This window comes from Pinus tabuliformis, chromosome X, assembly GCF_031772625.1.
Source record: "Pinus tabuliformis cultivar Carrire ecotype Pingquan chromosome X, CPIR1, whole genome shotgun sequence".
NCBI classification, from domain to species: domain Eukaryota; kingdom Viridiplantae; phylum Streptophyta; class Pinopsida; order Pinales; family Pinaceae; genus Pinus; species Pinus tabuliformis.
Genome location: NC_142308.1, coordinates 1,542,751,704 through 1,542,823,792, shown reverse-complemented (window position 1 = coordinate 1,542,823,792; position 72,089 = coordinate 1,542,751,704). Strand labels below are relative to the sequence as shown.

The 72,089-nt window shown below is 40.4% G+C and overlaps 1 long non-coding RNA gene across 7 annotated transcripts; it reads left to right on the top strand.

Annotated features, from left to right (window-relative positions):
* Positions 1-14,152: 14,152 nt before the first annotated feature.
* Positions 14,153-64,521, top strand: LOC149145933 (uncharacterized). Of its 7 annotated transcripts, none has more exons than XR_016265277.1 (4): positions 14,153-14,376; positions 61,971-62,066; positions 63,343-63,498; positions 63,996-64,521. It is a non-coding gene; the product is annotated as an uncharacterized LOC149145933 (long non-coding RNA). The 7 variants fall into 7 exon arrangements; XR_016265280.1 differs by lacking the exon at positions 14,153-14,376 and adding an exon at positions 15,086-15,173; XR_016265281.1 differs by lacking the exon at positions 14,153-14,376 and adding an exon at positions 15,201-15,329.
* The last annotated feature ends 7,568 nt before the right edge of the window (positions 64,522-72,089 follow it).

Genomic DNA, 72,089 nt, shown 5'->3' with positions numbered 1-72,089 from the left:
ATTTCCATCAAGAGCCTGGTATGTGAAAGAAAGAGAGAGCACAACTGTGAATATATATCTATACATTGATACACGCAATAATAATGAAAATTTGGAGGTGATGGGAAAAGTCATAGATATGTGTTCGGTACCAAACACTGAAGTTGTTTACGTACTTACAAAAGCTGCCAAGTCACATGAAAGGATTAAATACCGACTATCATATTCATTATATGACAGGAGAGAGGTATCTACAAAGTTGTGTAAACAAATCGTAAATGATATGACACAAAACACGGTAAGTATTGTTATTTGTATTTTTATTTTGCGTTTTGAAAATGTCTCGCTATACTTTTTAACTTTGATTATATTAACATATGATATTTTGTTTGGCAGAATTTTGTTAAAAGTTGTTCAATTATGTTGGGAGGCATTCATTACATAGATCAGGATATCATGAAAGTTGTCAGCCATTTTTACTCAGTGTCAGAAGAAGATATGCAAAACATGGAAAATGTAGTAATTGATGATGCTACAAAACTACATCCAAAGAATCAGAAAAAAAGGCCTCTGGTGGATAAATCTAGCAAGGGTAAACAAGTTACTTTTGAGGACGATGAAGTTGAAATTGACAATGAAGCATATGTTGCCATTACTGAAGATGACATTGAAATTGTGGAAGGTCGTAAAAGACCAAAAGTAACAATGCCCAAGAATAGATCTCTTGAGAATGTTAAGACGAAAAAAAGTAGAGTTGAAGATCTTGAAGTAGTCATTACCAGCAGTCAAGAACCTAGTGAAACTTCAAAAGAAAGCAGAGAAATCATTACACCAGGAGCTGATTTAGGTGATGGCATTATCAAAACAAAACAAAATGCCATTTGACAGAATTTGACAAAGAGAAACTTAGTTGATGGTGGTCGTACATTTCAGTTAAATGTCACACAAACCTATAAGACAAGTGAAGGACAATGCCAATATCAAGTCAGAAAGCCACATCATCTGCATGTTCACAACTTGAAGACATTGATGAGGTACAATCCATATGCTCATGTGGTTAGTTATGTGCTTCTTGTTGATCCACTTCAAGTTCCCAACAAAGAAGCATTTGATAAGTCAAAATGTTTTGAATACAATTATTATGTGCTTGGGGAGAATCATTCTGTTGAAGCTCAAAGACAATTGATGGAGGAATATCCTAATAACCCACGTTTTGAAACAATGAAATGTATCATTTATGCTGGTTTAAATGAAACAGAAGCAAAGTTAGTGGCATGGGATCATAATTCAGATAATGAATATAGGATGTCTATGACTTTGATCCAAAAGGTTAGATTTATTCATAGTGAATTCCTAGAAAAATGTGGTGGGGATAAGATCAATATTACTGCAGATTTCCGAAAGGAATGTTGTATGGAAATAGGCTATCAAATTGAAGATAAAGGCAATTCAAAAAATGGAAAAGACAACAGATCTAGCGATTTATTCAGAGGTGTTGATAACATTTTCCAATTGGCATTTAGAACTGGAGATATTTGGAATTTGATTGATGACATTTTTAGCATGTGGGAAGACATTCGCATTAAAAACCAGAGGGTCAGAAAGTCTAAGCCATTGATATGTAGCAACAATAAATCAGCGCCTGAACTGAAGCAACTTCCAGACGATATGACCATCACGCCTTGGAGGGCGATGCAAGGAGTGAAAGATGAAAAAATTGTCAAAACAATATTATCTCGTGTGAAGTCGGGGGAATTATCATTGGAAGAAATGTCTGAAGAATTTCAAAAGTAAGTTTGCTGAATTATTTTTACTTATTTCCAGGATTATAGTTATCTTTTAAATAAAACATGTTGTTATTGGTAGTATTTGTTATACATATCAATATATTAACTTTTTCTTACTTTATCTATGCAGTCACAAAGTTTACATGAAAATTCAGGAACAAATGGTTAAATTGTTGAATGAAGATAGTTGGGATGATGTTGTATGCAACTATCCAGATTCAAGTTCTACATCAACATTGAAAGCTTTTTATCTTGCATTTAAAAAGGTAACTTGATTTATACATTCAGTTTTAATCATCTGTGTACTATTTTTAATTTAAAACTTACACATACATTTGTTTGTTTGGTAAAAGATGAAGAAAGAAGATAATGGAGCACCAGACAGTTTCAAGACTTTTATTGAAAAAATAAAGATTGAAAGACTGAGAAAGCAACGTATTAAGAATGTTGAACTTGATCCAACTCTTAATCATTTCATTTGGAATGGGCTAGACACTATTCAATATCAAGTAATACAAGGCGACTGTAAAGACATTGCGAAACTCGTACCAAAAAGGGATTATGCCCTGGTTATTGCAGATATTCCCCATGGTTTCAATATTCCAAACATTTGCTATGATATTGACCCTTATACTTATCAAGCTTTTAATAAAGTGGTGGCGGGATTTAAGGAAGTGACGTCATCACCATTATGGAGATTTGTGACATTTCATTCAGACACAGAATTGGCAATGTTATTGTCAAGCTTCAAGGGGAAAACAAATTCAAGGATGCAGCTTACATGGTAAGATGTTTAAAGGTATATTTGATTAATGTTGAAAAATTAATTTATGTACAAGTTAATTGAACTTTTACTATTTTATGTTACAGGCAAAAGTCAAATCTTCTTGACAATGAAGATCAACAATTTATAAATGATTGTGAGTTCATTCATATTGATAGTTGGGCAAAAGATGATAGCCATATGTCTATGATTTTTAATCGGGTGGACAAAAAGAGTCATAGCCAAATACTGACTTATGATGCTGTTGTGAGAAAACTAACATATGAAGACAAAGAAATGAAAGGAGAGATAGTTAACATTTATCAGAAACCACAATTATTGATTAACTATCTTATAGACATATGTTCAAATGAAGGAGATTGGGTTCTGGATTTATTTTCTGGCTCAGGTACGTTTTGCCACATGGAATTGAATTTCAATATGTTCTTTTTTTTAATTAATATGTCATTGTACTAATTTACTTCATTATTTTTTTGTGCTTGATAATTAGGTACAACACTAGCATGCTGCCTTCAAAAAGGAAGAAATTGCATTGCAATTGAGAAAGATCCATTACAATGCAATTTCATTCAGCAAAGAATTAATGCTCTTCAATTTCTTCCAGATGCAATGCAAGAAATTGGGTTGAAGAAAGGGGACTTTAGTGAATCACGTGTGGCAAAAAAGGCAAAGGAACCCCAACCACCATTACATGGAATGTATGGAAAGACACATATTGGGGGATTTGCAGACATGAAAGACCCATTAGAAGAGGAAAATGAGCAAAATGAGCAAAATGAAACAGAAAATATTGTGGAAGAGGACAATGATGAAACTCTAGAGGACGAAGAGTTTGGATTACGTGACATTCTTGATTAAATTTAAGTTATGCTTGTAACTCAAGCTTTGCAATGTTTTGACTTTGACATTTTATGAGAAGATTAAACACTCAATTAGGGTTGTTATACTTTCAATATTGGTAATATGTGATTTTTGCATTGATTTTTAAGTTAATCATTTTTTTTTGAAAAAAAAGTAGTTATTATTATCTTTTTGACATGAAATTCATAAAAAAAACTATTATTTGACCATTTTTAGTTAATATTTTTGTATAAAAATTGTGATTTTGACATGTTAATTCTAGCAAAAAATTATCAAAACGTTTAGTTTTTTTGTTATATTTATGTTAAAAATGGTTATTTTTTATGTCCATTGTTAAAAAATGTTGTTTTTTAGAAACAATTATTTCATGTGGATTGAAAAATTAATTAAGGATGTCTAAATATGTAGATTATCTAAAATTCAAACTATCGACTTTCTAATTTAAAAACGCAAAACAATAAAAACCCCACTAAAATAAAAATAAAAATTAAGATAGAGAACAAGAAAATATGAATACAATGACGACTTCAAAAACTATCAAATTTAGAAAATAATTTTTTACATTTCACACACTAGAAAATTTAAAGTCAAAAAATAGGTCTTTTAAAAAAAGGGTGTGATGCAGAATACTCACTTTTTAAAATCAGGATGAAAATCACTACCATTCACTACCATTCTAAAACTTAATGCACATGAAAAAAATTAAAGTTCCAAAAACCATGTTCTTAAAAAAACATGTGTATTCTGCATCAACACTTTTGAAAATCGGGTCATTTTTTTGCCACCTCTACAAAACGGGTAACAGTATCAGTTCCGTTTCAAAGTTTACATTGTTACTAGCAAGCATTTCACATGGTACGTCATTCGAATCCAGAAGAACACATGGAAGACAACACTTATCTATGAGAAATATGAGCTCTTCATGCACACAATAGAGATACAATGTTAGGTTAGATCCAGACGCATAAACCAATCCAGTCAAGTTGTTGAATGATGATCAACATATATGTATTATCTACAAGCAGACTTTGGTTGAGCATTAAAAACAGAGTCAACTCACAATTCATAACCTCATTTTCTTAATTCCAACAACTCTTTAGCAATACGAAGCAACATGTCAGCTAGCCTAGATAAGTAATGAAACTCAACCCAAACTTCAAACAAGAATAGAATCAACTCACATTAGAAATATAAACACTCATCAATTGTCGTTGAGAACATGAAACATGAAACATTTTTATTCACTCACACATCCTTACATGGATAATTACCAACCATTCAACATATAAACACAAGTAAACCAGACCTGTCATGCAAGCAATAGCACACCATTCCTTTACATTGCGACATTATATCTACACATGAGTATGTTCTAGGAAACTTATCTTAGATTACAATGAAGATATGAAACTGAGTTCGGGACTTCAAATCTCCACCCAACCATAAACAAGTTAGAGTCGGGCTACTTGAATTTGTCACCCTTGAGCCAGATTCCAAGGGTTTGAGGTAGTCTTGCTCAAGGGAATAAACACCAATCTACCAGCTAAAACAGGGACTCTAGAAGTACTTCTTCCTCCACCCACTAGTTGCTTAACTGTTCACTAATGCACTCGAAGTTATAGAGGCTAACTACCTCCACCCTCCAGTTATCCAATAATAGCCAAGTTATGCACAAGGATAACCAGAGGCTTGACGTTATGTGTATCAACCTTTGTGTTGTTACTCTCTTTTCCTTTATGTATATTAGTCTATTATCTACAAATCCGAGATTCTTTGCTCAATACACAAGTGGATTCATATCTTATTTGTAGAATTCGAGATCTCCCCCTTTTTTCTCTATGGTTTTCTCCTCTTGAAGTCGAGCCTCTCCTTCCCTAAAAATGCAAGTCTCCATTCTCCTTCTTCTCTAATCATTACGTGAATTCGGAAATGCATCTCTTTTCTCTCCTTGTTATCTCCTCTCCTAACTGAGTTCCCCTCTCCTGAAAACATGAGGCCTACTTAGGTCGACTCCTCCTAGATGATGACTCGACCTTTCCTCTCTTTTTCTTTTCCTATTGTGCAGTTCCTAATTTTTTTGTCCTTTGTTGTATGTGCAGTTCCCAAGCCAGCATGGGATTTTGTCCCTATTTTTGTAGTTCATAAATTCCCAACAACGGTCACCTTCAACACACCATTCAACTGAATTTAAATCTCAACAAGTAGCCTTCAATGATTTTCCATTCTATCCAGCTTCCTTCCTTCAACAAGTAATATTAATTTCCCCAGCAACTTGACTTGCCCAAACCTCTTGGAATTTGCATCCCTTACTCGGCCCATTTAATTTTTAAAATTTAATTACCTGATGAGATTACATGGCCAACTCAATCCATTCATGGGTTGGGCTATTACAAAACATCATTACAGTTTTGTTGGAACAACTCGTAGAAGAGTTTATATGCAAACTTAAAGATACCTTTAGAGTATACTTGAAGAAGCTTTAAAGAAGTCACTTTGAAGCAAATTTGTAGATACCTGTAAGTTTACTTGAAGATCCTTGGATCAGACCCTTTAGGGAAGAGTTGGAGAAAATCTTGAAGACCATTGTGTAGTAAACCCTGAACCAGTCTTAGAGGAAATCTAGAGGCAATCTTTTAAAGAATTGCTTGGAGCATCTTCCCTTAAAGAAGCATTGTTGAAGCTCTAATGGAGTAGTTATTTTGTAGAATATTGACGTGAGATGAAGAGTGTTGGAGACTCCTACTGAAGTTGTTGAATCTATCCTTTATCTTTGAAGCATTGTTTGAAGCATTGTTAAAGACCATTGAATACATCTTGCAGATATTTTGAAGTTGATATTGTAGACCACTTGAAGACATCTTTGGAGCCTTAGTAAAGAAGATCATTCAAGGCTTGTTGCATAAGATATTGGAAGCCTTGAAGAATTATTATATCCACTTTGAATAATAGAATCAGAGGGTTGGAGCCCTAGAGGATTGGAGTCCTCCCACATGGTTGGATCCTTGTGGAATACCAGGTTGGAGCCCGAATCATTGAGAGGATTAGAGTCCTCCAGAAGACCAAATTGGAGCTTGGCACTATACATGTTGGAGCATGGTTGATTTGAAGATTGGATTGTTTATCCAGGGTTGAAGTATTGAACTATAATTTTCCTTGATTCATTGAAAAGAGGATTGGAGTCCTTGTCATTATTGTTAAAAAATTATTCTTTTATTATTCAATTTGTGTTCTATTTTTAAGAGATCTTAATTGGTAAAATAAAAATTGTAAAAGGAAATATTGATTCACCCCCCTCTTAGTGTTTCCAACAAAATGTACAAAATATTTCCTTGGATTGACATATTAGTTTTTTTTGTTTGCTAAGATGTGTGAGTCCTGAGATGATTGCATACGTAACCTTTGGCTTTAGAAACTGCAACTCAGGGGCATTTACGCCATCAAAATCACCTGGGATCACACACGACCTAGGCCACACCAACTCTTAACATGGTTGGATTTTTTCCCACGGACATTTCAATCAATGACTTTCACATCACAGAGTGCCTTAACAGTACACCCCATTACCATCCAATCTATGTCATGTGGTATGATTTCCATATTCCTTTTACGAAGCCTCTTTGAGAGAATTTTTTTCTTTTGAATTCATGGATTTTTATTCTTCCTTCATGAATTTTATTTCTTCCTTATCTTCACCCATCTTATTTTCCCACTCATTCATCTTATTTTCCATTTTATTTTTAAGTACTTCATGATAAAAGGGTAAATCCACTTGTTTCAACATAATATAACCCATTTCATAAACTTGGTCTTTTAATTGTGAGAACCTATACTCTAAGTCTTCACTTTATTTGAATGTCAAGTTTTAATTTTTACAAGTATTATTTCTTGTAGAACATGTTGCCAAATGAAAAAATAATAATAATAGAAGTCCTCTTTATCACAATTTCCAGTGATCAAAAAATGGATACTCCAGCCAAAAATTATGTCAATTGTAAGTTATGTATCTTTATCACCTTGATTTGGAGACTCTCTAGATGGATAAACTTTGTCTTGACATATCCATGACATTGAGCCCTTATGAGTAAAAAAATTTCACCTAAAGCACCATGATATGATTTTTTGAGCTCCTAAAAATTTCACAATCTGAAACTTCATTGAATAAATGTTATAGCAAAAATTCCAAGAAGACTAGATTAAGACTAATTTGAGGTTTAGTCACAAAACCTAACCTCCAAGATATGTATCTCATAAAAATTTGAAAATAAAAAGATGACTTGTTTGAGGATCTAGAGTAAAAATATTTTTGTATGTAGCATAAAAAGATGAGTTGTTTGATAGACTAGAATAAAAATATTTTCTTGTGTAGCATAAAAAGATGAGTTGGAGACTTATTTTTATTTATATCCTAGGAGCCCCCTCTTATAGAAAGACATTTGCATTCTAACTTTCCATGTTTTTCCGTCTCATATCTTATGATAATAAGGATGAGAATATTTCAACAAACTTAAAGTCGTTTCATTCTTACCTATGGCAATAACCATACTATCCCATGAGTTTGTTAGAGAACATAGTAAATTGATACACTTATTTCTATTTGAAATCTTAATATTAATAGATAATAGTTGACTTACCACAAGTCGCATCAACATTTTTGATCATCTCAATTGTACCACATGTTACATCAATATTTTGGATAAGCTTCTTTGTATCACATATTGCATCAAATTTTTGGATGAGTTCATTCGTATCACAAGTTACATAGGTATTTTGCATTAAATCCTTTGTTAGGAATTGCATCACCCTTTTTTATGAGGTTATTTGCTACAAATATTGCATCAATCATGTCATCAATTTGATACTACCTTTCTCTAAAAAAATTATGAAGTGCATAAATTGATGGATCTTTCATATCTATTTCCCTTTGTGTTGAGAAATTCATCAAGGCAGCATTTATATTTGATTTCTTTGATTTGACATTTACTTGTGATATTGTATTTGTTTTATGTTGATTATATTAGTTTTCTTATCATCAAATAAATGCCAAAAACATAATGAACACCAAATGTAAGCACTGAGCCAGGGAAAAATCCCTAACGAGGCGAAAACCCAGTCAAACTCTTCCTTAGTAGTATAAATATCAAATTGGTACCATTCTAGACCCTTGACTTAAACCTCTATCCATCCATCAAGTCATCCTTTGAAGTATTCTTCTTCCAAAAATAGATCTTCAAGTTTTTTATCCTTCTTGGCATCTCATGTAATTCCAAAAACTTTGGCTTCCTGTAACCATAGAGACTTCGGATCCTGCAATTATACATAATTTTAACCTATGATATAGTTCAGCTCCTATACTCAATACTTCGGCCTTGTAATGATATCTCGGTCCTTTGGTTTTGTTATCCTTTTTCTACTTCGTTGTTCTGTAATATCTGATTTTTTCTACTTCAGGTTGGGTTGAGTTCACTAGGGTATATATAGTTGTTTATGCATGTAAATGAGTCGAAATGAATAATAGGAGACGCTAACTTGTAGAAGGTGAAGCTTGAGTCCAACATGATGGATCGAGGATCTGACACGACAAAAAAAAATATTTCTTTGACATCTTGAACCCAAGAAGGGTTTATTACATAATAAATTTGGCTTTGACTTCAACAAATATCCTAGAGAACTCAATGGGTGATTTGACCTATTAACCATTTACCCAAACATGAAACACATGCATTAATAAATCAATAAAAAATTCCTTTTACAAATAAATTTTCTTTCTTTTGATAAATACATGAACATCGACACTAGTTATATTCTTCAACACTCCCTCTTAACTAGGGAGGTATTCATAATTACATAAACATAAAGGTACATGGAAGATCTCAAAATGATATGAACTATGAAGAGTTCTAGCACACATAGTGCTACAGATTATATACTTGACCAGGGGACTCTAATCGGGTGGGACTAGGGTGGACTCAAGCTTTAGCCACTCTTGTTACCATCAATCTTTTAGGCTCTACCACCAACCCAAGGATCTAGGTGTGTATCCAAGGTCAGAGCTCCATGACCAATGCCACCCTCCCTACTTCAAGATCTAGAAATCAACACATACGCTGGCCAGATATCCTCCCAAGCATATTTCCATAAGATGCTCATTTCTCCTAATCAACTAAATCATATATATCTACTAATCTAAGCAGGCTTCAAATGTCCAATTCTTTTATGGATAGATCCTGCACAATCACAACCCCAATTAGTAATAAAACTTTAAATACATATTCAAGTAAACACAAATATTGGAGGTCCTCGATCATTTAGATGTTGCCAAATACCTCTTGTCAAAATATTTGTTCTTTCACTTCAACAACACCAAATACAGCCTCAGTGCTTCTCAAGTCTTTTGTTTGCAACTTCATGAATCACGAACATTCCTTTGTAGTATTTTCATTCATTTAATTTCATTCTTACTTCAAGGTATTCATTATAATATGCCTTCCCTGGGTGAAATCATGGAGTTGGGTTATACTTTTGGTGAGAGAGGGCACGTTTGGGTCTTTTGGTGAGAGAGGGCACGTTTGGGCGGAAAAACTAGCTTGATCGAGCATTAAAACTAACTCTCCATAGAGCTCGTGTGTAACCCCGGGTTATGAGCTTAATCGAGATTTAAAGCTCAATCATATGGGTCAATCGAGTCCTAAAGATCCATCGAGCCTTAAAGCTAGAAAATTTAAAATTTATGTAAATATCAATAATGATATGCAAACTTTAAAATTTTAAGTATTTGATAGTTAAAAAAAAAACAAATTTAATTACTAATTACATTTGAATAGGTAATTAACAATGGTGTGGATTAATTTCTCATTGCATTTCTAGTGTTTTGGTGTATAAATTTGAAAAATGATTCTATCCCACTTGCAATTGAAATTGTAATATTCTTATATTTATAATTTGGTAACAAAAAATTAGTTTTTAATATGATTTAAATTTTCAATGTTATAATTTAAATAATAAATTTATTATAAATATAATTTAAATAATAAATTGATAAAACATAAGAAAATTTATCAATTTGATTTAATAAATATTATAAAATTTTATATGAACAAATGTAGCTAAAAAATGTGAATTTGACGTTGTTGGAAATGTATATTTTATACAAAATCAGTGAAGAGTTAATAAACATGATTCTCTCAGTGGTAATCATATCTATTAAAATCACACACACACATATATGTAATGTAGTAATATCCACTTAATCAGGAAAAGAAATGAGTAGTTGTAATAGTTGTAAGTTATAATTAATATAGTTGTAATGGATGCAATGGTATTTGCGGTTATAAATATCTCTCAACCTGTAAAATGTGATTGCACTCAATTATGTCCTCAATCTGCACAAGTGCGAAGTATATATAGAAATTTTTACTCTTCACTTAGATTTGCAATATATATTTTTAAAATAATAAAAATATAAGGAAATCATAAATTTTAAAATATTATTTGATTAATCTAGATTTAAATGTGTATGAAATTATTTTTAAAATAATAATATTATAAATTTTAGTTTAGTTTAGTTTAGTTTGTTGTTTTATTTATTTATTTACCATAATTTGATTTATTTTTATTGTAAATTTATACATTAAAAAATTAGAAAATGATTCAGCATAAAATATGTTATATTTAAAATCAAAACAATAAACAAATTATTTTTTTAAGAATTTCAAAATTGAAAAGCAAAGCTAAAACCTTTTATAGAAAGTTAGCTATATATTATTATAGTTATGTACTTGGTAAAATAAAATAAAATTTGGAACTACAATTAAGGAAAATTAGAGTTTAGAATATATTTAAATATTTTAAAAAAATATTTTTGTGGAATAAATAAATTTTATAATTTGGTTATAGACAAGTATTGAGAGACTTCGTTTTTTTTTTTTTTTTTTAAGATAATTATGATAGCTCGATTGAGCCTCTATTTAACCACGTTAAGGGCTCAATTGAGGGTTTCTTAAATCCTCGATCAAGCCATTTGAAATTTGAATTTCAAACACTTGATTGAGCGTTTTAAGCGCTCGATCGAGCTGTTGAGGGCCTAAAAACAGAGTTTTGGCTCCTCTTCTATGGATTTCTCTGCAACACCATTTTGTACCCTAGCCGCAGAATTTGTCTTTAAGTGGCAGAGTTGATCATGTTGGATTTGGGAAGGAACCCTCTATAGAATGCCATATGAGTTTTGACATTTTGAAATTCATATGATATTTTTTATCTAATTTCTTTTAAACATAATGCTTGGAATTTTTTTGAACAATTTTAAAAAGGTTGAATAAAAAATCAATATCATAAAATATACACAACGAAAAAATTTCAAAAAATACCATTATCTTCGTTTATGAGTCCTCTTCCAAAGGGTACTTTTATGTTTTCAATTTATTTAAATAGTTGAAGAAAACCGTAAGTGAACCCATGTCTGCAAAATGCAATTGAAATATTACTTCACCAACTTAGAAAAATAATATAAAAATATAATTTTGTATAAAAAAATATTTTTTTAATATGAAAAACTTAGCTCTCTCTGTCTAGACTATGCTCATCTTTCTCTCTCTCTCTATATATATACACACACACATTCTAGACTAACTTATGCGATGTGTGAAATTTTGCAAGGACAAACATTTGGGATTATTTAATAAAAGGGGTTTTTAATGCGTAAGAATTTTGAAAAAGTGCCTAGTTGATTGAAGCCCCAAGTTATTCGCAAGGAGGGTTCAATTCTTCTTGGTGCATCAGAGTAAAGTTATTCGCCAGCGAGGGTTTTATTTTTATTTTAAATATGAAAATTTGTTTTCAAACAATTTTTTTTGTTTAAAAGAAATGAAAATTAAATAATTCAATCAATTTTTTCATAAAAGTAATTTATAACAAAAAGAGGTTATTGGAGCTAGCATTTTGTGGAGGGCAAAGATTTTTATTGCTCAATTAAGAACTAAGTCGCATCAATTTTGGTGTGAAACAGTATGGAAAAGGCCTAAAGAAACTTGGGGAGAACAAGGTGTACATTCTTGCACATTTGAATCGGAAAAATATTTTATTTTAGAATGTGATGCAGTGAAAGACATCAGCAAAAATTATAGAAATATGTTAGCAAAACAACAACATCAATTTCAAAACAAACAAAAAAAATTGAAAAAACTAAAAACACCAACCAAAAGTTCCACTAAATATTTTTAATCTTATAAGCATTAAAATATCATATCATTTCATTTCACAACAAAAATTCAATTGACATGTTTTCACAGTTATATTTTATAAATATTTTCAACCAAACAAAAATTCAATTCACATATTTTTCCAGTTATATTTTATAAATATTTTCAACAAACATAAATAGCTAAGTAGCCACGTAGCAAAGCGATCAGGGTAAATAAACGTTAACAACCATGACTACAATTCCACACATGCGAGTAGATCATATTATCAAATTATTACAAAAGCTGATCATTACCGTGAAGTCTCTACATCATAATCCACCCAATTATCAGGTAAATTGTCATTTTTATCATAATGGCGCCCCAAATTGCCATTAAGTCGCTGAAGCGGCCTCCTCGTTTGCTTAGCAACACCAACAACAAACCCGCGCCACCACATGACAACGAGATGGACGTAACGCCGAGGGTCGACAATGTCTTGATTACCCTATTAACCAGGGTTTTGGTCGCCTGTTTAGTCAACTCATCCAGCGCTTGCTCGATCAGACTGAAACTTGCCCCCATCTTGTTACACCCTCTGCCTTTCCTGCTAATGGCAGCCTTTTTAAGTTTCTGACTCGCTTGCAATTAGCATTAATTTTGTTTTGGACTCGCTCGCTATGAGAATTTATAGAAAGTTATTACGGTGAATGGGGTAGATTAAATAAATTTGTGTAGATTAAATAATCTACAATGTTGATAATGATATATCCGGTAAGAACAACAAATGTTCAAATGTTGATAATGATATAACCGGTAATAACAACAAATTTGGGTAGATTAAATAATCCCAAATGTTGATAATGATATACGGGGATTATTTAATCTACACAAGTTTGTTGTTATTACCGGTTATATCATTATCAACATTTGAACATTTGTTGTTATTACCGGGTATATCATTATCAACATTTGTGTAGATTAAATAATCTACAATGTTGATAATGATATACCCGGTAATATAATCTACAATGTTGATAATGATATACCCGGTAATAATAATCTACACAAATGTTGATAATGATATACCCGGTAATAACAACAAATGTTCAAATGTTGATAATGATATAACCGGTAATAACAACAAACTTGTGTAGATTAAATAATCCCCGGTATATCATTATCAACATTTGGGATTATTTAATCTACCCAAATTTGTTGTTATTACCGGTTATATCATTATCAACATTTGAACATTTGTTGTTATTACCGGGTATATCATTATCAACATTGTAGATTATTTAATCTACACAAATGTTGATAATGATATACCCGGTAATAACAACAAAAACATTTGGGATTATTTAATCTACACAAATTTGTGTAGTTTCTACCCCATTCACCGTAATAACTTTCTATAAATTCTCATAGCGAGCGAGTCCAAAACTAAATTAATGCTCATTGCAAGCGAGTCAGAAACTTAAAAAGGCTGCCATTAGCAGGAAAGGCAGAGGGTGTAACAAGATGGGGGCAAGTTTCAGTGTGATCGAGCAAGCGCTGGATGAGTTGACTAAACAGGCGACCAAAACCCTGGTTAATAGGGTAATCAAGACATTGTCGACCCTCGTCGTTACGTCCATCTCGTTGTCATGTGGTGGCGCGGGTTTGTTGTTGGTGTTGCTAAGCAAACGAGGAGGCCGCTTCAGCGACTTAATGGCAATTTGGGGCGCCATTATGATAAAAATGACAATTTACCTGATAATTGGGTGGATTATGATGTAGAGACTTCACGGTAATGATCAGCTTTTGTAATAATTTGATAATATGATCTACTCGCATGTGTGGAATTGTAGTCATGGTTGTTAACGTTTATTTACCCTGATCGCTTTGCTACGTGGCTACGTAGCTATTTATGTTTGTTGAAAATATTTATAAAATATAACTGGAAAAATATGTGAATTGAATTTTTGTTTGGTTGAAAATATTTGTAACTGTGAAAATATGTGAATTGAATTTTTGTTGTGAAATGAAATGATATGATATTTTAATGTTTATAAGATTAAAAATATTTAGTGGAACTTTTGGGTGGTGTTTTTAGTTTTTTCAATTTTTTTTGTTTGTTTTGAAATTGATGTTGTTTTGATTTAATTTTCCAACCATCTTTTCGCTGAAAAGACATATTTCCATAATTTTTGCTGATGTCTTTCACTGCATCACATTTTAAAATAAAATATTTTTCCGATTCAAGTGTTCAAATGTGCAAAATGTACACCTTGTTCTTCCCAAATTTCTTTAAGCCTTTTCCATACTATTTCACACCAAAATTGATGCGACTTAATTCTTAATTGAGCAATCAAAATCTTTGCCCTCCACAAAATACTAGCTCCAATAACCTCTTTTTGTTATAAATTACTTTTATGAAAAAATTGATTAAATTATTTAATTTTCATTTCTTTAAAAAAAAGAATTGTTTGAAAACAAATTTTCATATTTAAAATAAAAATAAAACCCTCGCTGGCGAATAACTTTACTCTGATGCACCAAGAAGAATTGAACCCTCGCTTGCGAATAACTTGGGGCTTCAATCAAGTAAGCTCTTTTTCAAAATTCTGACGCATTAAAAACCCCTTTTATTAAATAATCGCAATGAAAAATAGAGAGCATAGATTTTTTTCGCGAGGGTTCTTCGAGGTGAATCGGCCCGACCTGCGTGACGAATTGAATGTTGCCCTTGCTCATGTATTTGTATGTTTTTTTCTTTTATTTTCTTTCGGAAATTTCCATTTCTCATTCATCGGCCCTCACTGATAACGAGAATAAAGCCCTCCTCACGCCATCCGAACAACAGCTCAATCGATCAGGTTGGTACGTGATTCGTGTTGTGCAAGTCTTCAAGTCGAAAGTATGTGAAATATACGTCCTTTTTCAGCTGGAATTACTCTATTCTGAGAATAAGAATTTCCAGAAAAGATGTTATTTTTGGTGGGCAGGGTTTTGTGTCGGAATACACGTACGAGTTTAGGTATTTCAAAGTAGACCCCAATTTTAGGTGCATTTTCTTAATTCTTGGATATTCGATGTTTGGAGAGGACCCGCCTTTTTGGTTCGTCTGACGGCCATAAGGCCATGGTCTCGTTTTATGTCCAGGCAAGGCCGTGGGTGTTGTTTCCGGTTTCAATGTTCGTGTTGATATTTGGAGGCCAACCTGATGGGTTGAAGGCTTCAGGGCAGCCGTGCAATCGCCATAATTTTGGTGAAAGGTGCTAAAATTGGGGTCCGACTTGCATATGATCAAAGGTGGTCTGTAGATTTGGACTTACAGCCAAGGTCTAAAAGAATTTTGCTTTTCCATAGCCTAAACTCTAACCCTAGTCCTAGTGGGTATTTTCGAGGTAATTTGCGATTGCTTTTAGCCTATTTTTCTATCCGTATTGCCCTTGTGACCCGTTGGTGAGGTCGGACAAGTAGTCCATGTGAATTAAGAGGACTCCCGAGTGACAAATAATCAAGTTATTTTAATCGTGCATCACCACTAAAGAGGGCAGAGATGCACACTGAAGCGGTCGCTGAAGGGTGGCTTCATTTGGCATCATTCGGCACTGGCAGGCCGGGTGATTGTTGTGGTGGAGGCTTGAAAGTATTGACGAGGTGATTGATCTGTTTTTTCTAGAAACCACAAAATGCTATCTATTAAAACAGAATTATGGTGGAGGCCTGAAAGTACTGTTGAGACTTGCTGGTAGCGGAGCAACACCAGAGATGAAAAATTATACTGTGAAAATCTTAAGCTCGACTCTTCTTAACTCGAAACATTGTGATTATGTTGAATCTTATGTTGTGTTCAATCGAGAAGGTATAGAGGAGACCGTGTCTGTTCGTGGGGTAAGTGGGAAGGCCAAAGTAATCTGCACAATGAATCAATACTCCTTGAAGAACCAAGGCCTTGCATAGAAGAAGTTAACCAACACAGAGAAGCTGGAGTTCAACCAGTGTGTCGCCAAGCGCTGTAGTTTCTGCAATACCCTCCAAAATTTTGGCTTACACTCAATTTCGGAGCCTTACTTGGTCTTTTACATTGTTGTTGCAACACTAGAGCTCATTCCATGAGTTTTTTTGCAGTTCTTTGGTCCGTTTCGCATGTTGGGTTAACTGTCATCTTTTGGCATGTTTGCAAGCCTATTTTGATGGTTTCGAAGGTCGGTCTTTGTGTATATGAGTTGTCTTAACCATGTAAACATTTGTCGCATCTATACATAAAGTCTTGAGCACTGTCGCACAAGTGTCGTCATGGTCGTCCTAAAGTCTATTTTAAGTGTAGCACTTGTCGTATCTTGTCGCAAGGCAGTCACACAGAGGGAAATTCTTTCTTCATGTGTTTAGATCAATGTTGCGAACATTGGCATTGGGATAAAATCGACAAGGGTCTGGAAAACTTAAAAATCGTAAAAATCGGCAAACATCGGCAAAATCAAGATACCATTAAAATATTGTTAAAAATCGGCAAACATCGGTTTGGCCAAAAAATCGTGATTTCGAGATAAAATCGGGATGTTATTGAGATGTTTGCAACATTGGTTTGGATGATCTATGTTGCCATGTTGCCAAAGTATGCTAAGTGTGTGATCACAGTCAAGGTTTATCACAGTTCATCACTTATCCCACACTTAGCCATTTTTGGAAAATCATTCCGACCGAGCAACTTAGCTTCTCCGGGCCTGATCCAGGTGGACATTGGTAGCCACCTGCCTGTTTCACTTGGACCCCCACCATTGTTACTTTCGGTTTTTCAGTTTCCTTATTTGTAGCACAATTTACTATTTTTGGCAGTTTTTTGGGTTCTAAACTTCTGGAGCTGTTTTGAGGCCTTAAACGACGTTTTTTGGGAAAACCGAGAGCAATATGGGTCATTGACCAATGTTTCTCACTCAAAAGTTGTAGTCCCCGAATAGATCTTTCTAACAAGCTATTGTGCGCATCAAACGGTGATCGTCTGCCAAAGTTACGACCTCGAGAAGTTGATGTACCAATTTACCCAAACAGGGCCCATAGTTTGGCGCTTCATCTCCCAGGGTTAGGTTTTTGGATGTTTAGGGTTTTCCATTGTTTCTCAATAATAAATAGGCCTTGGAGCCTCATTGTAACACAGTTCAGAGGCATGTAGCTGCCACATCTCTTCTCAGAGATAAGCTACCATTGCCCAAGCTAGTCTTATTTCCATTCTGTTTGTAAGCATATTTCAGTATTTGATATTAATGAAATGAAGTATTATTTCTACTGCATATTTGTATTTATAGTTATATTTGTAATTTGTTGCGTTCCTGTTCAAATCTGGGTCAGTGGTATCAGAGCGATCTGCTCTTTCTCTGTTTTTCTTTGCATGTCCCGAACGAGGTTGGGATATAAGGAGTTAGGGCTTGAACTGGTAAAACCTTTGCAAGACAAGCCTCACAAATCTCGACGGCCTCCCATGGCGGATGAAAAGAAAGACGAAGGGGCAGGAGATCCTATTAAAATCTTGCTTGAAGAAGCCCTTGAGCGACGAAGGAACGCGATGATGGACAACTTTGCCCAGATCTTTCAGCGGCTACCCAAGGGCGACACATCTACTTCTGGCAGCTACTTTGGAAGCGCCACACCCTTTAAGGTACAAGTTAACTTTGACATTCCCATATTTGAGGGTCAGATAGATGCAAACGTTGTAGATAAATGGTTAAATCTACTAGAAGGATTTTTTCCGTCCATGATTTTTTCAGCCGGGAAAAGATCACTTTTGCACTTCTCAAAGCAGTCCTCCACGTCAAAGACTGGTGGGAAACCTACTGTGATTAGAAGGATGAAAGTACGAACTCACTGTTTTCAGCCGCACCCACTTGGAACTCGTTCTGGGATGCCATCAAGGAGCAGTACTACCATGTCGGGAGCTATGAGGATAAATACATAAAGTGGACAACGCTGCAACAGGGAAGGGAACAAGATGTGCCAGAGTTTACAAATGTTTTTCATACCCTTCGCACAAAGTTGGGTATCAAGGATTTTGAGAAGCATTTGGTTCTCAAGTACCGCGGCTACCTACACAGGTGCATCCAAGATGAGATGGAGTCCTTGGACATCTCCTCGCTCGGCAAAGCATACCGATATGTCGCCAAAATGGAGCAAAAGTTTAAACAGAAGAAGCGAGACTTTGGATCTGCGAATCTGAAGTAAGGGAAAGGTGCCCCCAAATCGGAAAACAAAGGACAAAGCCAAGGCGGGGCGACCCAGTACAACTCACCAAAGCCACAAGCAAAGAACAACAACGCAAAGCCGAAGAAGGACGCGAGAAAGTGGTGTGAGTTCCATAAGAGCTCCACTGACAACACAAGTGAGTGTCGGGCCAAGCAGTCATGGGTGTTTTGGAGAATTTGGTATCTACGGATAAATACTAATTCCCTAGATAAGTCGCTGTATCTAAAACAACAGTTTAAAGTGTTTTAGACTTTTCCTATAAGCAACAGATAAGATGAGAAGATGGAAGACCTACTTGTTGTTTCGCTTTCCTTTCGTCTCCCTTGTATCAATCCTGTCACTCCTTCTCGTACTTAATCCGCTTGAAAAGTACCCTGTAAATACAACAGAAAACAAAGAACCGATCAAAGCATACGATCTATTGAATATAAGTGAAAGGAATCAGATACAGTTCACACATATAAGCATTATGAAACAATACAAACATACGGGAAAAAGGGTCAAAACACTTTATTAGATAGAAGAAAGAATTACAACCATTGGTGTCTGATTCAAAGCCATTCCTCCAGCTTGGATCCCATCCACATCACATCAAAAGCATGACAAACTTGTAGCATTACAATACTTGCTTCAAAGCCAAATCTCATAGCAGCATTATCTCCTTACAATTCAATATAATCCAGCCCCTGATCACTTAGATGAGTGGTCAATTTATAGGAAGATGAAGGAGGTTTTGTCATAAATGGTGGCATTGAATGGCCTTCCATACTTAGAATTAGTTCCATGGAGGAAGGGATGAGAGGATAGGATGCACCTTAACTCATTCTTCATCCATTTTCGAACTCATAGGAGTTGATAAGTGAGGGAACCTTCTAGATGACTCCAAAATATAAGAATATTCCCCAAATCCTATGTGAATTTCTCTCAATCTCGCCTAGTGTAGGTGAAAGGAAGCCTAAGTGCTCTGTAGCGCACCCTTACAAGGGCTTACCTGCGCTGGTCCCTCTGGAGTCTATTTCTTGATGTCTTCAAGTCATGAAACTGTCTGGGAAGGAGGCATTCAAAGAGGTGACTTGTTTAGGGCATATACCAACTGAAATTAGGGTTTGATCCCTAAAACACTGATCTGAATGATGGGATTGATGTTTCCAAATGTTTCTGTAACAACTGGTGGTCGAGCTAAAGGCTTTGGAATCAAATGCATGTTCCGACTCTGAGTCAGAACCCGACAAGGGGAATCACAAAGGGAAGCAGCTTATCGAGCGGAGCCCAACGCTATCGTTGCCACCACGAAGATCCAAAAAGAGGTACTCGAAGATCCAGAGGAGGAGGAGCGCTTCTTCCACTCCCAGATGTGGGTAAAAAGTTCCCCGCTACAGTTCATTATCGACAGCGGGAGCCAAAAGTTCCTCATTTCGGCAGAGGTCGTGAAGCGGCTAGGCTTACCGACCACAACACATCTACAACCGTACACCATCGGGTGGCTTTACCAAGAACAAGATTTTTGCATGAGCCAGCAATGCCACTTTCCATACAGCATCAAGCCCTTCACGGATGAGGTATTAAGTGACATTGCTCCCCTTGATGTTTGTGATGGATTATTAGGCCAACCATACTAATGGAAGCGACATGCTGTGTATGAGTCAAGGCCTCGTGCTATTATTGTTACTTTGGGAAATAAGTTGTACAAGATATCGGAGGTAGCATCGCCTATCGCCATCTCTTTGGTTACTGCAAAACAACGTAGTAAGCTCATTTCCAAAACCGGGAAATTTGTTTTCCTGATGATACGTCATCAGGGAAAGAAGAAGACGTTGGCCACGACCTCCAGACAGGGCCCCTCCGCACGACAATAACAGATGGACAAGGTCGTGGAGGAGTACGAGGACATCTTCACCTCCCCCGCAGGGGTGCCTCTGCATTGTCAGGTCAAGCACTCCATCGATTTGACCCCAGGTGCATCGCTGCCCAATGGACTAATCTATCGGCGCTCCGTTCTGGAGAATGACGAAATCAAGAGGTAGATTCAGGAGTTGCTGCAGAAAGGTCACATCTGACAGAGTTCATTGCCCTGTGGGAGCCCGATCGTGTTGGTACAAAAGAAGGATGGGACTTGGAGACTCTGTATTGACTATCGGGTGCTGAACAAGATCATTGTCCGGAATAGGTACCCGATCCCACGGATTGATGACCTTCTGGACCAATTGAAGGGGGCAAAATATTTCAGCAAGATCGACTTGAAATCTGGATATCACCAGGTACTAATCGAACCCTCCGATGTGTGGAAGACTACCTTTAAAACCAAGGAGGGCCTTTTCAAATGGTTGGTTATGCCTTTTGGGTTGACGAATGCTCCTGCAACCTTCATGAGGCTGATGGATGACATCTTGCGGCCATTCACCAACTCATTTGTAGTGGTATACTTGGATGACATCCTGATCTTCAGCTAGAGTTGGGAAGAGCACCTCCACCACATCCGATAGGTTCTCCAAACACTGCGGCAACACAAGCTATGTGCCAATTTGGAGAAATGCACTTTTGGCATGACCTAGGTTTAGTATCTAGGATACATTATTGATGAACGGTGGGTGCATGTGGATCCAACCAAGATCCAAGTCATTTGAGATTGGCCAGCTCCAACCACTCTGACAGAGCTCCGCAGCTTTCTGGGTCTTGCCAATTTTTACTGTAGGTTCATGTTGGGATTCTCTCATATCACTTGGCTCTTAGGTCAAGTCACTAAGGGAGGAGCAAAAGCAAAATTCTTTTGGTATGAATTTCAACAGAAGGCATTCACAAAGTTGAAACATCGCCTTTGCTCTGCATTAGTGCTCACATTACCAGACTTGCAACAGCCATTTGAGATCGAGATAGATGCCTCTGACTATGCTATTGGGGTAGTCCTTACTCAACAAGGGCATCCAGTGGCATATCACAGTGAGACACTTTCAGACACAGTCCGGAAGTATCCCACTTATGACAAAGAGATGTATTCCATTGTGCAAGCCTGCATACAATGGAAGCATTACATTTTGGGGAAGGAAACGGTCATCCACACAGACCACTGGCCCCTGTAGTTCATACAAATGCAAGGGAAGTTGCAGAATGATCGCTATCAGAAGTGGTCCACATACCTACAATAGTGCCATTTGAATATCAAGTATAAGAAGGGCAGCACCAATTGTTGAGCCTCAACTTTGCACTCACTTAGCTATCTTCCCAACAGCCTTTTCCCATTCACTTCTTCCTTTTTCCATCTTTTCCTCCATTAACTTGTTCAAATTATTGCATTACATGTCTTTTTATCATGGTTTGTTAACTATGCTAATGTTTGACTGTTTGATTAGAATTTTGGAACATATACAACAATTCCGCAGCTGTTCAGCAATTCCGCAGCTGTTCAGCGATTCCGCAACTATTCAGAGATTCCGCAGTCTTTTTGTTGTTTGATATACTCCACGTGTTTTCTCAAGGAACGGGCCACATGGGCATGTTGGGATGGATGCACACATGGATCGTATGCTATTGGTTGAGCCAAACCAGTCACGTATGCCCTTGGTCAACGCAGGTGTTCCCTCGGTCAAACGGTCAAGTTCTAAACGGTGGCACGGGAGCCGTGAGCAGCTGGGACACGGAACTATAGCTGGCACTTCCTCCACGCCACGAAGACAGCTAAAGACAGGATCCAAACATAGATTTACCTCCCATGATGACCGTTTCCTCCAAAAGTGCACGAAGCTGCCTGCATGTTGCTGCACAAGTTAATTAGTTAAGACTGCGTGTTGCTGCGTAGTTAATAAGTTAAGCTGTAGTTGCTTAGTTCACGCAGAGGGTAGTTTGCCTCTGTGCTTATAAATAAAGCGTGTGCCAACGCTTATAGATTAGCTTTTTGAATATTGTAATTGCTGCGCTGATTTTGTTATCAAAACTCTGTTTTAGAAGGCTGTTTCTACAGCACTTTGTCACTGTATTTTGACATGCTGGTTTTATAAAAGAAGACTGTTTCTGTTCACCTTTTCGTAGCTGATCTTTTAGCTAGTTGCGTGGATGGAGGGCCCCCATCTATGACAGCCCGTGTACATAGTGTTTGATTTCATTTTCCTGCCTTCAACAATTTTTATTTCTTTCATCATGTATAATAGTGTACCATTTGATTTCATGTCATTTCATTTCCAGCTTTTATTTTAAACTGATCAGTATTGTTTTCTGCAGGTTTTTAGCCCGGGATTGTGTGTTTTGTGTATTTGCTTTATATCTGATGGTATTTTCAGTTGTCATATTCATAAGTTGCTGCCTTTACTTTGTTTTACTAGCTTAACTTCTAGCTTAGTTCCTCAAGTTGTATGCTAACACATTGATGGTCTCCTTATCATAAGTTGTTCATCTTTAAGAGATCAGAATACTAATGAATTACAGCTTGCTTTGAGTAGCTTTTGGCTTATATCACTAACTCTTTCTTCACTTGTTACACATAACAATGTATGTTGGAAGCAGAATGTTGGAGAAAGGCACAGTGGTGTTATAATTTGTCATTTAGAGCTTTATCACTTTTTAGACTTATCTCTAACTACTTCCTAATCGTGTTTTACATAGTACTATATGTTGGAAGCAGAGTGTTAGGAAGAGACAAACATTATCATTGGTCTTTGAAGTGGTTTTTCTTATCTTTTTATTTGCAGCAGCATGAGTAGTGACTAGTGCCATTAGAAAGTGGTTCTTTGCTTTCAGTTCATTTCAAGTTATTTATTTCTTTCAATCTCTTTCTTTGCAAAGTTTAGAAGGTAGTTAGGAAACACCAGTTACACACACTCACTCATTTAGAAATCACCTTGCACACACCATCACTCATCTGTTTATAAAATCATCACTCCATCTTAGGAAGTTAAATTGACCACAAACAACACCCCCAAACGACAAAAAGATCTAAGAGGTTGCTTAAGTACATATAGTACACCTTCACTTCATCAGCTTACGAGCTCCTGGTTGACAATTTATGATAGCAATTTAGACAACACTAAATTGACTAAACACCAATAATGTTGTAGATTCCCTCAACCGACCACCGATCATGGCGTTAACCACCGTGCTCAACTCTTGTGGGCACGAGACTTCTAATTGGCCACTTCTCTACAAAAGCGACCTAGAATTCGGCCACACATACCAGACGCTCTTGGAGGGTCAGCAAGTTCCAGATTTTCACCTCCAGGATGCCCTATTATGCCACTTGGGACACCTTTGTGTTCCTTCAAGCGAGCGTGCCAAGATGATTTGGGAAGCACACTACAGTCGGGCCGCTGGGCATTTCAGGGTCGAGAAAACGATGGCAGTACTGCAGAAGTATTTTTATTGGCCGAATCTTCGACAAGATGTCAGGAAGTACATTAGATCCTGCACTGCCTGCGCCATTGCCAAATCGACCATCAAGAAGCAAAGCCTCTATACTCCGCTACCTACCCCTAGTTGGCCTTGGGAATCCATTTCCATGGATTACATGTCAGACCTTCCTTCTACTAAGCATGGCAACGACTGTGCTTTTGTGGTCGTCAACAGATTCTTGAAGATGGCCATTATGGCGGCCTGCAAGAAGAATATCACAGCAGAAGCCACTGCTAAACTCTTCTTTGAACGAGTGTGGGTACACTTTGGGATCCCACAGTCTATCATCTCAGATCGGGACAATAGGTTCCTTAGTACATTTTGGTCCAGTCTTTGGTTGATGCTGGACACCAAGCTCACTAAGTCCACAACTTTCCATCCCCAAACTGATGGCCAGACAGAGGTCGTCAACAGGATGATCGTACACATTCTGCGCATGTACAACTCAAAGCATCCACGCACATGGGATGAGAGCCTCCCCTATGTCCAACACAGCTATAACCAAGCTCTCCATAGCTCGACTGGCCACAATCCTTTTCAGGTGGGCTTGGGATTCCAACCACTATGTCCCATTGATGTGGCCATGCCATTTGCAGCTACTCCAACAGATGCGGCTCATGTCTAGTCCGAAACTGATAAGGAAAACAACTTCATTGAGCACATCCAACATATCTGCCAACAGGTCCATGACATTCTGGAGAAATCAAATGCCAAGTACAAGCAGTGACATGATCAACATCGGGTGCCACACAAGTTTCAGGTGGGCGACAAATTCTGGTTGCATTTGCAAAAGGAACGCCTTACTGGAGCTTATCAGAAACTCAAACCACTCCGATATGGTCCTTACACCATTACCAAGGTTGTGGGAGACAATGCATTTGAGCTCAGCATTCCCCCATTCCTTGGCCTGCACCCAGTGTTCAATGTGGACCGCCTTTGACCATACTTTCTACCATTGCTAGACACATCAGACATTGTAGAACAGCTCGCACCTACAGAGTTAAATCCAGATTGCATGGAACAAGCCACCACTGATCGGATCATGGACACACAGATCAAGAACACCTGACAACAAAGGATCAAACTATATCGAGTTATCAAAGCAGGTCAACTCCTTCACCAGGGCAAGTGGCTCACCAGGGACCAAGTTCAGCAGAAGTTTCCTCATCTCATGGAGGAACTCAACGCAATGGGGACCATTGCTTCCTAAGGCGGGAGGAATGATCCAGGTGGATATTGGTGGCCACTCGCCTATTCTACTTGGACCCCCACCATTGTTTCTTTCAGTTTTTCAGTTTCTTTATTTGTAGCACAATTTACTATTTTTGGCAGTTTTTCGGGTCCTAAACTTTCAGAGTTGTTTTGAGGACCTAAACGACATTTTTTGGGAAAACCAAGAGCAACATGGGTCATAGACCGATGTTTCTCACTCAAAAGTTGTAGCCCTCAGATAGATCTTTTTAACAAGGTATTGTGCACGTCAAACAAAGATCATATGCCAAAGTTACGACCCCTGGAAGTTGATGTACCAATTTACCCAAACGGGGCCGATAGTTTGGCGCTTCATCTCCTAGGGTTAGTTTTTGGATGTTTAGGGTTTTCCATTTTTTCTCAGTAATAAATAGGCCTGGAGCCTTATTGTAACACAGTTTAAAGGCATGTAGCCTCCACATCTTTTCTCAGAGATAAGCTACCATCGCCCGAGCTAGTCTGATTTCCATTCTGTTTGTAAGCATATTTCAGTATTTGATATTAATGAAATGAAATGTTATTTCCACTGCATATTTGTATTTATGGTTATATTTCTAATTTGTTGCGTTCCTGTTCAAATCTGGGTCAGTGGTATCAGAGCGATCTGCTCTTTCTCTGTTTTTTTGCATGTCCCCAACGAGGTCAGGATATAAGGAGTTAGGGCTTGAACTGGTAAAACCTTTGCAAGACCAGCGTCACAAATCCCGACGGCCTCCCATGGTAGATGAAAAGAAAGATGAGGGGACAGGAGATTCTATCAAAATCTTGCTTGAAGAAGCCCTCGAGCGACGAAGGAACGCGATGATGGACAACTTTGCCCAGATCTTTTAGCGGCTACCCAAGGGCGACGCATCTACTTCTGGCAGCTACTCTGGAAGCGCGACACCCTTTAAGGTACAAGTTAACTTTGACATTCCCATATTTGAGGGTCAAATAGATGCAGATGCTGTAGATAAATGGTTAAATCTGCTAGAAGGATATTTTTCCGTTCATGATTTTTCCAGCCGGGAAAAGATCACTTTTGCACTTCTCAAAGTAGCGCCCCACGTCAAGGACTGGTGGGAAACCTACTGTGAGCAAAAGGATGAAAGTACGAACTCACTGTTTTCAGCCACACCCACTTGGAACTCGTTCCGGGATGCCATCAAGGAGCAGTACTACCTTGTCAGGAGCTATGAGGATAAATACATAAAGTGGACAACGCTGCGACAGGGAAGGGACCAAGATGTGCCGGAGTTTACCAATGTTTTTCATACCCTTCGCACGAAGTTGGGTATCAAGGATTCTGAGAAGCATTTGGTTCTCAAGTACCGCGGCTGCCTGCACAGGTACATCCAGGACGAGATGGAATTCCTGGACATCTCCTCGCTCAGCATGACATACTGATATGCCGTCAAGATCGAGCAAAAGTTTAAACAAAAGAAGCGAGACTTTGGATCTGCGAATCCGAAGCAAGGGAAAGGTGCCCCCAAACCGCAGAACAAAGGACAAAGCCAAGACGAGGCGGCCCAGGACAACCCGCTAAAGCCGCAAGCAAAGAACAACACTGCGAAGCCGAAGAAGGACACGGGAAAGTGGTGAGTTCCATAAGAGCTCAACGCACAACAAAAGTGAGTGTCGGGCCAAGCAGTCACTAGTGGCCGAGCTAAAGGCTTTGGAATCAGATGCATGTTCCAACTTTGGGTCAGAACCCGACAAGGGGAATGACAAAGGGAAGCAGATTATCGATGCGGAGCCCAGCGCCACCATTGCCACAACGAAGATCCGGAGGGAGGAACCCGAAGATCCAGAGGAGGAGGAGGCTCCTCTTCCACTCCCAGATGTGGGTAAAGGGTTCCCCGCTACAGTTCATTGTCGACAGTGGGAGCCAAAAGAACCTCATCTCGGCAGAGGTCGTGAAGCGGCTAGGCTTACCGATCATAGCACATCCACAACCGTACACCATCGGGTGGCTTCACCAAGGACGGGATCTTCGCGTGAGCCAATAGTGCCACGTTCCATACAACATCAAGCCCTTCACGGATGAGGTATTATGTGATGTTGCTCCTCTTGATTTTTGTGATGTATTATTAGGCCAACCATACTTATGGAAGTGACATGTTGTGTATGAGTCAAGGCCTTGTGCTGTTATTGTTACTTTGGGAAATAAGTTGTACAGGATACCGGAGGTAGCACTGCCTACCGCCATCTCTTTGGTTATTGCAAAACAATGCAGTAAGCTCATTTCCAAAACCGGGAAATTTGTTTTCCTGATGATACACCCTCAGGGAAAGAAGAAGACGGTGGCCATGACCTCCAGACAGGGCCCCTCTGCACAACAACAACAGATGGACAAGGTCGTGGAGGAGTACGAGGACATCTTCACCTCCCTCGTAGGGGTGCCTCTGCACTGTCAGGTCAAGCACTCCATCGATCTGACCCCAGGTGCGCCACTGCCCAATGGACCAATCTATCGGCGCTCTGTTTTGGAGAACGACGAAATCAAGAGGCAGATTTAGGAGCTGCTGCAGAAAGGTCACATCCGTCCGAGTTCATCACCCTGTGGGAGCCCGATCGTGTTGGTACAGAAGAAGGATGGGACTTGGAGACTCTGTGACTATCAGGCGTTGAACAAGATCACTGTTTAGAATAGGTATCCGATCCCACAGATTGATGACCTTTGGACCAATTGAAGGGGGAAAAATATTTCAGCAAGATTGACTTGAAATCAGGATATCACCAGGTACCAATCGAACCCTCCGATGTGTGGAAGACTGCCTTCAAAGCCAAGGAGGGCCTTTTCGAATGGTTGGTTATGCCTTTTGGGTTGACGAATGCTCCTGCAACCTTCATGAGGTTGATGGATGACATCTTGTGGCCATTCACCAACTCATTTGTAGTGGTATACTTGGATGACATCCTGATCTTCAACCAGAGTTGGGAAGAGCACCTCCACCACATCCGATAGGTTCTCCAAACACTGCGGAAACACAAGCTATGTGCCAATTTAGAGAAATGTACTTTTGGCATGACCCAGGTTCAGTATCTAGGATACATTATTGATGAACGGGGGTGCATGTGGATCCAGCCAAGATCCAATTCATTCAGGATTGGCCAGCTCCAACCACTCTGACAGAGCTCTGCAGCTTTCTGGGTCTTGCCAATTTCTACCGCAAGTTCGTGTTGGGATTCTCTCATATCACTTAGCCCTTGAGTCAATTCACCAAGGGAGAAGCGAAAGAAAAATTCTTTTGGTCTGAATCTCAACAGAAGGCATTCACAGAGTTGAAACATCGCCTCTGCTCTGCACCAGTGCTCACATTACCAGACTTGCAACAACCATTTGATATCGAGACAGATGCCTCTGACTATGCTATTGGGGCAGTCCTTACTCAACAGGGTTATCCAATGGCATATCACAGTGAGACACTTTCAGACACAGTCCGAAAGTATCCTACTTATGACAAAGAGATGTATTCCATTGTGCAGGCCTGCCGGCAATGGAAGCATTACATTTTGGGGAAGGAAACGGTCATCCACAGACCATCGGCTCCTGCAGTTCATACAGATGCAAGGGAAGTTGCAGAATGATCGCCATCAGAAGTGGTCCACATACCTGCAACAGTTCCATTTGATTCTCAAGTATAAGAAGGGAAACACCAATAATGTTGCAGATTGCCTCAGTGGACCATTGATCATGGCGTTAACCACCGTGCTCAACTCTTGTGGGCACAAGACTTCTGATTGGCCACTTCTCTACAAAAGCGACCCAGAATTCGGCCAAACATACCAGACACTCTTGGAGGGTCAAAAAGTTCCAAATTTTCACCTCCAAGATGCCCTGTTATGCCACTTGGGACACCTTTGTGTTCCTTCAAGCAAGCATGCCAAGATGATTTGGGAAGCGCACTACAGTCGGGCCGTTGGGCATTTCGGGGTCGAGAAAACGGTGGCAGTACTGCAGAAATATTTCTATTGGCCGAATCTTCGACATGATGTTGGGAAGTACATCAGATCTTGCACTTCTTGTGCCATTGCCAAACCGACCATTAAGAAGCAATGCCTCTATACTCCACTGCCTACCCCTAGTTGACCTTGGGAATCCATCTCCATGGATTACATGTCGGGCCTTCCTTCTACTAAGCATGGAAACAACTGTGTTTTTGTGGTCGTCGACAAATTCTCGAAGATGGCCATTATGGCGGCCTGCAAGAAGAATATCACAGCAGAAGCCACTGCTAAACTCTTCTTTGAACGAGTGTGGGTACACTTTGGGATCCCACAGTATATCATCTCAGATCAGGACGTAGGTTCCTTAGTACATTTTGGTCAAGTCTCTGGTCGATCCTGGACACCAAGCTCACTAAGTGATCCGGATTTAAACAGGAACGCAATAGATTACAGAGATAACCATAAATACAGAGATACAATAACCATAAACACAGAGATGCAGCGAAAATAATGCTTCATTTCCTTCATGGAAAATACTGAAATATGCTTACAACCCGAAATGGAAATAAACCAGCTAGGGCGATGGTAGCTTATCTCTGAGAAGAGATGTGCGGCTACATGCCTCTGAACTGTTCCGAACTCTATTACAATGAGGCTCGAAGGCCTATTTATTGTTGAGAAACAATGGAAAACCCTTCACATACCGAAACCTAACCCTAGAAGATGAAAAGCCAAATTGTGGGCCCCGTTTGGGTAAATTGGTACATCAATTTCCCGGGGTCGTAACTTTGGCATACGATCTCCGTTTGACGCGTACGATAGCTCGTTAGAAAGATCTATCCGAGTACTACCACTTTGGGAGGAGGCAACAAGAGGGCTCGGTCGCCCCAGAATTCCAAAAAAACGTCGTTTAGGGCCTCAAAACGGCTCCGGAAGTTCAGGACCCGAAAAACTGCTAAAAATAGTAACTGTGCTACAATTAAGGAAACTGAAAATGCTGAGAAAGACAATGGTGGGGGTCCAGGTGGACTTGGCAGGTGGCCACCAATATCCACCTGGATCATTCCTCCCCCCTTAGGAAGCAATGGTCCCCATTGCGTTGAGTTCCTCCATCTGCTGAACTTGTCCTGCAATCTCTGATGTGTCCAGTGATGGTGGGAAGCATGGCTGACGATGGTCCACATTGAACATTTGGTGCCAGTGAAGGAATGGAGGAATGATGTGCTCCAAAGCATTGTTCCCCATAGCCTTGGTACTGTTGTAAAGACCATGTCCGAGTGATCTGAGCTTCTGATGGGTTCTGGTAAGACGTTCTTTCTGTCGATGCAACCAGACTTTGTTGCCCACCTGAAACTTGTGTGGTACCCATGTGGGTGAGGAGAAGTTGTTCCTGTGTTTTGTCATGACCGTATCCTTTTGCTGCTGCTGTTGCGTGGAGGAACCCTTTGTAGGGGTCATGGATGTATCAACGATCTTCCCCTTACTTTGGGAGTGAACCAGACAGATGAATTTCCTGGTCTGTGATATGAGCTTGCTGCCTTTCTTGGTAGTAATCAAAGATGTGGCGGTAGGTGGGGCTACCTCCGGTATCCTGTATAATGAATTATTCAAAGAAATAATGACAGCACGAGGCCTGGACTCATACACAGCATGTCGCCTCCACAAGTATGGTTGGCCTAATAATACATCACAAACATCCAGAGGTGTAACATCACATAATACCTCGTCGGTGAAGGGCTTGATGCTGTAGGGAAGGCGGCACTGCTGGCGAACTTTCAGATCTCGTCCTTCGTGAAGCCACCCGATACTGTACGGCTGCGGGTGCGGTGTAGTCGGTAGGCCCAACCGCTTCACAACCTCTGCTGAAACCAGGTTCTTTTGGCTACCACTGTCGACAATGAATCGCAGCGGTGAACCCTTCACCCACATCTGTGAGTGGAAAAGACGCTCCCCTTCCTCTGGATTTTCGGGCTCATCTTTCTGGATCTTGGCAGTGGCAACAATGGCGCTGGGATCTGCATCAATGATCTGCTTCCCTTTGCCATTCCCCTTGTCGAGTTCTGGCTCAGGGTCGGAACATGCATCTGATTCGGAAGCCTTCAACTCCGCCACGAGCGACTGCTTGGTCCGACACTCACTTGTGTTATGAGTGGGACTCTTGTGGAACTCACACCACTTTCCTGTGTCCTTCTTCGGCTTCGTGGTGTTGTTCTTTTCTTGCGACTTCGGCGGGTTGTCTTGGGCTGCCCCGCCTTGGCTTTGTCCTTTGGGCTTCGGATTTGCAGATCCAAAGTTTCGCTTCTTCTGTTTGAACTTTTGCTCGATTTTGACAGCGTATCGGTATGCTGTGCCGAGTGAGGAAATGTTCAAGAACACCATCTCTTCTTGGATGTATCTGTGTAGGCAGCCGCGGTATTTGAGTACCAGATGCAGCTCAGAATCTTTGATACCCAACTGTGTGCGAAGGGTATGAAAAATGTTTGTGAACTCCGGCACATCTTGGTCTCGTCCCTGCCGCAGTGTGGTCCATTTGATGTATTTGTCCTCATAGCTTCCGACAGGGTAGTACTGCTCCTTGATGGCATCCCGGAAGTCATTCCAAGTGGGTGCGGCTGAAAATAGTGAGCCTGTACTTTCATCCTTCTGCTCGCAGTAGGTTTCCCACCAGTCCTTGACGTGGGGGGCTGCTTTGAGAAGAGCGAAAACAATCTTTTCCCGACTTGAAAATTCATGAACAGAAAAATACCCATCTAGCAGATTTAACCATTTATCTACGGCATCTGCATCTATCTGACCCTCGAATATGGGGATTTCAAAATTTACTTGTACCTTAAAGGGTGTGGCGTTTCCAGAGTAGCTGCTGGAAGCCGATGCGTCGCTTCTGGGTAGCCACTGAAGGATCTGTGCAAAGCTATCCATCATCGCGTTCCTTTGCCGCTCGAGCGCTTCTTCGAGCAAGGTTTTGATAGGATCTCCTGCCCCCTCGTCTTTCTTCTCATCCGCCATGTGAGGCCGTCGGGATTTTCGAGGCTGGTCTTGCAAAGGTTCGACCAGTTCAAGCCCTAACTCCTTATATCCCGACCTCGTTGGGGACATGCAAAGAAAAACAGAGAAAAAGCAGACCGCTCTGATACCACTGATCCGGATTTAAACAGGAACGCAATAGATTACAGAGATAACCATAAATACAGAGATACAATAACCATAAACACAGAGATGCAGCGAAAATAATGCTTCATTTCATTCATGGAAAATACTGAAATATGCTTACAACCCGAAATGGAAATAAACCAGCTAGGGCGATGGTAGCTTATCTCTGAGAAGAGATGTGCGGCTACATGCCTCTGAACTGTTCCGAACTGTATTACAATGAGGCTCGAAGGCCTATTTATTGTTGAGAAACAATGGAAAACCCTTCACATACCGAAACCTAACCCTAGAAGATGAAACGCCAAATTGTGGGCCCCGTTTGGGTAAATTGGTACATCAATTTCCCGGGGTCGTAACTTTGGCATACGATCTCCGTTTGACGCGTACGATAGCTCGTTAGAAAGATCTATCCGAGTACTACCACTTTGGGAGGAGGCAACAATAGGGCTCGGTCGCCCCAGAATTCCAAAAAAAACGTCGTTTAGGGCCTCAAAACGGCTCCGGAAGTTCAGGACCCGAAAAACTGCTAAAAATAGTAACTGTGCTACAATTAAGGAAACTGAAAATGCTGAGAAAGACAATGGTGGGGGTCCAGGTGGACTTGGCAGGTGGCCACCAATATCCACCTGGATCATTTCTCCCCCCTTAGGAAGCAATGGTCCCCATTGCGTTGAGTTCCTCCATCTGCTGAACTTGTCCTGCAATCTCTGATGTGTCCAGTGATGGTGGGAAGCATGGCTGACGATGGTCCACATTGAACATTTGGTGCCAGTGAAGGAATGGAGGAATGATGTGCTCCAAAGCATTGTTCCCCATAGCCTTGGTACTGTTGTAAAGACCATGTCCGAGTGATCTGAGCTTCTGATGGGTTCTGGTAAGACGTTCTTTCTGTCGATGCAACCAGACTTTGTTGCCCACCTGAAACTTGTGTGGTACCCATGTGGGTGAGGAGAAGTTGTTCCTGTGTTTTGTCATGACCGTATCCTTTTGCTGCTGCTGTTGCGTGGAGGAACCCTTTGTAGGGGTCATGGATGTATCAACGATCTTCCCCTTACTTTGGGAGTGAACCAGACAGATGAATTTCCTGGTCTGTGATATGAGCTTGCTGCCTTTCTTGGTAGTAATCAAAGATGTGGCGGTAGGTGGGGCTACCTCCGGTATCCTGTATAATGAATTATTCAAAGAAATAATGACAGCACGAGGCCTGGACTCATACACAGCATGTCGCCTCCAAAAGTATGGTTGGCCTAATAATACATCACAAACATCCAGAGGTGTAACATCACATAATACCTCGTCGGTGAAGGGCTTGATGCTGTAGGGAAGGCGGCACTGCTGGCGAACTTTCAGATCTCGTCCTTCGTGAAGCCACCCGATACTGTACGGCTGCGGGTGCGGTGTAGTCGGTAGGCCCAACCGCTTCACGACCTCTGCTGAAACCAGGTTCTTTTGGCTACCACTGTCGACAATGAATCGCAGCGGTGAACCCTTCACCCACATCTGTGAGTGGAAAAGACGCTCCCCTTCCTCTGGATTTTCGGGCTCATCTTTCTGGATCTTGGCAGTGGCAACAATGGCGCTGGGATCTGCATCAATGATCTGCTTCCCTTTGCCATTCCCCTTGTCGAGTTCTGGCTCAGGGTCGGAACATGCATCTGATTCGGAAGCCTTCAACTCCGCCACGAGCGACTGCTTGGTCCGACACTCACTTGTGTTATGAGTGGGACTCTTGTGGAACTCACACCACTTTCCTGTGTCCTTCTTCGGCTTCGTGGTGTTGTTCTTTTCTTGCGACTTCGGCGGGTTGTCTTGGGCTGCCCCGCCTTGGCTTTGTCCTTTGGGCTTCGGATTTGCAGATCCAAAGTCTCGCTTCTTCTGTTTGAACTTTTGCTCGATTTTGACAGCGTATCGGTATGCTGTGCCGAGTGAGGAAATGTTCAAGAACACCATCTCTTCTTGGATGTATCTGTGTAGGCAGCCGCGGTATTTGAGTACCAGATGCAGCTCAGAATCTTTGATACCCAACTGTGTGCGAAGGGTATGAAAAATGTTTGTGAACTCCGGCACATCTTGGTCTCGTCCCTGCCGCAGTGTGGTCCATTTGATGTATTTGTCCTCATAGCTTCCGACAGGGTAGTACTGCTCCTTGATGGCATCCCGGAAGTCATTCCAAGTGGGTGCGGCTGAAAATAGTGAGCCTGTACTTTCATCCTTCTGCTCGCAGTAGGTTTCCCACCAGTCCTTGACGTGGGGGGCTGCTTTGAGAAGAGCGAAAACAATCTTTTCCCGACTTGAAAATTCATGAACAGAAAAATACCCATCTAGCAGATTTAACCATTTATCTACGGCATCTGCATCTATCTGACCCTCGAATATGGGGATTTCAAAATTTACTTGTACCTTAAAGGGTGTGGCGTTTCCAGAGTAGCTGCTGGAAGCCGATGCGTCGCTTCTGGGTAGCCGCTGAAGGATCTGCGCAAAGCTATCCATCATCGCGTTCCTTTGCCGCTCGAGCGCTTCTTCGAGCAAGGTTTTGATAGGATCTCCTGCCCCCTCGTCTTTCTTCTCATCCGCCATGTGAGGCCGTCGGGATTTTCGAGGCTGGTCTTGCAAAGGTTCGACCAGTTCAAGCCCTAACTCCTTATATCCCGACCTCGTTGGGGACATGCAAAGAAAAACAGAGAAAAAGCAGACCGCTCTGATACCACTGATCCGGATTTAAACAGGAACGCAATAGATTACAGAGATAACCATAAATACAGAGATACAATAACCATAAACACAGAGATGCAGCGAAAATAATGCTTCATTTCATTCATGGAAAATACTGAAATATGCTTACAACCCGAAATGGAAATAAACCAGCTAGGGCGATGGTAGCTTATCTCTGAGAAGAGATGTGCGGCTACATGCCTCTGAACTGTTCCGAACTGTATTACAATGAGGCTCGAAGGCCTATTTATTGTTGAGAAACAATGGAAAACCCTTCACATACCGAAACCTAACCCTAGAAGATGAAACGCCAAATTGTGGGCCCCGTTTGGGTAAATTGGTACATCAATTTCCCGGGGTCGTAACTTTGGCATACGATCTCCGTTTGACGCGTACGATAGCTCGTTAGAAAGATCTATCCGAGTACTACCACTTTGGGAGGAGGCAACAATAGGGCTCGGTCGCCCCAGAATTCCAAAAAAACGTCGTTTAGGGCCTCAAAACGGCTCCGGAAGTTCAGGACCCGAAAAACTGCTAAAAATAGTAACTGTGCTACAATTAAGGAAACTGAAAATGCTGAGAAAGACAATGGTGGGGGTCCAGGTGGACTTGGCAGGTGGCCACCAATATCCACCTGGATCATTCCTCCCCCCTTAGGAAGCAATGGTCCCCATTGCGTTGAGTTCCTCCATCTGCTGAACTTGTCCTGCAATCTCTGATGTGTCCAGTGATGGTGGGAAGCATGGTCGACGATGGTCCACATTGAACATTTGGTGCCAGTGAAGGAATGGAGGAATGATGTGCTCCAAAGCATTGTTCCCCATAGCCTTGGTACTGTTGTAAAGACCATGTCCGAGTGATCTGAGCTTCTGATGGGTTCTGGTAAGACGTTCTTTCTGTCGATGCAACCAGACTTTGTTGCCCACCTGAAACTTGTGTGGTACCCATGTGGGTGAGGAGAAGTTGTTCCTGTGTTTTGTCATGACCGTATCCTTTTGCTGCTGCTGTTGCGTGGAGGAACCCTTTGTAGGGGTCATGGATGTATCAACGATCTTCCCCTTACTTTGGGAGTGAACCAGACAGATGAATTTCCTGGTCTGTGATATGAGCTTGCTGCCTTTCTTGGTAGTAATCAAAGATGTGGCGGTAGGTGGGGCTACCTCCGGTATCCTGTATAATGAATTATTCAAAGAAATAATGACAGCACGAGGCCTGGACTCATACACAGCATGTCGCCTCCACAAGTATGGTTGGCCTAATAATACATCACAAACATCCAGAGGTGTAACATCACATAATACCTCGTCGGTGAAGGGCTTGATGCTGTAGGGAAGGCGGCACTGCTGGCGAACTTTCAGATCTCGTCCTTCGTGAAGCCACCCGATACTGTACGGCTGCGGGTGCGGTGTAGTCGGTAGGCCCAACCGCTTCACGACCTCTGCTGAAACCAGGTTCTTTTGGCTACCACTGTCGACAATGAATCGCAGCGGTGAACCCTTCACCCACATCTGTGAGTGGAAAAGACGCTCCCCTTCCTCTGGATTTTCGGGCTCATCTTTCTGGATCTTGGCAGTGGCAACAATGGCGCTGGGATCTGCATCAATGATCTGCTTCCCTTTGCCATTCCCCTTGTCGAGTTCTGGCTCAGGGTCGGAACATGCATCTGATTCGGAAGCCTTCAACTCCGCCACGAGCGACTGCTTGGTCCGACACTCACTTGTGTTATGAGTGGGACTCTTGTGGAACTCACACCACTTTCCTGTGTCCTTCTTCGGCTTCGTGGTGTTGTTCTTTTCTTGCGACTTCGGCGGGTTGTCTTGGGCTGCCCCGCCTTGGCTTTGTCCTTTGGGCTTCGGATTTGCAGATCCAAAGTCTCGCTTCTTCTGTTTGAACTTTTGCTCGATTTTGACAGCGTATCGGTATGCTGTGCCGAGTGAGGAAATGTTCAAGAACACCATCTCTTCTTGGATGTATCTGTGTAGGCAGCCGCGGTATTTGAGTACCAGATGCAGCTCAGAATCTTTGATACCCAACTGTGTGCGAAGGGTATGAAAAATGTTTGTGAACTCCGGCACATCTTGGTCTCGTCCCTGCCGCAGTGTGGTCCATTTGATGTATTTGTCCTCATAGCTTCCGACAGGGTAGTACTGCTCCTTGATGGCATCCCGGAAGTCATTCCAAGTGGGTGCGGCTGAAAATAGTGAGCCTGTACTTTCATCCTTCTGCTCGCAGTAGGTTTCCCACCAGTCCTTGACGTGGGGGGCTGCTTTGAGAAGAGCGAAAACAATCTTTTCCCGACTTGAAAATTCATGAACAGAAAAATACCCATCTAGCAGATTTAACCATTTATCTACGGCATCTGCATCTATCTGACCCTCGAATATGGGGATTTCAAAATTTACTTGTACCTTAAAGGGTGTGGCGTTTCCAGAGTAGCTGCTGGAAGCCGATGCGTCGCTTCTGGGTAGCCGCTGAAGGATCTGCGCAAAGCTATCCATCATCGCGTTCCTTTGCCGCTCGAGCGCTTCTTCGAGCAAGGTTTTGATAGGATCTCCTGCCCCCTCGTCTTTCTTCTCATCCGCCATGTGAGGCCGTCGGGATTTTCGAGGCTGGTCTTGCAAAGGTTCGACCAGTTCAAGCCCTAACTCCTTATATCCCGACCTCGTTGGGGACATGCAAAGAAAAACAGAGAAAAAGCAGACCGCTCTGATACCACTGATCCGGATTTAAACAGGAACGCAATAGATTACAGAGATAACCATAAATACAGAGATACAATAACCATAAACACAGAGATGCAGCGAAAATAATGCTTCATTTCATTCATGGAAAATACTGAAATATGCTTACAACCCGAAATGGAAATAAACCAGCTAGGGCGATGGTAGCTTATCTCTGAGAAGAGATGTGCGGCTACATGCCTCTGAACTGTTCCGAACTGTATTACAATGAGGCTCGAAGGCCTATTTATTGTTGAGAAACAATGGAAAACCCTTCACATACCGAAACCTAACCCTAGAAGATGAAACGCCAAATTGTGGGCCCCGTTTGGGTAAATTGGTACATCAATTTCCCGGGGTCGTAACTTTGGCATACGATCTCCGTTTGACGCGTACGATAGCTCGTTAGAAAGATCTATCCGAGTACTACCACTTTGGGAGGAGGCAACAATAAGGCTCGGTCGCCCCAGAATTCCAAAAAAACGTCGTTTAGGGCCTCAAAACGGCTCCGGAAGTTCAGGACCCGAAAAACTGCTAAAAATAGTAAACTGTGCTACAATTAAGGAAACTGAAAATGCTGAGAAAGACAATGGTGGGGGTCCAGGTGGACTTGGCAGGTGGCCACCAATATCCACCTGGATCATTCCTCCCCCCTTAGGAAGCAATGGTCCCCATTGCGTTGAGTTCCTCCATCTGCTGAACTTGTCCTGCAATCTCTGATGTGTCCAGTGATGGTGGGAAGCATGGCTGACGATGGTCCACATTGAACATTTGGTGCCAGTGAAGGAATGGAGGAATGATGTGCTCCAAAGCATTGTTCCCCATAGCCTTGGTACTGTTGTAAAGACCATGTCCGAGTGATCTGAGCTTCTGATGGGTTCTGGTAAGACGTTCTTTCTGTCGATGCAACCAGACTTTGTTGCCCACCTGAAACTTGTGTGGTACCCATGTGGGTGAGGAGAAGTTGTTCCTGTGTTTTGTCATGACCGTATCCTTTTGCTGCTGCTGTTGCGTGGAGGAACCCTTTGTAGGGGTCATGGATGTATCAACGATCTTCCCCTTACTTTGGGAGTGAACCAGACAGATGAATTTCCTGGTCTGTGATATGAGCTTGCTGCCTTTCTTGGTAGTAATCAAAGATGTGGCGGTAGGTGGGGCTACCTCCGGTATCCTGTATAATGAATTATTCAAAGAAATAATGACAGCACGAGGCCTGGACTCATACACAGCATGTCGCCTCCACAAGTATGGTTGGCCTAATAATACATCACAAACATCCAGAGGTGTAACATCACATAATACCTCGTCGGTGAAGGGCTTGATGCTGTAGGGAAGGCGGCACTGCTGGCGAACTTTCAGATCTCGTCCTTCGTGAAGCCACCCGATACTGTACGGCTGCGGGTGCGGTGTAGTCGGTAGGCCCAACCGCTTCACGACCTCTGCTGAAACCAGGTTCTTTTGGCTACCACTGTCGACAATGAATCGCAGCGGTGAACCCTTCACCCACATCTGTGAGTGGAAAAGACGCTCCCCTTCCTCTGGATTTTCGGGCTCATCTTTCTGGATCTTGGCAGTGGCAACAATGGCGCTGGGATCTGCATCAATGATCTGCTTCCCTTTGCCATTCCCCTTGTCGAGTTCTGGCTCAGGGTCGGAACATGCATCTGATTCGGAAGCCTTCAACTCCGCCACGAGCGACTGCTTGGTCCGACACTCACTTGTGTTATGAGTGGGACTCTTGTGGAACTCACACCACTTTCCTGTGTCCTTCTTCGGCTTCGTGGTGTTGTTCTTTTCTTGCGACTTCGGCGGGTTGTCTTGGGCTGCCCCGCCTTGGCTTTGTCCTTTGGGCTTCGGATTTGCAGATCCAAAGTCTCGCTTCTTCTGTTTGAACTTTTGCTCGATTTTGACAGCGTATCGGTATGCTGTGCCGAGTGAGGAAATGTTCAAGAACACCATCTCTTCTTGGATGTATCTGTGTAGGCAGCCGCGGTATTTGAGTACCAGATGCAGCTCAGAATCTTTGATACCCAACTGTGTGCGAAGGGTATGAAAAATGTTTGTGAACTCCGGCACATCTTGGTCTCGTCCCTGCCGCAGTGTGGTCCATTTGATGTATTTGTCCTCATAGCTTCCGACAGGGTAGTACTGCTCCTTGATGGCATCCCGGAAGTCATTCCAAGTGGGTGCGGCTGAAAATAGTGAGCCTGTACTTTCATCCTTCTGCTCGCAGTAGGTTTCCCACCAGTCCTTGACGTGGGGGGCTGCTTTGAGAAGAGCGAAAACAATCTTTTCCCGACTTGAAAATTCATGAACAGAAAAATACCCATCTAGCAGATTTAACCATTTATCTACGGCATCTGCATCTATCTGACCCTCGAATATGGGGATTTCAAAATTTACTTGTACCTTAAAGGGTGTGGCGTTTCCAGAGTAGCTGCTGGAAGCCGATGCGTCGCTTCTGGGTAGCCACTGAAGGATCTGTGCAAAGCTATCCATCATCGCGTTCCTTTGCCGCTCGAGCGCTTCTTCGAGCAAGGTTTTGATAGGATCTCCTGCCCCCTCGTCTTTCTTCTCATCCGCCATGTGAGGCCGTCGGGATTTTCGAGGCTGGTCTTGCAAAGGTTCGACCAGTTCAAGCCCTAACTCCTTATATCCCGACCTCGTTGGGGACATGCAAAGAAAAACAGAGAAAAAGCAGACCGCTCTGATACCACTGATCCGGATTTAAACAGGAACGCAATAGATTACAGAGATAACCATAAATACAGAGATACAATAACCATAAACACAGAGATGCAGCGAAAATAATGCTTCATTTCCTTCATGGAAAATACTGAAATATGCTTACAACCCGAAATGGAAATAAACCAGCTAGGGCGATGGTAGCTTATCTCTGAGAAGAGATGTGCGGCTACATGCCTCTGAACTGTTCCGAACTCTATTACAATGAGGCTCGAAGGCCTATTTATTGTTGAGAAACAATGGAAAACCCTTCACATACCGAAACCTAACCCTAGAAGATGAAACGCCAAATTGTGGGCCCCGTTTGGGTAAATTGGTACATCAATTTCCCGGGGTCGTAACTTTGGCATACGATCTCCGTTTGACGCGTACAATAGCTCGTTAGAAAGATCTATCCGAGTACTACCACTTTGGGAGGAGGCAACAATAGGGCTCGGTCGCCCCAGAATTCCAAAAAAACGTCGTTTAGGGCCTCAAAACGGCTCCGGAAGTTTAGGACCCGAAAAACTGCTAAAAATAGTAACTGTGCTACAATTAAGGAAACTGAAAATGCTGAGAAAGACAATGGTGGGGGTCCAGGTGGACTTGGCAGGTGGCCACCAATATCCACCTAGATCATTCCTCCCCCCTTAGGAAGCAATGGTCCCCATTGCGTTGAGTTCCTCCATCTGCTGAACTTGTCCTGCAATCTCTGATGTGTCCAGTGATGGTGGGAAGCATGGCTGACGATGGTCCACATTGAACATTTGGTGCCAGTGAAGGAATGGAGGAATGATGTGCTCCAAAGCATTGTTCCCCATAGCCTTGGTACTGTTGTAAAGACCATGTCCGAGTGATCTGAGCTTCTGATGGGTTCTGGTAAGACGTTCTTTCTGTCGATGCAACCAGACTTTGTTGCCCACCTGAAACTTGTGTGGTACCCATGTGGGTGAGGAGAAGTTGTTCCTGTGTTTTGTCATGACCGTATCCTTTTGCTGCTGCTGTTGCGTGGAGGAACCCTTTGTAGGGGTCATGGATGTATCAACGATCTTCCCCTTACTTTGGGAGTGAACCAGACAGATGAATTTCCTGGTCTGTGATATGAGCTTGCTGCCTTTCTTGGTAGTAATCAAAGATGTGGCGGTAGGTGGGGCTACCTCCGGTATCCTGTATAATGAATTATTCAAAGAAATAATGACAGCACGAGGCCTGGACTCATACACAGCATGTCGCCTCCACAAGTATGGTTGGCCTAATAATACATCACAAACATCCAGAGGTGTAACATCACATAATACCTCGTCGGTGAAGGGCTTGATGCTGTAGGGAAGGCGGCACTGCTGGCGAACTTTCAGATCTCGTCCTTCGTGAAGCCACCCGATACTGTACGGCTGCGGGTGCGGTGTAGTCGGTAGGCCCAACCGCTTCACAACCTCTGCTGAAACCAGGTTCTTTTGGCTACCACTGTCGACAATGAATCGCAGCGGTGAACCCTTCACCCACATCTGTGAGTGGAAAAGACGCTCCCCTTCCTCTGGATTTTCGGGCTCATCTTTCTGGATCTTGGCAGTGGCAACAATGGCGCTGGGATCTGCATCAATGATCTGCTTCCCTTTGCCATTCCCCTTGTCGAGTTCTGGCTCAGGGTCGGAACATGCATCTGATTCGGAAGCCTTCAACTCCGCCACGAGCGACTGCTTGGTCCGACACTCACTTGTGTTATGAGTGGGACTCTTGTGGAACTCACACCACTTTCCTGTGTCCTTCTTCGGCTTCGTGGTGTTGTTCTTTTCTTGCGACTTCGGCGGGTTGTCTTGGGCTGCCCCGCCTTGGCTTTGTCCTTTGGGCTTCGGATTTGCAGATCCAAAGTTTCGCTTCTTCTGTTTGAACTTCTGCTCGATTTTGACAGCGTATCGGTATGCTGTGCCGAGTGAGGAAATGTTCAAGAACACCATCTCTTCTTGGATGTATCTGTGTAGGCAGCCGCGGTATTTGAGTACCAGATGCAGCTCAGAATCTTTGATACCCAACTGTGTGCGAAGGGTATGAAAAATGTTTGTGAACTCCGGCACATCTTGGTCTCGTCCCTGCCGCAGTGTGGTCCATTTGATGTATTTGTCCTCATAGCTTCCGACAGGGTAGTACTGCTCCTTGATGGCATCCCGGAAGTCATTCCAAGTGGGTGCGGCTGAAAATAGTGAGCCTGTACTTTCATCCTTCTGCTCGCAGTAGGTTTCCCACCAGTCCTTGACGTGGGGGGCTGCTTTGAGAAGAGCGAAAACAATCTTTTCCCGACTTGAAAATTCATGAACAGAAAAATACCCATCTAGCAGATTTAACCATTTATCTACGGCATCTGCATCTATCTGACCCTCGAATATGGGGATTTCAAAATTTACTTGTACCTTAAAGGGTGTGGCGTTTCCAGAGTAGCTGCTGGAAGCCGATGCGTCGCTTCTGGGTAGCCACTGAAGGATCTGTGCAAAGCTATCCATCATCGCGTTCCTTTGCCGCTCGAGCGCTTCTTCGAGCAAGGTTTTGATAGGATCTCCTGCCCCCTCGTCTTTCTTCTCATCCGCCATGTGAGGCCGTCGGGATTTTCGAGGCTGGTCTTGCAAAGGTTCGACCAGTTCAAGCCCTAACTCCTTATATCCCGACCTCGTTGGGGACATGCAAAGAAAAACAGAGAAAAAGCAGACCGCTCTGATACCACTGATCCGGATTTAAACAGGAACGCAATAGATTACAGAGATAACCATAAATACAGAGATACAATAACCATAAACACAGAGATGCAGCGAAAATAATGCTTCATTTCCTTCATGGAAAATACTGAAATATGCTTACAACCCGAAATGGAAATAAACCAGCTAGGGCGATGGTAGCTTATCTCTGAGAAGAGATGTGCGGCTACATGCCTCTGAACTGTTCCGAACTCTATTACAATGAGGCTCGAAGGCCTATTTATTGTTGAGAAACAATGGAAAACCCTTCACATACCGAAACCTAACCCTAGAAGATGAAACGCCAAATTGTGGGCCCCGTTTGGGTAAATTGGTACATCAATTTCCCGGGGTCGTAACTTTGGCATACGATCTTCGTTTGACGCGTACGATAGCTCGTTAGAAAGATCTATCCGAGTACTACCACTTTGGGAGGAGGCAACAATAGGGCTCGGTCGCCCCAGAATTCCAAAAAAACGTCGTTTAGGGCCTCAAAACGGCTCCGGAAGTTCAGGACCCGAAAAACTGCTAAAAATAGTAACTGTGCTACAATTAAGGAAACTGAAAATGCTGAGAAAGACAATGGTGGGGGTCCAGGTGGACTTGGCAGGTGGCCACCAATATCCACCTGGATCACTAAGTCCACAGCTTTCCATCCCCAAACTGATGGCCAGACAGAGGTCATCAACAAGATGATCGTACACATTCTGTGCATGTACAACTCAAAGCATCCACGCACATGGGATGAGAGCCTCTCCTATGTTCAACACAGCTATAACCGGGCTCTCCACAGCTCGACTGACCACAACCCTTTTCAAGTGGGCTTGGGATTCCAGCCACTATGTCCCATTGATGTGGTCATGCCATTTGCAACTACTCAGGCAGATTCGACTCATGTCCAGTTCGAAACCGATAAGGCAAACAACTTCATTGAGCACATCCAACATATCCGCCAGTAGGTCCACGACATTCTGGAGAAATCAAATGCCAAGTACAAGCAGCGACATGATCAACATCGGGTGCCACACAAGTTTTAGGTGGGCGACAAAGTCTGGTTGCATTTGCAAAATGAATGCCTTACTGGAGCCTATCAGAAACTCAAACCACTCCGATATGGTCCTCACACCATTACCAAGGCTGTGGGAGACAATGTATTTGAGCTCAGCATTTCCCCATTCCTTGGCCTGCACCCAGTGTTCAATGTGGACCGCCTTCGACCATTGCTAGACACATCAGACATTGCAGAACAGATCACACCTATAGAGTTAAATCCAGATTGCATGGAATAAGCCACAACTGATCGGATCATGGACACATAGATAAAGAACACCCGACAACAAAGGATCGAACTATATCGAGTTGTCAAAGCAGGCCAACTCCTTCACCAAGGCAAGTGGCTCACCAGGGACCAAGTTCAGCAGAAGTTTCCTCATCTCATGAAGGAATTCAACGCAATGGGGACCATTGCTTCCTAAGGCGGGAGGAATGATCCAGGTGGATATTGGTGGCCACCCGCCTATTCCACTTGGACCCCCACCATTGTTTCTTTTAGTTTTTCAGTTTCCTTATTTGTAGCACACTTTACTATTTTTGGCAGTTTTTCGGGGCGTGAATTTCCAGAGCCGTTTTGAGGCCCTAAACGATGTTTTTTGGGAAAACCGAAAGCAACATGGGTCGTAGGCCAATGTGTGTCAAGCGGAGATCGTACGCCAAATTTACGAACCCGGGAAGTTGATGTACCAATTTACCCAAACTGGTCCCATAGTTTGGCGCTTCATCTCCTAGGGTTAGGTTTCTGGATGTTTAGGGTTTTCCATTGTTTCTCAATAATAAATAGGCCTTGGAGCCTCATTGTAACACAGTTCAGAGGCATATAGCTGCCACATCTCTTCTCAGAGATAAGCTACCATTGCCTGAGCTAGTCTTATTTCCATTCTGTTTGTAAGCATATTTCAGTATTTGATATTAATGAAATGAAATGTTATTTCTACTGCATCTTTGTATTTATGGTTATATCTGTAATTTGTTGCGTTCCTGTTTAAATCCGGATCATTCTTTGCCTTAGTCAACAATGTGGTTCTAAGCTTCTCTGACCTAGGAGGCACATACCCTGATGGAGCCCCTTTAGTTAGAGCTCGGCACATCTCAATAAATAAAGGTGAGCGTGCAACATTAAAGGATATTAAGTTCTGATAGAAAAAGAATGCAATGGTGAGATCAAACTCTTCTCGTTTTTCTTGCTGAAAAATCTTGCCCATTGGACCAAGTGCCACTACCTTTCTTTTTGCTGCTTGTCCCCCACCAAAACTTTCAAATGGAAATTTGTTGCTGCTTTTCCTCAAGAATGGAAGGGGATCATCATTCTTGTTTTTTTCAAATGATGCAGCCACCTTTGCCATACCAACATTGTCCTCTTTTTCCATTTATTTCCTCTTAGCTAAAGACACTTGTGTACATGCTCCAATTCCACAACTTGGTAAAGCCAACAAATGAGCTTTCACATGGTAATAAGTCCTCATGAAATGATTGTTGCAATAGTTTCATTTTCAAGCAACATTGTCTCCTCGCTTCAACTTGTTGCCTGACTCTTGCTCTCTTGTGACATACTTCCACAAGGGATATTTGTTTTTTTGAGTTTGCTGTCTTTCCAAATTAATTGTTCCCTGAACATTTGAAACTGCTATTGCAGCCCCACTTCCAATAGAGGGAACACTTGCAGGCCTTGATGAAATTGGAACAGGAAGAGCATCTCTAACGGGGACATTCTTTCCCTTCCTTTGCCCCTTCCCTGCTGCCCAATGTTGCACGAAGCGGGGACGCGGAAGCGTCATTTCCCAAAAATCTAGGAAGCGAAGCATCTGCTATATATATATATATATATATATATATATATATATATATATATTTTTATATTTTTTTGCATTTATACTCAAAACAAACATCCCAAATACCAAATTAGTTGTAGAAGACATGAAAACATGCATATTTTTGCATAAATCAAGATAGATATAGCATCCATTGTACATTAATGATTAATTATTCAAGCATCAACCATTTAGATGCATCAACCATCTAGAATCTAGATTGTCTAGCCTTTGCCTCTACCTCGATTGTCTAGGGATATTAGTCAACATTGCCCAATTTTGATCAAGCTACCTAATTCAAGACTTAAAATATGGTAGAAAAAGCTTAACATGCTTGATCGATGATTTTGACTTGATTGAAAGGTAATTTTTTGCTAAGGGCGTGACAAAGGAGTTCAAAAATTAACACCACCAACACTAGGGTACATATAGGGCTTGGTGCTCTTGATTAAATGCTAATCGCATACCTTCATACTTGATATAATCTAATGAAATGCCACAATCCCATTGATCCTGAATTCCTGAAAACTATTAAGTCTGCTGAATTTTGAATAGGATATGAAATTCTATTTTCTCCATATGAAGTCCAATGAGGCTGGAACCACTCTCAAACATCCTGAGTCATTTCACGGTAATATTAAAAATTTAAGTAAAAGGATGAAAATGAAAAATAAAGAAGAATGTCACTATACCATGAGGGAGCATCTGCTATATTTATATATTTTTTGCTTTCATTCCTCACCCTAACCCAAGGTGGACCCACGGGAATCGTACGGGAAGTGTACGCTTCGCCCTCTGAAGCGCCACGCTTCATACGGCCGAAGCGCCGTACGAAGCGCGCTTCGGAGGAAAGCTTCGGAAATTTCCAGGAAGCATCCAAAACATGCAGAAGCGCGCTCCCGGGGACGCTTCCTGGACGAATCCGCACGGGACGCGCTTCAGGCCTTGGAACAGGGAGGGGGGCGCTTCCTGCAACATTGTTGCTGCCCTTGATTGAGCCATGAATGTTGTAAAAAAATAAAGAAAAAATGCACGAACTTGTAAAAAAAATGCACATGCAAACCGCTATAATGAAAATGCAAAAAAGCAGAAGCAAAATGCATTTCCCTGTTGCTTGAATCGCCTCCAAAATGCTCCCAAACCCTTTGCTAGTCGCTCCCACACACCCACAGCAAGAGAGACAGAGAATAGTGAGGGAGAAATGACCCAAAAACGCCCTTTATTCGCTGCGCAACACGCAATTCGAGGGGACACGTGTCTCGAAATCGGGACACATTGGGCACGTTTGGAGGACACACCTTGACACGACCAGACACGCGTGGGACACGCTCGGACACGTTCAGAAGACACATGACCCACCGAATCGTGTATGATTCGTTGGGTTTGGGACATGCCGGGGGTTTTCAACGAATCCGGTTTCTTAGTGTATATATATATATATATATTTATTAATTTATTTATTTTTTTTCCCAAAGAAAAATTCATAAAAATCATAATTTTATTCAACTTAGAAACCATGGAACAAAATTACATTTTGCAGATGCTCGAAAGCATTTGATCAAGGAAACCTTTCAATTGATGCTCAAAAAAGAGAAAAGCTACAAATATTACATAAATTTGACATGGCTAAGTGTGATAAAAATCACTTAGCTTCCCCTTTTTTCCTTTCTTTTTCTCCACCTTTCGCCAAACTCCTTGATTGGGAGCAGCCGCTACTATTGCCATTTCTTCTCCTTCCATCTTCATGGGCACTTCTTTGTCTGAGTTGGAACTCTCAGATATATGTGTCCGCTTTGTTCCACCCGCTCCTTGAGTGCTATATATTTCTTCATGCTGCTGTTCTGGTACTTGGATCAATGTCTTTCTCAGCGTTATATGCAGCGTCTTTCTGCTTCTTTTCTCCCTCCTCTGCTTGAGGCCCTTGTTGATTCTTTTCCTCCACTTTTTGATGATTCTCATTTCTTCTTCTTTGTCTTATGAAAGATGTTGATTTGGTACCTGCCATCCCTTTGATTTTTGGTGTCTTTTATTTGCCCTTTTTGTAATTTTTTTTGTTTGCGGGCGTGTATTCTGCAAATGCCTTGTTTGTAGACAAATTCAACACCTAAATGTTGTGTTTTCAAAATCTATTGTTTGAGTCCACTTAAAATCTTTATGAGCCAGATGGATACAATCTGGTAGGCCTTTACCAAGGTCTATCTCGACACATCTTGGCAAAGGTAAAAAAGCCTTTTTCAATTCGAAACCTCCTCAATGTGTTTCCAATGCCTTATAATACTTGGTGGTGCCAGAAAGGGAGAGGGAGATTGTGTAGTCTCATTGCCAGAAAGGGAGGGAAATTTTGTAGTCTCACCCATACTGACATCTTTGTAACCACCATTGTTGTAGCATCAAAATCTAGAAACCATGGAGTTACGAAGAGGCCTACTCTGCCCCAAAACCATGGCCCCTCATTTAAAACAAAATCAAGATCTTTCTGAGCGTCGAATTGTACAACAAAAAACCCCTTGGAGCACAGGTAGATATCACAGTTATTGGTTCAATTGGTGAAGACCCACTGATGTAAGTCTTTTGACTTATGCCATAAACCATTAAATCTACATAAAAGGGCTCTAGCTTAGAGGGTTGTGAAAAGACCACTTACCTCTGGCATATTTACTGTCATGTCTGGTACTTTTTCCATCTGTTCAATAATGTAAGGACTTGGGGTTGGTAGATTTGGGGTCTATCCATCTGGTATGGAAACTTTCCCTTTCACGGCATCCTTGAACGAAGCTAGCCCATTTGGGGATCTAGCAGACGAAGCTGGTCCATTTGGATTATTCATTCCTGGATTTCCTCCCCGTAGCCTCAGATTGATGATAATAGTGGAATTACATTCAATGTCATAATATTTCAACTGATTGATATCTTGTAACGATTTGCCTCCATAAATCAAATTTTGTAGCTTTAGCGGTATACCCAAGTAATATTAGACATTCTTTTTTAGATCTTTCACTACATCCAAGGCTCTAACCCTTATGAGAAATGATTTCCCACTTAGGGTTTTTATGAAGATTTGAAAAGAATCCTCCAGATCCAAATTTGTATTTCTTACAAAAAACCTCTAAGCATAAAGAAAAGTGGCCAGATTTGGGACCAAATCCTTTGTTCATGCCCATAATGCAATTGCAATCTGTTACAATTATATCCTAGATCTACTAGACTGTGAGGAAAGTGGTACCATATTTGCGTATACCACAGAACCCCTGCATCTTGGTCCAAGCAAAAAAAATGAAAGAGAATGCGGCTTAAACTTCCACAATTTCCCCACGCTTGCTAATTCCTCAAAACGATTTGTGACAGGTCTTGGGCAAGGATAAAGTATAGGTGGTAGAAATGTAGATATTTTTGACAATGAAGATAAAAACAATGGCTAAACCCCAATGGTAAACTTAATCAAAGATATTGATCCGGTTAGATCCCCATCCCAATTTTCTCTAAATAGTTGTAACCTTGCACTATCCCGCAAAGTGGCCAACAACCTTCAAGACATTGTATGCCGAGGGCATCTGAAGCGAACAGAAGCTCGTCAACGACGACATATTCAGATTCGTAGGTTGAAGAAAAAACACTAACGCGTTCTAGCACTCTCCCCAGACCGTCGAATTATGTGAGATATTTTTTTTTTAAACATTTTTTAAGGATCTCCTTCAAATCCAAGGAGGGCCTCTTTGAGTGGTTGGTCTGTCCTTCGGGTTGACAAATGCCCCTGCAACTTTTATGAGGTTGATGGATGACATATTGTGGCCTTTCATCAACTCGTTTGTGGTTGTATATCTGAACGACAACCTCATCTTCAGCAAGAGTTGGGCAGAGAACTTACAACATAGTCAATAGGTCCTTTAGACCTCGCAGCAGCACAAACTATGTGCCAATTTGGAGAAATGCTCCTTTGGCATGAACCAAGTCCAATATCTGGGGCCTGAGCTACATAATTGATGAGCAAGGCGTGCATGTGGTACTAGCTAAGATCCAAGTCATTCGGGATTAGCTAGCCTCAACAACTCTCAGAGAGCTTCGAAGCTTTTTGGGCCTTGCCAATTTCTATCGAAGGTTCGTGTTGGGATTTTCTCATATCACTTGGCCTTTGAGTCACGTTACCAAGGGCGGAGCGAAAGCAAAGGTTTTTTTGGTTCGAGGCACAACATAAGGCATTTGTTGAGTTGAAACATCGCCTTTGCTCTGCGCCAATGCTCACATTGCCAGACTTGCAACAACCATTTAAAATTGAGACAGATGCCTCCGATTATGCTATTGGTGTAGTTCTCACCCAACAGGGGCATTCGGTGGCCTATCATAATGAGACACTCTCTGATACTATTCGGAAATACCCCACCTACGATAAGGAGCCTGTACTCCATCGTATAGGCTTGTCGACAATGGAAACATTACATTATGGGGAAGGAGACAATCATCCACGCAGATTCCCAACCTCTTCAGTTTATACAGACACAGAAGAAGTTGCAGAATGATCGCCATCAGAAATGGTCAACAACATTTTATAAACTGTGGAAATATACATGATCAAATGGTTCACATACCTGCAACAATTCCATTTGAGCATTGAATACAAGAAGGGCAACACCAATCACATTGCAGATTGCCTCAGTTAGCCCCCGGTTATCGCACTGACCACTGTTCTCAACTCTTGTGGGCACGAAACTTCTGGATGGCTACAGTTGTACAAAAATGATCCAGAATTTTCCACCACCTACCAGATGCTGATGAATGGCAAGCAAGTACCAGAATCCCACCTCCAGGATGCATTCCTATGCTACCTGGGGCACCTTTGTGTTCCTTCAAGCGAGCGTGCCAAGATGATTTGGGAGGTGCACTACAATCAGGTCACATGACACTTTGGTTTGGAGAAAACCTTGGCAATACTGCGAAAGTATTTTAATTGGCCAAAACTTCGACAAGATGTTGGAAAATATATCAGATCCTGCACTGCCTGTGCTATCGCCAAGCCAACCATTGAGAAGTAAGGTTTGTACACTCCTTTGCCTACTCCTAGCCAACCTTGGAAATCCATCTCCATGGATTATATGTTTGGCCTGTTACCCACCATTTTGTGCGTGATATCCTTGCGAGAAATTTTTTCTCCATGATGGTCCTCAACCAGCAACCAGCAACCCCTCACAGCGACCAACTAGTTTGATGTGCCATTTCTCTTCCACCTGAGCCAACCATATGGTCCCTCACCCATCTGTCATGATCGTATGTTTGAAGGTGGGCCTCCCAAACCTAAAGGTATGCCTCGTTATTTGGTAATTGAGTATTCTAGTTTATTTATCATGGAAACTTTAGGCATGGATTAATGGGGGGATTCGACAGAAAGGGTGGCCTAGGTCTGTGCTCTTGTCCCCTAGGTCTCTTTTGGGATGTTAAACTTGCACCCTAGTCCCGTGGGATCTCTTTTACTGACCTATTGGTTTTAGGCATGGTACTACATGGGAAACCCTAGTTTTGGTTGTGGTCCCGCTCCTTGATTCACATATATTACTCCCCTTCCGCTCATTACACACCCAATCATATCTCCTCCCACTTGGGTCCACAATCCTCCATTGGGTCCACATAGGGTTAGCCACCCCCTCCCCTTGCCCCACATCTTGGGTCAGGCCTGGAATGATGCCCGGAGGTTGTGCAACTAAAAGAAAAAGAAAAAGCATAATCAGCCACATTCAACAGGAAATTATACCACAAAATGCAAAAGATGGCCGGGACAAAAGCATTTAGCACGTGGGCAAAAGCCATGACATGAGCTCTACCCCATTCCATGGCCATCACATTGGTTCCTACATGACCCTTGATGAGCCTCATTTATCGTTCATGAACCCATGATTGTCCCAACCCCCAGTGGGCGATGAACTGCCCCACCTTATAAGGGGGTATCCATTGTTATACTTTACGCATCATGCCCTCATTACCTAGAACACCGAGCAGTTAACCAAAGAAAATCATAAAAAGGCAAAAGACATATGAAGAAGGGTGGAAAAATCAAGGCCGGGGTAACTCATGCACCACGATTGCTCCCTTCTACACATTATTTACCCAAGTGTGGGCTTCCCTTTTATTAGCTACTCTTGTAACATGGCATGCAATCTAGGTTGACCCCTTTCATTCCCTACTCCATCCCATCACTATGCCACATTCCACCACCATTTGAAAGATGTACCACGGACATACCACCCCCTTTAGAGGTAGAAACCACCTAATAGGATGCCTGGATAACCCTATTTGGAGTTGGGAGACATTAGCACATGCCAAAACCCACTATGGAAGTGCATATCATTATGAAGTGCTCACTTGTTATCCATGGTTAATAAACTCTTTTACTTGATTTCTTTAATGACTTGGTGTGCTAGAAGACACGAGGATGCATTGGATCTTATGCAGAATTGCAAGTGGTTTCCATTTGGGTTTGGTCTCCCTATACGGGGTCTTGACCCCAGAGGGTTACATTGGCACATGTAGGGTGTGTGTAGAGAGCCATGGGCCTCCACAACAACAGACAACACTCCATGGATCTCTACAACCATTCAGAGATTGCTCGTGGTTCACTTATTGGACGAGGAAGATGCCCTTGATCCATCATGCCCGACTGGCCCCAAAGTTGCACCATACACTTGGCAGACGATCCAGGACTTGCACGATGATGTGGCATCACCTACACCATCATCCTAGCCCTTTCAGGTGACCTACAAGCATTTTCGATTTGTTTGGAGACCCATGAGGACACTTGTGTGCCCCCACATGTCATTTGGAGCACCACAGGTTATTACAAGGGGCCAACCCCTTGTCCACTACTTTTGAGAATTCAACTACACATTATGGCACATATGGACTCCATTAGGCCTCCTCCAAGGCCCAACAACATGCACTATTCATTATTTGACCTCTTGAGAGGCTTGTTCTTTTGTTTATGAGCTAGTTTGGTGGGCTTGCCACCAAAAGTTAGTTATTTTGCACATTATTTTATTGTAGGGGCTAATGTAGGCCTAATTAGTTCAATCAAACTCATTAGAAGTGTATAAATACAAGTGATGTGAATTTATTTTAGCATCATCACTTGGTTGGACTTGTATCTCTTGTGAGAACTTCGCTATCCTTCTTGGAGGACGAAATTTTGGAGCATGGAATGAATTTTGATGTTTGGATCATTTTCTCGTCTTGGAGCTTCTTGATTGGCAAAATTTTGATGGTTGGATATACTCTAATACATGTAAGTGCAATTTTAATGCTATTCTTTTTCTATTTTTGTCACATACATTGTTGCTGGGATTTTGCTATACTAGGGCTAATTTGCTGCATCCATTATTGCAAAGTTGTGGGAATTTTGTTTCTACATAGTGATGCTTCATGTATGGGCCATGTATGATGAGTGAATGTTCCTAGGGATGTTTCATTGTTGAAATTGATCTTGATAAGCCATCTATTTTGCAAAACGAAGTATAAAGTCTTTGAAGCTGCTCTCCTTTGCCCTAGTGCTAAGTGAAGTTGCCTTTAAGGCCTCCTTGACTAAGAAAATTCAATCCGAATTCATAATCATTCTTGACTCCAATCTCCCCAAAGGATTAGGCATTGGTCTACCATAGGTGATCACCCTAAAACCTATTTTTCTTCACCTTCTCCTCTTCTTTCTAGGTCTAGCCCCATAGGTCACCTAGGTCATCAAATATATCACAATCTAGCCATCCAAATACTTCGATTTTTGGTCCACAACTGTGATGGTGTTTCCTCAAGAAGGCCTCCAAATTTCATGAGATTCCGACAGTGGGATATTGAGATATCAGAAACCCTAGCTCGAAGACCAATTCTTGCCCTTGGTTTCCCTTAGGCTAGAAACGTCACTGGGATATTTGCATTGCCTTTCATTGAAAATTCATTCCTTGACCCCTTTCCCCTCCCTAATTGGGTCAAGTATATCATTGGTAGCTAAATCCTATCCCCTTGACCTAACCTTAGGTCCACTTGGTCTCGTGTGGTCCCATGCACTATCAAGGTTAATTCTTTAAGGATCACTGAGAATCCAAGCTTTCACAAGAATTTCAAGGCCTAGGAACCTCCATTATAAGATACATACCCTAAACCTAAACCTTGAAATTCCCCTTAAGCCCTTCCTTGAGAGCTTTAAACCTTGCCTCCAAAGCAAGCAAGCCACATATTTGAGCCTCTCTTGTGAATAGGCTTCTAGGATCACCCCTCACCCTATCATTGGTCTATCCATTTAGTGATCCTCATCATAACGGGTCTCCTCCCATCGGTGAAAGTCCATAAAGAGAAGGGAGCCTTAGCCGAGGTGATAGTGGGCTATTGCTCCATTTGTTTCCCTTAGCCTAGTAGTATCCCTTCAAGGATCCCCTTATAGGACCCCTGCTAGTTTGAGCGGTAACAGTAACGACTGTGTATTTGTGGTCGTTGATAGATTTTCTAAGATGGCTATATTGTCGGCTTGCAAGAAGAGCACCACAACAAAAGACACTACCAAAATATTTTTTGAACAAGTATGGGTACATTTTGGGATTCCACAAACCATTATATCATACTGGAATAACAGGTTCTCAAGCGCATTCTGGTCGAGCCTCTAGTTGTTGTTGGACACTAAGCTCACCAAGTCGATTGCATTCCATCCTCAAACTGATGGCTAGACAGAGGCTGTCAACAAGATGATAGTTTACACACTATGTATGTACAACTTCAAACATCCATGAACATGGGATGAGAATCTTCCCTATGTGCAACACAGCGATAACAAAGCTCTACATAGCTCTACTGATCACAACCCCTTTCAAATGGGCATGGGATTTCAACCATTGTGTCCCATTGATGTTGCAATGTCTCTTGTGACTAGACAGACATAATTTACACATGTTCAGTCCGAAGTTGATAAAGCCATCAGGTTTATTGAACACATCCAACACATCTGCCAACAGGTTCATGTTATCCTAGATAAAGCCAATGGCAAGTACAAATAATGTCATAATCAACATCTTAGTGCCACAAAAGTTTCAAGTGGGCGACAAAGTTCGGTTGCTTTTGCAGAAGGAATGCCTTTCTGGAACCCATTGGAAGCTTCGACCATTCCGATATGGGCCTTATACCATCACCAAGGCTGTGGGTGACAATGGTTTCAAGCTCAACATTCCCCCATTCTTTGGCCTGCACCCAGTGTTCAATGTGGACTGCCTTTTGCCATACTTTCCACCATTGCTAGACACATCAGACATTGTTGAGCAACAAACACCAATAGATCTCAACTCAGATTGCATTGAACATGCCACGACTGATCGGATCATGGACACACAAATTAAGAACACTCACCAACAAAGGATCCAACTATATCGGGTTGTCAAAGCGGCCAACTCCTGCACCAAGGCAAGTGGCTCACTAGGGACCAAGTTCAACAGATGTTTCTCCATCTCATGGAGGCACTCAACATAATGTTGACCATTGCTTCCCACTGGGGGAGGACTAATCTAGGTGGATATTGGTGGCCACGTGCTTATTCCACTTGAATCCCCAACACTATTTCCTTTAAGTTTCCTAATTTCTAGCACAGTTACTATTTTTGGCAGTTTTTTGGGTCCTGAACTTCCGGAGCCGTTTTGAGGCCTTAAACGACATTATTTTGGAAAACAGGCAAACTTGTAGCCTATGGTAAGGGTTTGCAATCAAAAGTTGTTGTCCTCGGATAGATATTTCTAATGAGGTATCGTACATGCCAAACGAAGATCATATGCCAAAGTTACGACCCCGAGAAGTTGATGTACCAAGTTACCAACTAACCCTAACGAGGCCCACAAACTTTTGGCGCTTCATCTTCTAGGGTTAGGTTTTTGGATGTTTAGGGTTTTCTATTTTTTCTTGATGATAAAAATGCCCGCGAGCCTCATTGTAGCAAAGTTCAAAAGACATATAATCATCACATATCTTCTTGGAGATAAGCTACCATTGCCCGAGCTAGTTTGTTTCTCTGATGTATGTAAACAATTTTCAACAGTTGCTATTTATTAATTGAAGTTTTGTTTCACTGTATCTGTGTGTTTTGGTTTGAATATGTATTTCATTTTGTTCCTTCATAAATTTGGATCGTTGACTACCATAGAGGAGGCAATCAAACCATCAAAGTCACTAAGTATTGAATAACAACAAAAAAGGAATATGTGTCTCAGACAGATTAGAGTCAAGAGACCCGCTAAAAGAAAACCTTCCAACTTGCTCTTGTTCATCATTTTGAGAGAGTGAAGGAGATAGTTCAATTAATCATAACATGAGAAAACTCCAGGCCTCACTAGGTCGTGTACCATAAAACAAGCCAAGAACCAGAGCAACAGAGCCTCATTGAATTCAAAAGCCTCAAGAGCTAAAGCTAAGGGAGGAAATGGAGCTTGAGAGCCAAGTTGTTGGAGAGTCAAGATAGCTTGGTCACGAAGACAAAAGAATACTCCAAGCCAATTGAAGGAAGTGTATTTTGTTTATCCACCGCATATTACATGCCTATGCTTATGTACATTCAGAAATCAGAACTGTGTTCTTTCTTTCTTATTCAGGGTTATAACAGTTAATTTATTCTGAGCTCTGCCCAGCTAGTTTTCCAAAATAGCAATCAACAAGTTAATTGTGGGGTTCACCTTCAGGCTGGATTCAGTTTATGCCCAGACCATTCCTGACAACAAATGTGACGTAAGATCTTTTTTTAGATGAGGATATTTTATGCCATAATAGGAATTCCAGAACACCTGCCATTGAACTTTTTGGACTCTTCTTATTGGTCACGTGTGGAAAAGGGTAAGGTATAGTGTGAAAAATGGAGGATCTTGTAAAACATAGGTTAAGCAGGTAAGGAGAAAGGTAAAGAATAGTATAAAACAACGAGGATCATGTAAAGCATAGGCACCACCATAAACAGCAAACAAAGATGACAACCCTTATTGGTGGGACAATGAATTATTTACAATTGGGTTTGAGCATTTTGTTCTAGAAGGGGATTCAGAAATGATGATCAAAATCTTATGATCTGCTCACGTAAATGCTGCTTCAATATACATTGTTCATGCTATGAAAGGCAAGTTTAACTGTCATACAAGTTCGTAGGTAAAAACATGTTAACAATATTACAGGTGGCTCCTTGAGGAGAGGGTAGAACAATCACAGTTATGGAGAGAGTAAAACAAGCAATTTAGAATAAAAAGCATGACACAACATTGACAGTGGCAAGTTATGGAGAGATTAGAACAAACAGTTTAGAATAACTCATTGTGTTTCACATTGGAACTGTAAGTTCTAAATGGAGGTCTACTGCGTGAAAGAGAGGAAAAGGTGTCTCTTCAATTATATCTATATAATTTTGACAAGAAAAAACTTTGGAGTAGCCCCTAGTGTTCCATTTATTGAAGAAGACTATAGATATCTGTTTAAATTTTACTAAACTGTTTTAACTGTATTATTTTACACTTCATCATATCAGTCGAGCTTTCCTTCAAAAAGCCCCTGTACAGGACTTGGTGGTATAAATCCACAATATCAAACTTTTAGTACATAGAACTTACTATTCATGTTTTAGGTCGGTCAACACCCATTTCATACAGATCTGATCAGGATTCCAGGAGCGACAGCCTGCTCACAGAGTAAAACAAGCCTTCCCGAAACAGGACCAACTTCAGTCGTCATCCTGTTGAATCTCATCAAAGAGGCGTTGATGATATTTTCCCTTCAGAATAAGCCAAAAGACAGTATAGGGTGGTGTCAAGCTTTTGATATTCTGCATATGCTCTGTGTTATAATACAGGTCATATTCCAACTTAGTGTATAAGGGGGTAATACACGCACTTTTCGGCACATAGAATAACACAGTGCCTTATGAACAGTTTGTTCAGGGATTCTAGTTACACATACTTTGTTGTATAGACCATACACAGCATTTCATAAATTCTCCAAGTGCTCCAAGGACATACAACACGCTATACACAGTATATTGAAATCTTCCACAACATCAATCAAGACCGTCTTTCAAACTTACGCAAGCTATGTATCCAGTCTTAATAGCAGTGGCAGTAATTTGTTTTACAATCAACATAAGGGAATCATATATTTCAAAGAGGTTAGGCACTGGGTCAGGGACAGATCACCTCCCAACCATAGACTAACTGCAATGAAACCTCTTATGCAGCTATCTACCCTGAGCCAGATTCCAGGGCATAAGGGGACTGCTCCAAGGACAAAGCCCAAGCTGCCAATTGATCCAGGAATTCTAGTGACCAAAATCTCCCTCCTGGCTGAGTAAGCTTCTTCACCTCGACTCTGCTTTCCCCAGCGCTGACTCAAGATGGGTACAGGTATAAATCCTCCAGTCCAACAAACACCAGCAGTGTCAGCTCTATATTTTGTTGGGTTTCCCCGTGCTCTCCTGTCTCCTCGTTAAATCCTCTTCTTCCTGCCTGTCTTCTAGTTGGCCGACTTTCTGCCCCTTTTCTGTTGTTTTAGCCTTTTGCCAATCTGGCCCAAAATTTGTTGGCTAATCAAATGTAGCCCATCTGTCCATCCTGTTCCAGATTTTTTTGTTTTAGCTGACTTTTTCATCACTAATTGATTTTTGTGTCTGCCTGCCCAGCCAACCACCATAATGCCACCTGCCCCTTTGCTTGCCTTATGTCAGTCTTCATAGCTGTAGTAAAAGCCCAAAATATCCTCCAAGCAAAATCCTCCTTAGCCCTGGAATCAGTGTCCCTTTTACCTCAGCCCATGTGCTCTATTTTATCTTTCAAAATATTACAACATTTTTAAAGATGAAAGGTGACCGGGGCTATTACTGATATATCGCGATTTGAATTGCCCCAATATCTTACTAGATCAAGAGTATCATTCTAAGTTATCTGATTTTGGATTAGCTAAACTTGGGCCAGTTGGAGATAAGACTCATGTTTCCATTCATGTGCTGGGAACCTATGGATATTTTGCATCAGAGTATGCTATGACTGGTCAGCTATAAAATCTTATGTGTATAGTTTTGGCATTGTTTTGTTAGAATTAATCACAGATAAGAAAGCCATTGACAATTCCAGGTCAGCAGGGGAGCACAATCTTGTTGCTTGGGTATATGTCTTCTTTCTCTCTAATTTCTTTCATGCATTGTATTGTTCCTTGAGATTGTTCCCAACTGTCTAGGAACTATGCCAGGGCATCTGGAAACTGAATTTTGACCTCAGGCTGGCCCTTGGGTCAGAGGGGGTTCCCTCAATTTAAATGAAGCTTGCTGTTCACTATCACTAAACAGCAACTTATTGAGCACAAAGGCCAGATCTGCGAAAAACAGGATGAAGGGGTTTGAGGAGAGTTGGTAGTAGATTGGGGATTAAGGTATGTGAATCTCCTAGATCAGAAGCCTATCCATTGGGCAATGGAGTTAGAATCATACCAAGGCACCAGACAGTGGAGATTCTATTCTACTCTGTGAACTGTGGGACAATGTGTTTTGATAGACCAGTCAACAGGCTACTTTCCAACCAAAATAGACATTTATGTATATTTAAAGGGATAAGTTGCAGAATGAGAAATATAAACTGAAAGATCTAAACATTAAACTAATGCTAAAATCTCTAAATGAGGAAAACGTACTTGAAAAATATTCCAGTAATCATACACTTCAATAGACAGAAATTATATGAAATACTTACCAAGCAATCCGACCAAGAAGAGGTACAACAGAAATAGATTGAATCTGGCATAAATCTCTTTAGTTATTGAGATGCTGCAATAGACCTAAGGGAAAATTGATACTCAACTTTAGCCTCTCAAAGAGTAATCCATATAACCTCGAGCTATCATAGAGATGCAAAGACTATGAATTATAGGAAATAGATTAACATAACAAAGTACATAGTGCAAATGGCTGGAAATACAATCTATTATGACTGGTCCTAAAATATTGCCCACAAGAAAAAATAATAATACAATTCTGCCTCTCTAAAATCCAACTCCCCTCTCTTTATGAAGTCTTCAACTGATGCCTATATGCCTTCAAATGCTAAGCTGATGCGCAAATCCTTAAACCATTAACTATTTGTTTGCTAAAAATAAAATTGAAGATATGGTTGTTGAAGGAATCAATATCTATGATTATGAGTTGTGTAGTATCACTCTGAAAATAGAAATCTGATTTCTGCATCAATTCTCCTATGCTTTCATGATGCCGTCATTCTCATGAGCCACTTTTCTTCATAGAACACTTGTTTATTTGCAGAACACACACACACACACATATATAATTGGCATTGCTGCTAGCAACAGGTTCTCATCCTATGGTTGAAACTTGAAAGTGCCACAAATTTCTAGTGGGAAAATCCTTCAGCTGTGTGTTCACTGTTTGAGTCTCCTTTCCAAATTTTAATCATATTGATTTGTCCTTGTTTTCACCATACAGTTCTATAACTTTGGAAGAATGCCCATAAGTTGCTTGCACAACTGGGAGAAAAATTGAGTTTGTCTTGCCTACGCAACATAATAAACCCTTGCTTACTTTTAATATTGTAAAGAGATCAACCAGTCAACGCCGTGGAATTCGGATCTAATAGATGGCGACCAGTGCACAACTCGCTCATTTTGGCTCCTCTTAACAGATACTTCTGTATTTTCTAATTTTCCAGTGAAAACCTTTGGAAACTTTATCATGAAGATAAGAGCCATGGGCACTGAACTGTTGTTTTTTTTGTTTTTCCGCTTGCGAATAATCCCACATGAAGTATGAGATGATACAAACCTCATTTTATATACATGACACTGTGAGTACTTTGTTGATGCTTCATGCAAAATGCTATCCAACGTGGGCTGTTATATGAGTGATTTGGAATGTGACTTGGTACATTGCTGATGTTTGACTTCTCATAAAATCCATGTTTAATTTTTGCTATCCAATGTGGGCTGTTATATGAGTGATTTGTAATGTGACTTGGTACATTGCTGATGTTTGACTTCTCATAAAATCCATATTGAATTTTTACCAAATGCACCATTCACCAATTAATTTGAAAACCAGCCAGGTACTACTGCTTAAACATATACCTTTATCCACTTTAACCCAGTCCTTTATTGGGCCAGACATGCCCAACCGAATTTGGATTCCCACTTACCACTAGACCACAACCCAAAGAATTTTTTCATTTTTAGAGGGGGCAACTTTCCAAGAAAGTTATTTGAAATTCAGCTATCCATTCTTCTATTTCAATTCACACTGCATATTAAGTATTTCATCAGGGAAAGGATCTGGTGCGTTGTCTCAGTTATATTGATATGTTCTTGAATGTGTATAGCCCATTACTCATTGACATTTCTAATCATATTTAGTAAATATATTATACCCTATGCTTACAGGCCCTACATTTGTATATATTGATTTGGACTATTAATTAGGGGCACTTGAAATCTATAATGCCAAAGCAAATATTTGTACAAACTAGGGCTATGTTCACTCATTAGTGCTTATTCTGTCGACTTCTTGTTGTTGAGTTTTATAATTGTTTGGGTGTTAAATAACAAGCACTCACTTGCATTGGATTTTATTTGAGAAAGATTCCTCTCTTTGTTGCATAGTGAGTAATGAGAATGTGTTGACTCAATTTTAACATCATCCACAAGAAGAATACAACTTTTTATTGATTTGTTGTGTTTGTCCAGGTTCACCCCTCTTCTATTGAACGTTGCTGCACAAGAGCTCATTTGGGCTTCAACAAAATTATCTGCCCTTACTGTGTCAACACAGAATGTTTCTAGGTATTTCACAAGAAACTGGTGTTGTGAACTTTTTGAACAATCTCATTGTTAACAATTATGTCCTTGCGTTTTTTTTTACAAAGGAAACAATCGTAATTTTCATTAAATAAGAAGAAAATTACATTCCGCAGATGCAAATTGTACATTAAAAAAAACTTTGAGGAGAAACTAGTAGTTTCTGCCCCGAGTAGCAAAAAAATCCTGGTGTTTCAGGATATATCACATATTAAACCATAAGATGACAGTGCAATGACATAAATACTGTCCATATGAGCTGAAAAAAAAAAGAGCTCCCAAACAAAAATGAGCTCTGATCTCAAAATCTGTAAACATAGAGTGCCAGTGATTGTGATAAGCTAAACAGAAAAACAGAAACCATGCTGATCAAAACTGCTGTGTATCTGGAGGGCAGCATTCCATGAAAGGCATGAGACGATGTACTGTTGTCACGGAACCTATCTTTTCAGTAGCTTGCCAAGTGCCCATGTCCAGAAGCGCTCCCTGATTTATAAGGAGTCCGCATCTGCATTTCCCTCTCTGTAAATATGACATGCAATAATGTGATCAAAAACTGCTTGAGCATTAAAACAGAATGTCAACACTCTTTGTCAACACAGAATGTTTCTGGGTATTTCACAGGAAACTGGTTTGTGAACTTTTTGAACAATCCCTTTTTTACATTTATGGCCTTGCGTTAAATAAGGATATTTGATTCTTAAACCTCAGTTCTGCTTTAGGTTTTCTGTAGGATTCTAGGCTCTTGGCAGTCACCCTTTCATGTCATAAATTGCATTTTTCAAGCTTTTAACCATATGTAATAAATTAATATTTTAAATTTCCCAAGCATGTTTTAAGTTTTGATAAATTTGATGTCTTCACTGCTGTTATGTTCTCTTCGCTACTTGTGCCTCTGGTTAACTCCTGGAATGACAACATTTGTTTTGTCCTCTGTTAAGTCTCTGAATGATAACATCTGTATTTAATTTTTCGCTCTATCGCTCTACTTTTTCTGTATCTTATTCCGTATTTCTGAAATTTCCTTGAAAATGTAGATGCTTTATTGAATGACTTGCTTTCAAAAAGTTGTTTATGTAGTATGTACCATCATACTGAAATTCTTTGGATATGGCCTGTGTCAAAACAATTGATAAAAAAAATAAGTGACAAGGAAATAATAATGTCTTTCCCTTCTCTAGCTATATACTTTGTGTGAGAATATTATTTATGGCCTTGAAGTTGAAATTGCTTTGATCATGTTGGTTCTCTGTTTCTGCAGATGAGCATGGTTTTCGAAGATCGAGGACAAAAAGGAATATGAAATCTGCAGTTATATTTACAAAAAAGCCACTCAGCATCTAGGAAGGAATGAATGAAGTTAAACAGCACCAATACCTTAGATGTATAAACACAATGCCATTTTTCAGCAGTTTTGGTATGTTGTTGCTGTCAACCATATGTAATAAATTAATATTTTAAATTTCCCAAGCATGTTTTGAGTTTTGATAAATTTGATGTCTTCACTGCTGTTATGTTGTTCTCTTCGCTACTTGTGCCTCTGGTTTACTCCTGGTATGACAACATTTGTTTTGTCCTTTGTTAAATCTCTGAATGATAACATCTGTATTTAATTTTTCGCTCTATCACTCTACTTTTTCTGTATCTTATTCCGTATTTCTGAAATTTCCTTGAAAATGTAGATGCTTCATTGAATTTGAGCATGACTTGCTTTCAAAAAGTTGTTTATGTAGTATGTACCATCAGACTGAAATTCTTTGGATATCGCCTGTGTCAAAACAATTGATAAAAAAAAAAAGTGATAAGGAAATAATAATGTCTTTCCCTTCTCTAGCTATATACTTTGTGTAAGAATATTATTTATGGACTTGAGGTTGAAATTGCTTTGATCATGTTGGCACTCTGTTTCTGCAGATGAGCATGGTTTTCGAAGATCGAGGACAAAAAAGAATATGAAATCTGCAGTTATATTTACTAAAAAGCCACTCAGCATCTAGAAAGGAATGAATGAAGTTAGACAGCACCAATACCTTACATGTATAAACACAATGTCATTTTTCAGCAGTTTTGGTATGTTGTTGCTGTCATTTCAGCAAAGGGTTGTGTAATATTGGAGGAATATGTGTGATAATCCTCCATAAGTTCGACTATAATATTGTTTACAATTAACTAATAGCTGTTGACTGGAAATCATAAGAGACTAGGGGAATACATGAAGGTTCTCTGTTTATTTGGATCTTACAAAAGCATTGCTATGACCCATGATTCTAGATTTTGAAGAGTATGAATGAAATACTCGCTCAACTATGGAAATATGACTTTAAAATGACAGCGATGAGCATTTACTATGAGTATGGTCACCTTAAATAGGCTTTACCAATATCAATTTGGTCACATTACTGCATGGGTACTGCTATCAATATAAATATCTGACACTGCATTTTCCGAGCATTGTGGGCTACATGCTGATCCTAGCTTCTTGTTTTTTCCTGCTCTTCTCCTACTACTATTTGCTTTGTTAATATTGAACTGTTTGATTTTCCTTTGTCCAAGTTTCATGGATAAAAGTTAAAAATATGATTGCTATGGTTGGTCTTTTTGGTTGCTAAACTGTTGTTGAATATCTTTATTTTGTCCTTTTTATCTGAATGTTTTAATGAGGTTGGATAGAATCATGAATTTTTTTAATGGATGAGGATCTGCGTGGTCATTACATTGTCACTGCTTATATTTTGTTTTAGTAGGTTGAAATAAAATTACATTTCAATCGACATTTGTTACAATTATTGGTTGGGTTGTAATCTTAGTTTCAAAGGTTAGCGGACCTTCCCTTTGATCGAATTATCCCAGTGGATGTGATGAAGATAACGGATTACCGTTCACCTTTTTATTAGCTTGTAGATACATAGACGAGAACTGTATTTTAGTTACATAGTGAAGTGAGAAGAGAAAATTGCTCATATGTTAATGCATTCACGACTTTTTGGTTCTATATTATTTTGGGGTGCCTTGGGAACGTTATTGACAGGATTTGGAGTGGGAGTCGTCTCCTTCACTGTATGTGGGTCCTCGTCTTCAAGGATAAAGACTAGTATTTTGCTGTTGGCTTTTTCCTTGAAGCGATCTATGAAGTTTGTTTTTGAATTGAGTCATGATTTTGGAGTTTTCTTAACCCTGGTTCTGCCAGGATCTGATTTATACCAGTGAGGAAAGTGCCCTCTTCAGAGACTAACTCAGCATGAGAAAGGCATTGATCTTCACATTCATTTGACAGATGTGGATGTTGATTTCACCGGACTATAATATGCAGGTCGGTGCTTTTTATGAGCTATCTTATAGATGGAAAAGGTCTGGGAACTTCACTTGCAACACATACAATGGGGCAAGTGTCTTTGACTATATGATGTGTTCACAAAGCTTAATAGAAAAGATAGATGAAGTTAGTTTCGGAGAGCATATTTGGGACTTAAAATCAGACCATAACCCAATTTTTATAAGGTTATCATGGTTAGAAGAAAGACAACATAAGAGGAAAACCCAATGCTCTCGACAGTCACTATCAAGGGGCAAAATTCTTTTAACACAAGAAAATGGTACTATCTTCAAGAAAATGTTAGAGAGATTAATTCAGAAAGAGAAAACTGGTTTCAAACGCTTCAGTAGCCATGAGTTAACAAATATAATCCAAAGTGCACTTGAGAAGTGCAAAAGAGCAGAAAATAGGAAATCAGAATCAAATAGCTTTCCTGTAAATGCTTGGTTTGATGAGGAATGCAAAATGGCAAGGAGAACCTTGAAAAAGGTAGGAAAAGAGAAGAATGTAAAATTATATAAGTAGATACTAAAAAAGAAAAAAGATGAGTTCATGCAAACAAGGAGAGAAGAGTTAATATATTTAAACAAGAATAATCCAAAGCTTTTTTGGCAGGAACTGCAACCAAAGAAGAAGCAAATTGAAAATAATATTATAGCCAATCAATGGTTTGATTATGCAAGGCAACTCTATGAGAAAGAATCTGAGGCGGAGTCCCCCCCTAGGATCAACACAAATTCAAAGTTCTTCACATTACAGGAGGTAGAGAATGGAATTAAGACGCTGAAAACAGGGAAGGCAAAGGACTTGGTTGAACTTCAAGCAGAGTATATAAACAGGGAATGAACGCTCTTGCACCGCACATCATGAAAATATTCAACATCATTCAGCGAGGATTCCCAAGACACTAGACAACTAGCCTAGCAATACCCCTTTTTAAAAGTGGAGACATTAATAATCCATCCAACTATAGAACAATTATGATCAATCCTTTGTTTGCAAAGCTTTTTGGCAGCATGGTAGAACACAGAATTAGCAAGTGGGCAGAAGTAAAAGAAAAGAGGGCAAGAGGACAAGTGGGTTTTAGGCCGAAACATTTTACAGTGGATCATGGCATCACGTTGAGACACATTGTTGAAAAGGTTTGGGAGGACAAAGAAGAAGTATTTTGCTGCTTTGTTGACTTCAAAAAAGCATTGGACACGGTCCCTAGGGATAAGTTGTGGCGTAGAATGGAAGATCTTGAAATTCTTGTGCATTATAAAGCCGCTGTCCAGACTCCATAGACTTTATGAAGAAGTGAAAGTCAAAATTAGAACCTAAGCAGGTATTTTAGAAAGCTTTAGAAGCAACATTGGAGTCAAGCAAGGTTGCCCTCTATTCCCCACTCTTTTTGGTCTATATATTGATAAATTGGAAGAGTGGCTAAATCTGCAAAGTGGAGATGGTGTTCGGTTGGGGGAGTTTGTGATAAAGCTTCTTTTATATGCTAATGATGTTGTATTGATTTCTAAAGCGGCCCATGGATTGCAAATGCACTTATATGCCCTTGAGCATTTTTGTAGAGTAGTGGGGATGCAAGTCAATACTAGCAAGACCAAAATAATGATTTTTTCTAATAAAAGAAAACATAGCCAGCATACTTTCTTCTTTGAAGACAACATTCTTGAAGAAGTAAAGGAGTATAAGTACCTTGGGATTGATTGCAACAACAAACTCAATTGGGAGGACTGCAGAAAGAAGAGAATTTGAGGAGGGTGGAAAGCATTATATGCTCTTCAAAACACATGTAGAGAGGCAAAGTTATGGGATTGGAAAACGATTAAAGTGCTTTTTGGACTCCTAGTTTGTCCAGTGATGCTATATGGGTGTGAATTGTGGGCTAGCAGCTCTCCCATCTCCAAATGGAAACAAATTGAGAAAATCCAAAAACGCTTGATCATGAGCAAGTTCAAAATAAAAAGTTCGGTACCTTATGAGATAACGCTGAGTGAAATAGGAGCAAGTTACATTGAAGCAATTGCTATGGTGCAGCTCAGAAGATACCTAAAAAGAATTGAACAAATGAGAGTAGGTAGATGGCCTAATGTTATCTTCAATGAAGGCATCAGAGAAAGAAAGAAAACATGGATGAAACAAAACTACACATGGATGCAAAAATGGGATATCTACTTCAATGCCTGTCCCACAAATAGCAAGGAGCTAAAGGATTTTGCTATGGAGAAGTTTCGTAAAAAGGTATGGAGAAAAGAGTTGGGTAGAAAGAAGAAATATTACATCGAGGAATTCAACTCTACGTGTGATTTACAACAAAAAGAGTTCATTGGAGCTAGCATTTCGTGGAGGGCAAAGTTTCTTATTGCTCAATTAAGGACCAACTCACATCAACTTCGGTGTGAAACAGGACGGTGGAAAAGGCTTAAAGAAGCTTGGGAAGAAAGGGTGTGCACATTTTGCACGTCTGGGGCTGTGGAATCGGAAAAACATTTCATTTTGGAATGTGATGCATTCAAAGACATCAGAGAAAGTTATGAGAACATGTCAGCATTAGTTTCTCGGCATTGTCTTTTTAGCGAGGAGATTGTTGGAAGGTTGGTTCAACTCATCATCAATTTGAATCGGAAAAGGACTGAATTGCAAAGAGCGAAAAAAAGGGAACTAATGGTCTCATAGACTATTTTTAGTCTTGTGGAACTTAAAATATCATTTCATTTCATATATGCGAAGGAGGATTAGCAGCAAGCTCATAGGCGAATGCATAAAGGCAAACCAAGGAGGCAGATCATTTGGAGATGTTCCAGCGTTGTTCCTATTCATGGATCTGTTTATAACAACAGAGAGTTGCATCTTAAACAACGAGGGAGTGTGCAATCTTTCAAGAAGGCGACAAACACCTTTTGCGCAAATGGAAATAGGTGAGAGGATTTTGATGATTGCATCCATTTGGGAGAGGAAAAAAGGAGGATTCCATATCAACAAGTTTCTCTTCATGTGAGTTTTTATCAAGCATTAGCATTGGCTTCTAAGTCTCATCAATTAGATAGTCTTGACGTAGTTGGAGAATAGTAAAAGTCAGGAACTTGGATAATTGTGGGCATTTTATTATAGTGGACAAGAGTGGACTTTTTCTCCTTTGAGGGTAATTGAGCATTTGACACTCTGATACCCCAAACTCTAGTATTTATTCCTATTGAGAAGTTCAAGAGCCATCTAGGGTGTACCCAAACCTAGTCCACGATTTGCAAATGGTTTATACAGTTTTTATTTCACTCATAACTTAACACCGTATTGTGAATGGTTTATACACTTTTTATCCATCAAGAGCCATCGAGGGTACCCAAACCTAGTCCACAATTTGCATATGGTTTATACAGTTTTTAACTTCACTCATTACTTAACATCGTATTGTGAATGGTTTATACACTCTAGTTTTTATTGCGTTAGCACATGGATCTAAGGAATAAAATCAACGTCTAGAGACTAAAATTATTATATTATATTACTAGGAATTATTGGGGCTGGGTACCCAAACCTAGTCCACGATTCGCATATGGTTTATACAGTTTTTTACTTCACTCATTACTTAACACCATATTGTGAATGGTTTATACACTTCTAGTTTTTATTGCGTTAGCACATGGATCTAAGGAATAAAATCAACGTCTGGAGGCTAAAATTATTATATTATATTACCAGGAATTATTGGGGCTGCTCAACTACATGTTTCTCCCCCACCTCAATTTTTTGAAGGGTGCTAATTCAATGGAAGAACATATGTGTTTTTAGTAGGAGGTTGGTGATTTGATTCCACACTAGCTTAAACTAGCAGATGCTATTGTAGTTTTGTCTTATGAAAATAATCTTTACGCTAATTTCATTCAATGACAACAACTTTTTATATATTGTTTTATACACTCTCTTTAGAGAAAGAAACAATTTTGGATTATTAATTGCTTCTAAATAGACATTTTTATTGATTTTAGAGAGATGTACATGTGAAACAATAGTCAAAACAATATTTATCACAATACACAAGTTTTTGAACTGAACTTTACATAATTTGGTCATTTTTGTATTCAATTTACTCTCAAAACCCCACTCTATATAGCATAATGTTTTCTAAAATTCTTAGACCAAAATTAGTTATAATAAACAAACTAATGTTCTTCTTTAAAACTAATTATGTTGAAGGTATGTAATAAGGAAAAACTATTTCTCAATACTTGGTCGTCGAAAATGGTGGTAAGAGTATATATGACTTAATTTGCTAAACAACCTTTTTCAAAATGTTAGGATATTCCGACGCATAGGAAATAGTTAAGTATAACTTGGTCTAGTGTAGAGTTAGGTAAAGTGTGTTTCTTTACTATGTACTTTTGTAACTTACAATTCGACGGTCACGATATGTTCTAGACATGAAGTGATTTGACGGCTCATTCTCTCCTCGGTATTACCGACATTTGATCCATGGCTTAGCACCCGATTGGTCCATGACCTCTATTTAAAGAGCATGGAGGGTCATTTGTAAGGTGACCGTTCATGAGAGAAGTTTATGTAATTTTTCTTTCTTTTATTAATAAATTACCTGAAGTGGTTGTGTTGGCTCAGGCCATGGACTGTTTCCCTCTTTGAGAGTTTTAACCACATCAAGAACACTGGTGTATTGATTTGTGATCTATTTGTGAGCGGTGTCCTTTGGTGTTCTATTTGAGGAACTTACCCTGTAAATTCCTACATGGTACCAGAGCTATTTGAGGGTTGCATCCGTTGGTGATCCAAATCCGAAGCCGGTACAACTGCATCCGACTGTCATTTCCTAGATCTACTATTTCTGACTACTTTCGGGCTGAGAGGACTGCTCTATTGTGTTAGGAGCATCTGTTTCAGTGAGGAACCCCTTTCGTTCTACGCAAAAATGTTTTCGATAGCCCTAGCTACGTCATTTTTAAGATCTGAAGGTATACAATGTTTATTTGCAGTTTTAGTTATTTGTCTCTCTGTTTATTTCGGTTTATTTTGCTCTCTGTTTTTATTACCAGATCTATATTTTTCATTTCTGCGTATGCTCGTTGCTCTGCGACTTTGTGCAATTTGGGCAAATCAGAAATAAAAAAGAAGGATTTTTCTCATGTGTATGCTCTTTTCCGCCGCACCTTAGTGTGATCTCGGAAAATCAGAAACATTGAGTAAAATATTTAGTTTCCAGCAAAAGTTAATTTGAAGCCATAAGGTTTGGTTTTTTTCACATGTCCTTGTTAGGTTGTGTGTTTTTTTGTTTTGTAGGCAAAAAATGGCTTTTTCAAGTAAACATGCATGCCAAAGCTTCAGTGACTAAAAAAAGAACCTTCTTTCTCTTTTCAAAAAATTACTGACCTTTTCATTTAGCTCACTTGGTCCAAAGTTTCTTTATGAGAATAGAGGCCTTGGGTTCAAGTTTTTCTTGTTGTTGAGTTGCTTTTTCAAAAAACACATGTATCTTATGTTTTAAAGTTACTTTATGTAAAAGTGTTCTCACCCATTATAAAAAGTGAGTCACTTATAATTCTAAAGTCTCTTTATCTTTTATTGAAGTTACAATTTAATGGGCAGCTCATAAGGTACCATTGTAAAAGTGATTTTTACTTATTTATAAAAGTGGGTCACATATATTTTTTTTAAAGTGAACTAATTAGATTAAGTTTGGAAAGAGGGAGGATTTTTATTGTAAATATAACATTATCATTCACTTCCACACATTCACTTACTTCGTCAGCATCTTCAACAACTTTTCTTCAAAAATCCAAAACTTCTTCATCCGGAAGCCGTTTTCAGAGCCGTTTTTTTAATTGACCTAATTTTTCGAGATCTTTCCATTGGAACACTTAGTTTCAACATCTACATCTACAACTTCACTTTTTGTTAAAATGGAAATTCCATGCCAAGTTATTCTTGACAGCACCAACTACATCCAATGGGTGTCCTACATGGAGGATTTACTTAGAAGTAAAGGTCTTTATAGAATAGCATCATGCCAAGAATCTAAACTTAAAGATGAAGATAAGACAGTCAAATGGGAAAATAAGCAAGATCACGCACGTGGGTTGACAGGGATGTCTATTTCTCCAGACCTTAGATTCCATATCGCAGAACTTGATAACCCTGATGAAACAATGAAACAACTCAATAAAGTTTTTGAAATCAAAAATGAAATTAGAGCTCATCAACTCAAAAATGAGTTGCTTACGTTGGACCCCAATAATTTTTCTTCCATTGAAGATTTTTTTTCCAAGTTCAAGACCCTTAGACTTCTCTTGGAAGGTGTTAAGGTTAAGAAAGAAGATGGTAGCCTTATCTATTCCATTCTTACTAAGTTATGACCAACCTCCTCTGTGTTTGTTTTCACCTTCCACTCTACTAGAGAAACCTTTATTTCTCAAGGACAAGCCTACAAGTCCCCCTCTTTTGATGTCTTTTGTGATTCTTTAATAAGAGAACAAGAAAAACTCATACATCTTGGTCTTGTTAATCTGTTAAGAAAGCTTTAGCCGCCCAGCAACAACCAAGTTCAAAGAATCCTAAGAAGCAACATCCTAAAAGGAATGGTCCTAAACCAACCAAGGGTCCTAAGCACTTTCAGTCTCAAAATGAAAAATCAATTCAACAAAATGATAAGGAAAATAAAAACAAAGGGAAGAAGACTGATAGACATTGCAACT